This window comes from Mytilus edulis, chromosome 7 (assembly GCF_963676685.1).
Source record: "Mytilus edulis chromosome 7, xbMytEdul2.2, whole genome shotgun sequence".
NCBI classification, from domain to species: domain Eukaryota; kingdom Metazoa; phylum Mollusca; class Bivalvia; order Mytilida; family Mytilidae; genus Mytilus; species Mytilus edulis.
The window spans coordinates 34,615,143-34,687,231 of record NC_092350.1 but is presented as its reverse complement, the minus strand read 5'-3'; the positions used below and the strand labels follow the sequence as shown (position 1 = coordinate 34,687,231).

At 32.3% G+C, this 72,089-nt stretch overlaps 3 protein-coding genes across 6 annotated transcripts; all 3 read right to left on the bottom strand.

The window, feature by feature from the left end:
- Nucleotides 1-23,865: 23,865 nt before the first annotated feature.
- On the bottom strand, nt 23,866-25,507 carry LOC139481328 (cholecystokinin receptor type A-like). Its single transcript, XM_071264569.1, has one exon. The coding sequence runs from the start codon at nt 25,077-25,079 to the stop codon at nt 23,925-23,927; it is 1,155 nt and encodes a 384-aa protein (XP_071120670.1). The 5' UTR covers nt 25,080-25,507; the 3' UTR covers nt 23,866-23,924.
- A 6,870-nt stretch (nt 25,508-32,377) lies between these two features.
- On the bottom strand, nt 32,378-35,340 carry LOC139481327 (cholecystokinin receptor type A-like). The gene is made up of 2 exons (XM_071264568.1): nt 35,183-35,340; nt 32,378-33,815 (listed from the first exon to the last, which is right to left on the bottom strand). The coding sequence occupies exon 2, from the start codon at nt 33,589-33,591 to the stop codon at nt 32,434-32,436; it is 1,158 nt and encodes a 385-aa protein (XP_071120669.1). The 5' UTR covers nt 33,592-33,815; nt 35,183-35,340; the 3' UTR covers nt 32,378-32,433.
- A 4,798-nt stretch (nt 35,341-40,138) lies between these two features.
- On the bottom strand, nt 40,139-59,933 carry LOC139481325 (neuropeptide FF receptor 2-like). 4 transcript variants are annotated; one of them, XM_071264566.1, is made up of 3 exons: nt 59,764-59,830; nt 47,548-48,371; nt 40,139-41,602 (listed from the first exon to the last, which is right to left on the bottom strand). In XM_071264566.1, exon 3 carries the CDS (start codon nt 41,371-41,373, stop codon nt 40,219-40,221), a length of 1,155 nt encoding a protein of 384 aa, XP_071120667.1. In that variant the 5' UTR covers nt 41,374-41,602; nt 47,548-48,371; nt 59,764-59,830; the 3' UTR covers nt 40,139-40,218. The 4 variants fall into 4 exon arrangements, with proteins under 4 accessions (XP_071120667.1, XP_071120666.1, XP_071120668.1 ...); XM_071264565.1 differs by lacking the exon at nt 47,548-48,371 and having other exon boundaries at nt 59,764-59,933; XM_071264567.1 differs by lacking the exons at nt 47,548-48,371; nt 59,764-59,830 and adding an exon at nt 45,544-45,638.
- Nucleotides 59,934-72,089: the final 12,156 nt, after the last annotated feature.

Here is a 72,089-nt window from a genome sequence, read left to right as displayed (position 1 = left end):
AAAGTACTAGTGGCCTTAATTTTTTAAAATAGCAAAAAAAGTAAACGGTCATGATACATATTCAAATTCATTTCTGAATAGTAAAATGAAAGTAATTCAGTTAACTGTGAATGTAGAATTTTTTGCAGTGTTAGAAAGTGGTGAAAATTCTAAAAAGGCTATCATTATCCCTTATGGGCCAGGAAATACTACCGTGCCACCAGTAAGCCCCTAGTGGTACAATAAATCACAGTATATCTTCATTTTCTATATCAAAGAACGATAACCATCGTATTATAAATTCATTCATCACTTCTGATATATAATACAATACATTATTTTTTCCACGATCTTTTAAGGTTTACAGTATATATAAAACACAACAACCATTAAATCCAGTCTAAATTGGGACTTTAAATCTGAATTATCGTTAAGTCAGTGTTCCTTGTTTTCTGTAACAACTTTTCGGTCGACACCTTCCAGAACCTTTCGTTTGTAATTTTTCTCGATTCCTTCTGAACATGAACGCAGTATTTGCCACTGGACATTCAGCAAACACCAATCAACGATAAATGTACACAGATCATAACACGAATTCTCTTTTACTGCAAATATAAAACATTGTAGGTCATGTTAAACATACATATTGATCGTTTCATTGAAAGATGTGGTAGCGACGTTTGCGATAAAGTCCAATGTCCTTGACCTCATTTTCATGGTTCAGTGTCTGCTTGAAAAAAAGGTTAAGATTTTTTTGTTATGTTAAATTCGCTCTTATTATAAGTAATGGGACAACTATATTTGGCATGTGCGTATCTTGCCAGGTCTGCATACCCGTCAGACAGTTTTCACTTGACCTCGACTGATCATTTTCATGGAGGAATATCTCCTAATATACATGTATATGTAAACCTCAGATTTGTGTACGGCCTCAAATCTGTGTCCGTTTCTCAAATCTATGCCCCATCGTGAGGTCAATCATTAATCTACATTGTATGTCCGTAAAAAATGATTCGGTCTCAAATCTGTGTCCGATTTGCAATCGTGACGTCATTCGCAAATCTATGTCCGTTAAAAAACGATAAGGCCTCAAATCTGTGTAATGTTTTAAACCCTTTTTCCAGTTTGTTTCGCCATGCTCACATTTATGCCCATCTAATAAGTTTGACCTTATAGGTTTTTTGTTTTATGAAAGGTTTCTCAACATCATAGTTTACGAACGAACGAAACTCTACGAACGTATTGTTATGGAGTAGTAATTTTGTAAAAATAAAATCCACGATCAATTTCTTCCGATATTGCCTCGTGTTTAAAGACAACAGTTATCAATTTCTTAGTCTTTTTGCAACCTTGCATTTTGTTTTTGTGGGTAAACATTAGTGTTCCAATTTATTTTCTGTTGTTGAATGTTACGTATTCTTACGTTGAGTTTCGTTTGTTTACATGTCGTATATGCTTTTCATTTATCTGCCTAATCCATTTTAAAAGATCATTGTTATGTAATGTTAATGTTAAAAACAATTGGCGCGTCTGGTTTGTATTTGATTGATTGTTGGATGTTAAACGTTCAGTGGCAAGTATTCCATGAATTTCACGACGAGATTAATTAGCGTTTGACAACGGATTGAAAAGTGATTAAGATGACACAAGTTTAGTATTTTTCTTTTATTATATCGACACATCCTTAATAAATATGGAACGAATAAAGGAGGATTGTTTGGGTATATTCTGTCTCCTAGAATAAAGCACCCAACAGAATAGTATTAAGGTGCACTAGGTCCAAGTAGTCCGACTTGCTGATACGCATGAGCGTCATTTACATACCCAAGAGTATCTTGGATAAATAGGTCGTGAACACCACTATTTATTTAAAAGAAAATTATCTAATAGGAAAAGGTTACAGAAATATACAGGAGCACTCGACAAATCGTAAAGTAATAGAGTTTTGTGTATTCTTGTTAAAAGTATGAGTGCTACAGCACTAATAGTTACATATTTTTATAAATGTCCTTGGTCTAAATATTTTATATTCTTTCACCAAATTTTTCGATCAATTAGATTTCCAACTGTCATTGATTGAACCATAAATTGTATATTATATATATCAAGTCAGTATGATATGTCTACGACTCAAAATGGTCTTAAAATATACAGCATTTATTTATATTCTTTTTTAAATAAATTACAGACATTTCAAAGGGAAGAAGAACACAGCAGATAGTCCAATATTATTAAATAAATTAATTCTTCCTCTTTTCGCGTTACGTTCGTAAGATGTTGAGAAACCTCTAATAAGTAATTTCCCGTAATTTAATATTAAGTTTGTATGTGTTCTACGTGTGTGTGCAAGGGCTCAAGTATAGTATATGTTTAAGTAAATCTGGCTAAATTATTTCGCTGGTATCTATAATATTGTTAAAAGTACGGTCTTATATGACTTTTTTTTATTAAGTTATTTCTCCATGTGTGTGGTTAAAATCTTTACATGCGTATGTTAATATTGTATGCCGTCTTCAAGAATGAAACCGCGCATATTTATTTTACTTAAAAGACAGTAAAGAACGAATACTTGTTTGCAATATTAACGTACCACATCTTCTTGTTTACAGGACATAGATTTGAGACAATAAAGGATATAGATTTGGAACGTCTTTGACGCAATATTAAAAATGACATAGATTTGCGGAAAGGGCATAGATTTGAGTATTTGGACCATACGCGTATGGTCATCATAACAATAAGAGTATATACTCGTATGGTCGGGGTAAAAAACAAATTTTACTTTAAATACTTTTGAACTCTTCATAAGGTATGACGCTTCTATAGTTGTCATGTCTGAAAAGGGTCATTTTATTATATTTTCAGAATACAAAAAAAAACCTAAATAAAACTAATAAAAATAAACAGTTTCACACAGTTAATTGTACTCACTATGTGTAAGATGTAAAACTAACAACGAACGAAAGATACATAGAGGGTATAAATAGGAGAAAAAAGATAAATGACAAGAAATGTGTGTGATTATGTTTGTGTGTGGGTGATCAGAGGTATTCTGATATAAACTACACATCACGATATCTTTTAGACCATTTGAAATAGTATCGAGCTTGTCTAAACAAATGATGTGTTCGAAATATAAGTTTCATTGATTCATTCTTTGTTGTTTATGGATATCATTAAACCTTCTTTTCAAAAAAGTAAAATCACAAAAATACTGAAGTTAAAGAAAAATCAATTCGGAAAGTCCATAATCACATTGCAAAATGGCAAAATCAAATAATAAAACGCATCAAAAACGGATGGACAAGAACTGTCATATTTATGACTTGGGACAGGCATTTTTACCCAATCTTTGCAGCAAAATGGACAATTGCTTCTTTCTTCGCAATTTTCAAATGATTAATTCATTTTTAAATGGTTATATGATTTAAAAAGTATAATTTATTTTAATTCAACACATGGAAGATGGATTGAATATGATTGTATTCAGATAAAATAAAGTAGTTTTAGAATAAACTGTAAGAAATATGTGTTTATTTAGTATATGAATGATTGGCAGTTGTTTGCTTGTCGTCCAGTGACAAATGTTTCTTTCGAGATAATTGGCGTGACATTTAGGAGTTTCACTGGAAAATTCGGTCTACAGGATAGATACAGGAATTTATCTTATCATCACGCCACATACGGATCCCTCAGAGAGTTGGTGCATAGAACCATAACATGCAGATAAGCACTATCTCTGTCAAAAGAAATCAATTCTCTCTATAAGATGCAGTGAATTATAATAATAGAGTCGTCTTCATTTTTGAATGATGCTTCATTTGATAAAGTCTTGGCAAACAAATTGTCTTTATTAATTCCTCTGATAAAAATGTTTTTCTGTTTTAAGCTAGAGTTATTTCCCTTTTCACGTATTATCACGTATACTTGTATGAAGGCAGTGGGTAGTAGTGTGGTTGACTATGTTATCGTGTCAGAAGACTTGATTGCAGACACTTTATTTGTTCATGTTGCTGATTTTTTATCAGCTCTGTCAGACTGTCACTGTAAACTAACATTTGGCCTGTTAACTAATTACTCACCTAAAAATAAGGAGCAAGACATTACTATTTTATTTCCTGGAAAATATATATGGTCAGAAACCTCTACACAAAAACTTCAAGATACTTTATGCCAGCCAAATATTAGAAACAGCATTAAAAAATATTTGGACTCAAAATTTAATCTTTCAGAGGACTATATTGAAGAAGCGGCTAATGAATGTTTTAATATAATAGATAACGCTGCCAGTAAATGTTTAATATTTCGTAAAACAAAATTAAAAGGTGTACGTAAACATAAAAACAAAAAATGGTTTGACCTAGACCTAGTACAAAAACGTAAAAGTCTTATTTCTAAAGGTAAGCTATTATCAAAATTCCCTTGGGACCCAATTATAAAAGGGTCTTACTATAAATGTTATAGAGAGTATAATAAGCTACGTAAATATAAAGAAAGGAAATTTAAACAAAACATTCTTGACAGTTTGGATAATTTAAGGGATAATAATCCAAAGAGTTATTGGAATCTCATTAAAGAATTAAAAGAAGACACTTCGGATGGTCCAGAAAATTCTATTCAAAGTAATATCTGGTTTTCATATTTTCAATCTTTAAATTTTAACTCTGACAAATTTAAAGACAGATTAAAGGAAATAAGTAAGAAAGTAAAAAATTTAGAAAAAAATCCAACTTTTTGTGAACTAGATTACAAAATAACCCTAAAAGAAATTCTGGATGCTATAAATAAACTAAAGAATAATAAAGCTGCAGGATTGGATGGTATTCCAAATGAGATATTAAAATCAGGGGGAAGTATATTTGCACCTGTTTTGCAGAAACTTTTTAATTTAGTATTCTGCTCTGGAACATACCCTCGCAAATGGTCATTATCTTATTTATGTCCAATTTTTAAAGCAGGGAGTCCTAGTAAACCTGAAAATTACAGAGGCATAGCAATAAATTCATGCATTGGAAAATTATTTAACAGTATTCTTAATAAAAGACTTGACATTCATCTTGATAAAAATAATATAATTCATCCATGTCAGATTGGTTTTTCAAAAAAGAGTAGAACATCTGATCATATGTTTGTTTTAAAAACCATATTAGACAAATATACTAACAAAAAAGGGGGAAAAATTTATGCTTGCTTTGTGGACTTTAAAAAGGCTTTCGACAGGGTCATACACTGTGGTATTAAATATAAATTATTGGAAAACAACATACCTGGAAAATTTTATACTATTTTAAAAGATATGTACAGCAAGAATGAAATGTCTGTGAAAGTGGGCAATGTATTAACACCATCTTTCAGCTCGCTAGTTGGGGTAAGACAAGGGGATGTTCTAAGTCCAAACTTATTTAAGCTTTTCATTAACGATCTGCCTCCAAAATTTGAGCCAAGTCCAGATGCTGTTGATATCAATGGGCGTAGAATTGATTGTCTTATGTACGCTGATGACATTATTGTATTATCAAACACTAAAAAGGGTCTTCAAAACCGACTTGATATATTGCATACTTATTGTATTGACTGGTGTCTAGATATAAATTTGTCCAAAACAAAAGTTTTAATTTTTAACAAGCCTGGAAATTTTTTGAAGGAATCATTTTATTTAGATAAAGAGGCTGTAGAATGTGTTAATAAATGTAAATATCTAGGGATAGTCTTTACCTCTAGTGGTCTTTTTCAACAGGGGAAAGAAGAGCTATTCAAAAAATCCTTAAAGGCAAAATTCAAATTACAAAAATCCATGTCAGCTTGTAATCCAAGTATTGATACTGCAATTCATTTATATGATCACACAATAAAACCAATTTTATTATATTGTAGTGAAATTTGGGGTTCATTTAAAATTAACTCTGCTGCTTGCAAGAAAAAAAGTGATTATCTATTTGAATTAATCTACATAAATGATTATTTGGAAAAAACACATTTCAGATATTTAAAGTACATTCTTGGTGTAAATAAAAAAGCCTCAAATTTAGCAGTGTTATCAGAGGTTGCAAGATTTCCTCTTTATTTTTCTGTCATTATATCTATGGTAAAATATGTACACAGGCTTAACAAGTTGGACAAAGGATGACTTCATGATGCTTATGTTTGTAATAAAATTTTAGATGCAGAAAACATTAATGATTGTTGGTATTCATCTATGAAATATGTACTTCAATCACTTGATATACAAAATTTAGATACAAAGCTCAATAAATTTAGTTAAATTTGTAAAAGATAAACTTTGTAATAGTTTCAAAACATTTAGGTTGGTCAAAAGATCTGAAACCTTATCACAAGGTAATAGTAAATTAGAAAATTATTTCAACCTCAAAACTGACTTTGTAAAGGAGGCTTATTTATCAATTAAAGATTTTAGTATAAGAAGAGCTATATGTAAAATGAGAATAAGTGCTCATGATCTTAGAATTGAGAAAGATAGATATAGTAAAAAAATACATAGAGAGAACTCAACGTCTATGTCCTCACTGCTTATCACATGGATCAAATTCTATTGAAGATGAGACCCATTATACAGTAAATTGTCCATTATATGATGAACAGAGGAAACTATTATTTGATAAAGTTATCACTTTTTGTACTAATTTTAAAGAACTACCTAATGATAAGTAATATTTCTGGCTGTTCACAAATGAGCATTTACCAACTCTCATGTGCCTAGGAAATTACATTATTAAAGGTTTAGAAATAAGATCTAGATGTAAACAAAATATATGAAATAATATAATATTTTATTGTTATAAGAATTAATATAAAAGTTATATAAAACACATGTTGTGTTAGGCTCTGATCCTGTCCATAATGTTATAGTATGGTATTAGTTTTCTGTTTTGCTTTTTCCAATCATATTGTGTTGTAAAATGATGCCCTTTATGGGTTCTTGATTAGATTAATAAAATTCTTATCTTCTTATTATTATACAAATATAAATCGGCTAATACAACGAGCAAACACAAAATGGTATGTATCATTAGCTTGTAAACAAACTAATTAAAACTTGAATACATGTAAAAAGATATCATTATTTCATCGCATAAATATCAAAATGCCAAAATGGCATAGTTATCCACATATTGCAGCGCTTTACCTACATTGGTATTGGTATTGTTATTGTAGTGAACAGTCATACATGTATACATTCAATTTGATAGTACCAAATTGTTTTTTGTTTTTTTTTGCTTTACGAAACTTAACTGCCTTTTCATCAGGTGAATCTATGAAAAGATTTAAGTTCTTTTGACGCCATATATGAGGGGATGGTGAAAAGGAACGACTCATTACAGGTTTTTCATAGTTTCATGTTTGACAGATGAATTAGAAAAACGAACATACAGTACTATTGGGAACTAGTGGTTGGTGTGAAGTACTTACATGTTGAACTTGACCACCATAAGTAGTAACTTGAGAATGTTATTACATTTTTTTGGGTACTAGGACGTCTTTTAGCCAACAGCAAGACTTGCACTCAGGGGTCACGGTTAATTCGACTTTTATGGATACATATATACGCATTCTGGTCCAGTAAGCAAGGACTGGACGTAATCAGTGTATTGGAAAAGTTGATTGATTGTTGGTTGCTTTACGCCGCATTAGCACAAAAAGGCTATATCGCGGCGAGAGTTATTTGAAAAGTAAAACATGTCACGGGCCAATAAGGGGTGACCTGTTTCAAAGCAAACGGTTGGCTGATTACAAATGCAAGCTTTTGCTTGTATGTACTGTTTGATAAATTTAACTATCAGAATACAATTCGCCCTACACTCCATACCGAGAAATCTATTTATTAAGCGTATAACTGTTTGATTTCTTCTCGTCTTGAATGTGCAATGAAATACGTGACCGGATATGCAAATCATGACCAAGAATTTAAAATCGATCTGTTTTAATAAAAAAAAAATCCTTTTCTCAGTGTCATTAGACCTTTCTTTTTGTTTAAAGATTTCAGTAATGATATAAATGTACGTACAATAGATACTGTAATGGTGAATAATTTGGGGACCAATTGCATAGATATTAGTCGAATAAAAGCGAGTTCTATGAAATTGCAAAAAAATGATGTAGGCATGTCTGTGTTATGCTCTTTATATGAATTTTGTCTCTCTGGCACATTCTTCATTTCCATACTCAATTTTTTTCTGTGTGAAATGAATTGGATAGGACAATTTTCGTTCAAATTTCATGCAGTGAATTGTAAATTTAAACCTCCAAAAGGTGTATTATCCAAAAGGAGTACCTATGGCTGACCCTGGTTTTTTTTATTAAAATATTTCAGAAATAAAAAGATACACCAATTATGATCTTTAATGCCAATTGTTAGAAAGAATTTAAAATGAAACATATACAACGTATAACCAAATCATTCCGACCAAGTGATTAAAAGCCAGAACCATTTAAATAACATATTCTTGTTAATGTTAATTGCTTTAAAAGATAAAACAGATGTAATCTTATATAATCAAAAGTAACAGAGGATTCTTTTTGAACTATTCATCTATTTTTGAACATGAACGTTCTAATAAATAGCTAGGGTCACCTTGAAGCCCGAGTCGAACAGTTGACAATTTGTTTCTTAGATATTAAAGAGATGTCAACAGCATTTTTTACATAAATAAGGCCGTTAGTTTTCTCGTTTGAATTGTTTTACATTGTCTTATCGGGGCCAATTATAGCTGATTGTGCGGTATAGGCTTTGCTTATTGTTGAAGGCCCTATGGTGACCTACAGTTGTTAATGTCTGTGTCATTTTGGTCTTTTGTGGATAGTTGTCTCATTGGCAATCATATCACATCTTCTTTTTTAGACTTACTCAAATGGAGAGGCAAAAGATATCAGAGGGACAGTCAAACTCATAGGACAAAAACTGACAACGCCATGGCTTAACAAGAAAAAGACAAACAGACAAATAATTGTACAGAAGACACAACATAGAAAACTAATGACTAAGCAACACGAACCCAACCAAAAACTGGGGGTGATCTCAGGTGCTCTGGAAGGGAAAGCAGATCCCGCTCCACATGTGACAGTCGTCGTGTTGCTCACTTAGCTTTGCATGGTGTCGTTTCTTTTTGAAAGTATTCATTTAAAGAATCTGGTATTCATCCCCATGTCAAGTTTTATTCACATTGGCCTAGCATTTTCTGAAAAAGAAGTTAAAATTAAGTGGCATTTCATGTGACAATTGTCAATGTTGTTGCGACTTGATTGACATCCAACATAACGATTGTGTGTAAAGAGTCCAGTGTTTATGAATGCAAGTGGGTTTGGAAACATGTTGTAGTTACAGCTAGACTAGAACGTTTTTATTTTAAAAAATCGGGACAATTGTAATTAAAGGATGAACATATGTTTAATCCGAAAAGTACATGAATTAAGGAGCGTTCATGCAAATATTTCGAGGTTCGGTTATTAGCTAGTAAATAGTTTAAATAACAAGTTGTGACTTCCTATAGGGTTTCATTGGTAATCATGTATGACTGCTGCTGACCAATTTACCACCTAATCAAATTAGATAAATTAAAAAAAAAAATGGCACCTTTATCATCCACCAACCAGTCATAGGGGTTATTAAGATGTTTGAACATTTTCTAAGAAGCATACCAGAATGCCTCAGAGGGATAAGGTTTAGTATAGAGCAAAAATGAGGAATTTCCTACATTATTCCAATTGTTTTTCATTGATACATGTACTAGTAAACGTTAGCTGCACATTTTCAGAGAAACTTAAATGAAACCACTTAGAAGTCTATATAACAGGTATACACCACATGTTCTGTTAGGTTTTATAGGGTTTATCTATCATTAATTCTGTCAAAATACATAGACTGTCAAAAACCACAATATCTTAGATTTCTTAGATAAAGGGCATGCGCAACACTTTTATGCTGAACGTTTTGCGCTATCTGTTGGTTATTAATTATAATGAAGAAGTGGAGTTTTTATACTCTATTATACATTATAGGGCTACATTTGTAACGCAGTGATTAATTGAAAAATGCAGGGGATGATTGTACCTAATATGTTGCATACCGTCCAATATAAAGTTGAAAGTCGATATAGGTGATAAGTGTTGGGGGAGGGGGAGGCATTTCATACCGACTTCATTTATTTTTAAAACTCCTCATCATGAATACCAGCTAATAGTTGCATTTTATATGAAAAAAAAGTGACCATACTTAGTCAAGTGTCAGCTATTCAACTTCGAGCGTCACTGATGAGTCTTTTGTAGACGAAACGCGCGTCTGGCGTATATACAAAATTTAGTCCTGGTATCTATGATGAGTTTATTTACTACCACTGGGTCCATGCCACTGCTGGTGGAGATTTTATTTCCCCGAGGGTATCACCAGCCCAGTAGTTAGCATTTTTTGTGCTGACATGAATTATCATTGATATGGTTATATTTATAAATTAACTGTTTACTAAATTTGGAATTTTTGAAATACTAAGGCTTTTCTACCTCAGGCATAGATTACCTTAGCTGGATTTGGCAAAACTTTTAGGAATTTTGGTCCTCAATGCTCTTCAACTTCGTACTTTATTTGGCTTTTTTTTACTTTTTTGGATTCGAGCGTCACTGATGAGTCTTTTGTGGACGAAACGCGCGTCTGGCGTATATACAAAATTTAGTCCTGGTATCTATGATGAGTTTATTTACTACCACTGGGTCTAGGCCACTGCTGGTGGAGATTTATTTTCCCGAAGGTATCACCAGTCCAGTAGTTAGCACTTTTTGTGCTGACATGAATTATAATTGATATGGTTGTACATTTTGTATTTATAAATTAACTGTTTACTAAATTTAGAATTTTTGAAATACTAAGGCTTTTCTACCTCAGGCATAGATTACCTTAGCTGGATTTGGCAAAACTTTTAGGATTTGTGGTCCTCAATGCTTTTCAACTTCGTACTTTATTTGGCTTTTTTAACTTTTTTGGATTCGAGCGTCACTGATGAGTCTTTTGTAGACGAAACGGGCGTCTGGCGTATATACAAAATTCAGTCCTGGTATCTATGATGAGTTTATCTACGCATGGAACACATACAAGTTACATTTTTGCATTCGGCATCTTGAGGGTACAAATACTCTTGAAAAAATATATAATTATAACTGTATGGTTAATGTATGTTTATTGTATTTAGACTGAGAGGTCTGATTAACAGGTATAACTGACATAATATGACGATAGCTACATGTATGTAAGTGATGGTCAATAAACAATTATCATTTTCTTAATTAACGAAGTTCAACGCTGGACATTTCTGCGAGCTTTCATTCAAAACTAAATTAGTGGGTTTATAATGAACAGGGAAGGATCAACCTATATTGTAAATCAAGACCATTCATCTAAATCGGGAGTACGAGTTTAGATTTATTAGCGAAAAGTACAAACTTTCCGAACAGTTACAGCAGCAATAATTTGTGTAAAAACTGTTTTTTAACAGAATTAGAAACAGATATAAAATCTTTTAAATGGAAAATATTTCAAGTATTGAAATCTCAAAATTTAACAAAGATGAAACGATCCTAAATGTTTCGTGGAAAACGCTGCATGAATTAAACAACGAAGAAACTATACGTAGAGTCGTACCAATTGTGTATTTGACTATTCTAACAGTGATTGGAATTCCTGGAAACTTATTAATATTATACATATATCTGGCAAAATTCCAGAAAAAGGCTGTTCATAGAACATTTGTTACAACACTTGCTCTCGTTGATCTTCTTGTGTGTTGTGTTGCGATTCCGTTTGAAATTGTTCAAATGGCTCACGAGTATATATTTTATTCTGAGATTCTTTGTAAGTTCGGTCGCACTGCTAAATCGTTATTAACGCTTTTATCTGCATTAGTTCTAGTCGTACTTTCAATGAACCGTTTTCGCCGCATTTGTCAGCCTCTGAAGAAACAACTGACATGCCAACAAACTCTGAAATGTATGGGATTTATGTTTTTCTTTGCTGTTTTGTTCTCTTCAGCGGAATTACTATTATCTGGAATAAGACTGCATGACCTAGAACACAATTTGATTGGTCATGATTGTTCACTCTCGAAGGAATATATCAACACTATTTATCTTCTGGTTTACAGCACTGTACAACTCATTCTGTATATAATTTGTATGGTGTCATTAATAATTATGTGTTTTCTTATTGGACGGCAAATATTACAGCATATAAAATTTCGAGATCAATTTAGACTTACAAGATTAGTTTTTTCTAAGAGGCGTAACAGGACGTCTATGTCTACAGCCACTTGTATTGCAGGAGTTAATAGAGAATCTGATCCAGTAAACCATTCTTCTAATGCTAACAAATATAGGAGACGATCATCGTCGTCAACAAAAAAAAGATCCCCAACAAAAATAACAAGGACTGCATTTACAGTAAGCCTGTGTTTTATATTTGTATATTTTCCATATATAGTTATCGGTGTTTTAGATGCTACAACGGAGGGTGATATCATTCCAAATAGTGACGTTGCTTCTGCAGTGATGCCGTTACTTTATCGGAGTCATTTTATTAATAATGTTGTGAATTTTATTATATTCGTGCGTATGGATACAGCTTTTCGAAAACAGTGTAGAGAAATATCAACAGATTTGTTTTCATTATTTTTTAAAAGAAAATAGATTGTTCTTTTTCTTTTTCATTTTTATCATTATCATTATGATTTTCATTTAGTTCGTCAAATGATAAAGAAGATTGAAATAGTCTCCCCGTAAAACATGAAAGTACAAATTATGATTTAGAACAAAAAAAAAACCAACAGTAGTCATGTTAGAATAAAAATTAACTGCAGTAATACATTCAAAATTTGATTGAGACTAGACATATCGACAGGGTTCCTATCTCCTGTTTTATGAAACAAATGAAAGATCTGGTATAATTGTCAATGAGACAGTTATCCACACACAGAAAAAAGGGTGTAGATGTAAACAACTCTATGCCATCGTACGACTTACCACAATGAGCAAAAAGCCTTTACTGTAAGCGTCAAGGGACCCGGTATGACAGAATGTAAAACCATTCAAACGAGAACACCTATAGCCTTATTCGTGTTCAAAACAATTAATGAAAAACAAATATGATTAAGGTGGTATGGGTGTGTTTCGCAATCTTGGATTGTAAAAAACAGAGAAACAAAGGTCCAGAAATGCAGAAAACTAATGAGAATTTTCATGTAAACGAACAAATTTGGAAGATTGCAACTTATAAATAATAAAAAATTTACAAAAGTAGATTATTTTTTGTTGATTTTTTTGTCAAATTGGCATTATAGGGGGAGATAACTCTGAAACTCCAATTTCTGAAGGAATTTACATGGAATTTTCCTATTTTTTTTTATTTTAGCTGGAAAAAACGTACGGTGACATTCTCAAAGCATTGTCTAAAAGTTATCTTTTCGTATTTATTTTACAATTCTATCATTCAGTTTAGCTTCTGACATAATGGTGTTTTTCCCTGTATAATCCATTCAAAACGTTGATGACGTCACGGTCACATGACTAAATTATGTCTTTGGGCTGATAACAAAATAACGTCAGCCAATCAGAAGACGCGTTACATCCAAAATTAAATTATTTAAGGAATGACTGTAGTATTTTTTCTGTCTATAAAAATTTGAGAAAATGCGCGGTGACCTATCATGTTTACTATATTTTTGAACATACATCAATATATATCACGTTTTAGCAAAGTATGAACCAATTCTATTATTTTTATTTTAGGGAGCTACCATTTGATTTTAGCCCCCCCCCTAAAAATCAAATGGTAGCTCCCTTAGACTCCCATACCACCTTAATATAAGCACTTGTTGCTTATTTCTGAATCCTAATTGTGAATGTGCTTATATTAATATACTTGTGTTATTCATAATAAAATATTGTTTACACCAAATATTATAGACGGCGACGACAACAACACCTGAATTACAGGCTCCTTACTTGGAACAGGCACAGGGTAGAACATGTCTGTTAGCGCTCAAACATCAAACTAACCTGTGACAGCGAAGTAACAACACAACACAAGAACAATTTTAAAATTTAGCGCTACCTCAGTAACATTATTTCAATAAACATCTCAAAATGCATGCACGTTTCAATGTCATGCATTAGCCAAATCCAGTAGCCATTTGAAATTGATATACTAGTAATGTAGGATCTTTTGTTTGTTTGTTTGTGGTACATATATTTATGTCTTTTCTACTTTTAATCATGATATTGACTGTCTTTTTTAAACTAAATGAAATGGTATTTTTATGGCCCTAGAAATCTTCACTTCTTGTAAATGTGCAATGCATCATAACGTTTTGTATAAAGTTTATTTATTAAGCAAAATGAAGCAAATACATTTGTATTAATTAAGGCTTCCTTTTGTAATCTCTTCAGAACAAATCTTTTATCAGTACTAATTAATAACGTCGCCTTGACGTTATAAAATTTACAAATCACGTCTATCAAACGTTGCTTATTTGTCAGTCTCTGCCAATAATATCAATGATGTATATTGTTTCAACATGTATTCTGTTAATTAACATGTGTATTCACGAGATAAAACATGCACTGACAGCTCGCCAAATGCGCTGTTCGATTGATAAGAAATGTTTTGTTTACGATTTTAACAAAAGCTTTGTACGTTTTTTTGCTATTTATGTACGTGTCATGTTTGACATCTATTGACATCAACTTATTGAACTATATCGAGTTAGTTTTTGAGATTGTTGGTATGTCTTTGTTATATTACTTTTTGAAGAAATAATCAGAAAAAAGGTCGTAAAATTATTATGCCAAACGTGTAAAATGCCCAATTTATATAGATTGTATATGCGTCAATATATTGGCCAATGCAAATAGAATTACACCATCACATTGACGTTTCTTGCGAATACATTCAGTTTTGACGTTTTCGTAACATATTGGGGCGACACAGACGACTTGATGGAAATAAATCTGAATATTATAATTGAGCAATTCCGGGAAATTGAAGGCTTAAAAACCATTTTAATACAATACCATTTCGGAAATAACATTTTTTTAAAGGTTTTATTGTTTGACACAAATTTGAACCATCCTAAACTATCATAAGTACTGATCAATATTGAATGATGAATAAAAAAAAGGTACATTATATGATATGTTAGATACAGCTATATGCTTGTAGTTGTAAAAAGTAAAAACACAAAAATACTGAACTCCGAGGAAAATTCAAAAAGGAAAATCAAAAATCAAAAGGCAAAATCAAAAGTCCAAGCACATCAAACGAATGGATAACAACTGTCATATTCCTGACTTGGTACAGGCATTTTCTAATGTAGAAAATGGTGGATTGAACCTGGTTTTATAGCTAGCTAAACCTCTCACTTGTATGACAGTCGCATCAAATTCCATTACATTGTCAACGATGCATGAACAAAACAAACATACTCAAAGAGTAAAAATGTCAAAAATAGGGGTACAACAGTCAATATTGTGTTATCATCTTATATCACTACATAAACAACAAATGTAACAAAGTAGCACAAAAAGGGATACATCAAATTCAACATTCTCATTTTGCTTTTCCTATACGGCTGAATTTATCTATGTAAAGTCTACCCATAAATGAAAGAAGGTTTTCATTACTGGTGTAAAATTGCGCGTTTGAAATTCGCACAGGTAGACATAAAAATAATTTTGTCGTATGACGGCATACATAAATGCAGACTCACGTATGCTTGTAGTTGTAATATATTTTTTTTGTTTTTTTAATGAAAATGATACAATGTCGAACTGATTAATGATTATTGTCTTTGTGTTTTAAAATCGAACAGTTATACTATTATATAGCCGTTAGAGTTTTATAGACTATTAACCTCACCGGTGTACGTCATGCCTATATTTAGCTAGGATCATATATTTTTTCTCATAAGCCGATTATTTCAGCCGTCCCCCCCCCTTTTGCGTTTCGATTTTGGTGGTCGGTTCTTGCTGTTACACCTTATGCGATAAAAAAGACATTATTCACACGGCATCATCGCTCAATTATGAAATAAAGCATATTGCAGATTGTACAAATGCAAATTACAATTGATTTTGACAGTTTGTTCTTATGTTTCCCTGTACACGTAACACCACTGCCCCGGATTAGGGAAAGAGTAGACGCCCGACAACATGTTTAACTCCGCCACATTCTGTGTACATGTCTGTCCCAAATCAGGATCCTCTAATTCAGTGGCTATCTCTTGTTGTTATCAATATCATCATATTTGTTATTCGTAGATAGCTTTTGAACATTAATAAGACCACTAAATTTCTCGTTTGAATTGCTTTACAGCTGTCACTTTTAAAGCTTGCTTTGCGATTTGGGGTTTGCACTAGTACTATGTTAAAGGCCATACGGTGATCTATAGTTGCTTGCATTCACTTCGTTTTTTCTCTGATAGAGTGTTGTCTCATGGGTAATGATATCACATCTTCTAATTTTATTTTTTAGTAATTTTACAAATAAGTGACAAAGGATTTTTGATAGGTCTGATAAACACCGATATTTTTGTTAACAAAAAGAAGAGGTTATCGTGCATAGAACTTAATGATTAACACCAAACTACCATCTATTCGTATTTATAAACAAAATGAAATATATCCTTGAAAACATCGCCAAACTTTTTTGTAAAAACCGTTGATACTGCCACCTAAATAATCTTATTTTAATTGAACATATCATGTGACAGGAAGAGGGCTGAATGGAATCACAAGAGACCCCCGTAAAAGGATTATCAGTATGATGCGTGCAAGGAGCACTTGATAAACCCTAATCATCACAGGTTTGCTAATATTGCTGATATACATCTAGGCAACTTATTTCTGTCTGTATCACCTATACGAAATGGGTCATATTCTAAGTATGGGATTAACACTTATTAATATAAATTATACCAGTGCATGTGACGTTACGCACGTTATTGCGTCAATATCGTGTATTCAACAAGTCCACACTAATACACAGCTTTTGTATAAAATCAGAACAGTTAAGACATATAAAACTTATATCCATAGACTAGACAGGAAAATATTATTTCGAAAAAAAGTACAAATTGTTTTATCATATTTTACTATAATAGTCTAAAATAAGGACAACATATTGACAAAACGTCAAAAATATGCGTGTCAGACGTAACAGACTATACGCATAATAACTTTAGCAGGGGTGTTTGTGTTCTTCAAAACAGTGTTACATCCACGAAAATGCGAATGAATGATATGCTTTATATATAAAGTATTACAATATTACTGAATATGCGTTCCTGTAACGACCAACGCTTTTTTTTGCCAAAAACAAATAGTGTTCATTATGGTCAGATTTTGGAAAATGTTAAGTTATCAAATTTTATAGGTTTTAAAATATATTATTAAGATTATAAGATATTTCGTTTGTGTAAATTATGCTCACAAAAGTACATACATAGACCATATCAAAATCGAATTTTTGCAGCACTCACATTACACATAAAAATGCAACGGCTTCTGGCAAATGTCTTGCATGATGTCCAATGTCGGATTTCGCCGCTTTTTACAAATAAATTGTCATTTGCGACGTTATTTATTGAAAATGTAGATGAGTTGCATGCTACATAGTGCTTTTCCGTAATTGTACTTTAACTTTACAAAACAGCTACATACTTTTTAATAATTTGCGTAGTCAAAACGACTTCGTTTTCAAAGAAATAAAATGTCTGATTTTCATACATTTTAAACGTTGTCGATTCGGGGTACGCTATTTATGGGGGATCATCTGTATATATTTCCTCAGAATGAATTTTCTTGATGGTCAGATATTATCAACAAGACCACGAAGGTTTTTTTAAAACATCCGATGACTGGGGTTGTTCGTTTAGATGAGGTTCTTAAGTTGTGAAAAAGTTTTGTATCACGAGAGGATAAAAAATCCACTTTTCAAATTTTCAAACTTGGGAAGCGTAAAACTTCGATTCTCTGCAATTAGATTCATATGTATAGAACTTGAAAGTGAAAATGAAATTGGGCCTAAAGCGTGACATTATATACCTCTCCACATCATACAAAGCTTGTAAACATATGAGATGAATTATAATTAACCTTTTTTTCTGACTTTTCAAATTTTCAAATTTGGGAATCGTAAAACTTCGATTTTTTTTTTTATTTCTCTGCAATAAGATTCATATGTATAGAACTTGAAAGTGAAAATGAAATTGGGCCTAAAGCGTGACATTGGCTATATACCTCTCCGCATCATACAAAGCTTGTAAACATATGAGATGAATTACAATTAACCTTTTTTTTCTGACAATCGTTTCATTTCTTAATCTAATTGCACCGCTTTTAAAGAAATTAAATAAAGAATTGTATAAGCAAGACCCGTTTAACTTGTAATTCCCGATAAACTTTTTATATTAAAACAAAATATATATCTTCCTCCTTTTCGGATCTAAATGAGTAAACATTGGATTTTAATACGTTTTATATGTCAAATGGTCTCTGGTAGAGAGTTGTCTCATTGGCACTCATCATACCGTATATATCTTCTCATTTCATATAGATTTATGCATTACCCAAATACGATATATTTTGTTCTTTGTTGCTTACGCTACTTTCAGTAGGAAATATTTCATGCATATTCAGTACAACCAAGCATTAAGAAGTATCCATATTGATATGCAAAACAAAAATTGCAAGCGAAATAAAAAACTGATCCCAAAAAATCATTAACCGCCGTAAAACGTAAAAAAATGACGTTACCATTTGAGACGCAATATCGTGCTTAACGTCATGTACTATTCTAGTACTCCTTTTAAAAATCTTAGTTCCTTTGTTCTACAAGGGGTGATCTGATTCGACTTTGATAACTATTACGTACATCACAAACTCTTTATAAAGTAGATTTACACTAGTCTATAATATATTGCAATCTTATTATGTCAGAGCTGAATGTATACACTTTTATCTACCTTGAATCCAATTATTCTGCATTTATAATTTGCTGCATTAACATTTTTACTTTAAACTTGACATGACTTAAGGTAAATCTATATTAAATAGATCATTGGTGGTCGAACATCTAAGTGTCTTTACAAAGAATAATAAACTTGTAGTTGAACATTAAAACCTACAAATCAAAATGTGTTACTCTGCAGGTTTCTTGTTAACGTCATTGATAGATCTTTACGTACTAGTTTATATAAACAATTTACAATTAAACTTCGGGTTTAAACAATTAAAAATATCTTTCAGCAATTGCTGCAATCTGCAAGATCGTTTATTTATTTTTTTATAAATCTAATCAAGCATTGTATCAGACAAACACTGTTTATATTTAGAGATAAAAAGTCTTCCTTTTTGTACATAAAACGAAGATAAGATCAAAAACCATGTTAACTTAATATGAACAGCCAACAGCAAGTACCTTTTTAGATACTTCAATAAAGTTTACCTAATGATATTTTTTTTAAAAAGAATAGTTTTTGAATTATTGTAGAAGTTAGAACTGTTTTTACAGTAAGGTCTGTCTTGTGTTAAATCATAAATAAATCAGAATAACTAATTAAAGAATTCCTAGATTGAAAAATATTCAACTCGTGACCAAACAACACTGATAATTAACTCTTGCGCTACGCGCATTCGTGAATTAATGTGTTGTTCGATCACTCGTTGAATAATTTTCTCCATTTGAAATCTTCGATTAGTTATTCTATAAATATTAATATATCTGACAGAGACGTCGAACAAAATGTCATAAACTGACTGTATAATTCAGAAACAAATACAACCATAAAGAATGTGACTGAGTTACAAATGTTTGTGTGCGCTCAACCCTTCCCTAACACGAGAAGTTACTTACCAGCACAACCCAAATATAAACTATTAAGGGCATACGATGCAGTTTTGATCCCGTATTTTTATTTTGTTAAAAAAAATCAATATATTAGACTATTTTTTACCTGAATAAAATCAAATATGTAATAAAAATATACCTTCATGTGCTACTTTTTGAGTAAAATGAGGTCGACATTTTGTATATTTTACTCAAAATTCGGATTTGTGGCCGTATTTTCCCTATCGAAAAGAAAGCCATAACTTTTTTGTTTTAAAGATAAACACAAATTGTTTCTAGTTAAATATTTTGTAATTTCTGTATTTTATAAGTATCCTTAAAATTTATACATATTCTATTCAGAAATAACTCATATTTATCAAATGTTCATGGATGTAGAAAAAAACATCACTTTTTGCTGTATAAAAAAATCCACTATTTACGTTTTCATAAAAATTGGCACACATAATCTTCTCGCGTAATTAAATCAAATGGCATTTAAAAAAAGATGGGTCCACGAAGTCGTTTTCAAGTTAAATAAGTTTGAATGAGAAAAATCAGTCGAAAACTGAATCTTTTCTTAGTTTGAAGTCGCGAAAATAACAATTTTCGTTAGCAACTTCATTACCTCCCCTGGCAAATTTTGAAGATCGTAATACGATCGTGTAGATCGCGGTAAGTTCATGGTACGGTCGTGGTAATGTCTTCATGATCGTGATGGGCGTGGACAAAATTCGACATGTTTTAAACAATCGCTGGTAACCATTGTATGATTCTAGCATGCTTATGTCGTTCTCATCATGCTCTTCTTACGACCTGACTACGTTCATACTACGACCATTTCGAGTTCTTGTCATGCTCATTGTTATTGTCATATAAAACAGATCAAAGCTCTCCAGGAAAATGTAGTAAGGTTTCTACAATCATTAATACAGATACTATTCCTTACGACCAGGCCATGATATTGTTTTTGAGAGAGCAAAGAAGAAGAATAAGAAGAAAATTTAGACGGTGTAGGTCCTTTAGTGTTTCTTCCTTTGTTGTCTTCATCTAAGGTTATGGCTGTATGTAATTGTATCTTTTGTCCCTTTTCATCAACGGTCAGTCGTGTCTGACACATCTGTGTCATCCCTACTATCGTACCCTAAAACATCGTCATTTGATCTTGCTGGACAAACAATAGGTTGTGATTCAACCTGGATTGTTCGGTCCGACATCTCTACTGGATCAGGATTCGTATCAGAGGCCCGGCCGTCTGTCTCTACATCTACGTCTTCCACACGCCCACGAGTTCTGGTAGATAAATGTGGCATGACTGTGTTACTTCCGAGAAATTTATACATAGTTATGAGAAATATCTAAGGAATGGATTAGTATTTATAGGGAACACGATGTTGATGTTATTGCTGAGAGCGTTGTTAAATAGCGATATGAACGTAGTATGATCGTAGTTAGGTTGGTCCGGGATCCCCTCCCTAAAACATTCAGTATGCCTTCGGAATATTCAAGTATTGTCAAGAATTTAAATAACGGCCGGGAAACAGACTAGATCGTAGTATGATCCTGGTAGTAGCGTGTCATAATCGCAGTAGAAGCGTGGTAAGATCGTGTTTCAATCGGATAAGTTATGGAATGGTCGAAGTGAGAACGTAATGAGTGTAGTTAGATCGCAATAATTGTAGTGAGGTCGCAGAATAAATGTGATGAGAACGTGGAATAATCGTAGCGGGATCGTTGTAGGAGCGTAATGAGAACATGAGAACGTAGTATGATCGTAGTATGAATCCTTGAAGTAGCGTGTCATAATCGCAGTAGAATCGTGGTAAGATCGTGTTTCAATCGGATAAGTTATGGAATGGTCGTAGTGAGAACGTAATGAGTGTAGTAAGATCGCAATAATTATAGTGAGGTCGCAGAATAAGCGTGATGAGAACGTGGAATAATCGTAGCGGGATCGTTGTAGGAGCGTAATGAGAACATGAGAACGTAGTAGCAACGTGAATACAACGAAAAATTTTATAAACACACCTCTCATACCGCGACTTCACCACAATCTGAATTTGTTTAGATTGTGGTGAGCGTTGGGTGATCGTGGTCTATTGTTACGTATAGAGTACGCACAGCTCGTGCTAATTTTAACTATTAAATAAGTCTTGATTTTTAAGACTAGAATGGTTAGAGTATATCATCTTTTAACAGACCCACAATAACAAGAAAAAAACCCAGACCATAACTGAACACCGTATCTAATACCAGAATAGGAAGCACCTCTATCATTAGAATAGACAAAACAATCTAACACGAAGGAATGTATGGAATAAACAACAGTTTCTTTTGAATGTTGGTTGGCAACAACAATTGAATAATTGTACCAGAACGTAAGCGATCAAATATAAATAGTAAATACTTCAGCAGGATCTGAAGTGTCGCAAATAAGATAATTGTATATAAGAAACAATCTATGATTAACTTCTTATTAAAAAATCTTTCCGACAGAGGCTGTCATTTTTGTTTTTGTATGCAAAGAAAATTATAATATCCATTAGGTATACTATAACGGTCTGCCTAATGAATTCCACATAATTTCTATATTGCCAAGCGCATTACTTTCGAATGTTAATAAACTGTCAAAGGATAATACAAAGTATGTTGCACCGCAGAGAAAACAATGCCGACAGTAGGAAATCACAAATAAAAAATGATTTGATGAAAAGTGCATAATATTGTAATATCAGACAGATGCCGCGTTATATCATAGTAAAACTCTGTTAAATGGAGATACTTACTTGAAATGATTGATGATACGATCATGCAGTTACAATATAACAAAATGGTGAGGTTCGAAATGCTATTAGACTGTACATAGATTTGACTCTTCAGTAAAGCATGATAATAGTTATTTGTCATTTTTGTTTACTTCAACTCAGACGCCTCCTGATACATATGATTTTGCAACATAAATAGGGTAGCTTGGTGTGCCTGTCTCAATGCAGGAGCCTGCGGTATGGGTGTTATTGAAGGCCGTACGCTGACCTACGTGTATAGGTGTTAATTTTCACGTCATTTGGTCTATGATGAGGAGATGTCTCAATTGCCAATTAAACCACATCTTCTTAATTTTATAGCAACATGCTACAGTTTGAGGAATGTTCTACTTTTTCTACAAATAAGACAACATTTATGATGAAAATTACCCTAAAGAATAATGGGCTCAAAGTCTGTGTATGTTGACATGAGTCAACGTCAAAATTTCAAAAGATTATGCACAAAAAAAACTAAGAAGTACTAAAAGACAAACAACAGACCTACAAAACAAAACATAGCAAACTATACTGAGCAACACAAACCCCATAACAAACTCGGAGCTATCTCAGGTGCTCATAATAAGATATTAGATCCTGCTCTACATTTGACACCACATTTTTTGCGATTATATACAATACTCATTGGGTTTAACCATGTCTGGTCTATGAAAGGAACATACTCAGAAAAAAAAACATGTTCATCAGATGGCGATTAAAACAAACTACGTACTTATGACAGGGGTAAACTTGAAATCATGTTTTTTCTTTCGAAAAAGTATGTCAGACAGTTAACGTTTTACAGATAAAAATGACTTACCACAATTCACAAAATGAAAATGTCAAATATATTGGCACACAATAAAGTCAACAGTATGTTCATACTGTACCTTTAATAACATTGAAGATGGATTTCATTTCTTATGCGAATGTAATCTTTTTCCAAGATAATATTGAAAAAATAAAATGACATTGTTGACCGATGTTTTCCAACAGAATTCTTCTATATAAATACAATTGTTCCATAACCAGAAATTCGTCTGTGGGAATAGTATACGTGACTAATTGCTATGTATTTTTTTGTTATTTGTCATTTTCTCAAAATTGTTATGTTTGAATATTCATACGTATTTCGACAATGCTAATTTTGTGCTGGGTTTTACACTGAATACAGTTTGTTAGTAAGTTACAGAAAGCAAAATGATATCCCCTATTTTAACATGTTTATTAAACTAATATACAGAGGATATTTACAAAGAATAATTTTAAGATTTCATGCATAGAATATATTTAATTGTCATTTTGCAATGCTTTAAAAACGTCGGATCAAGAAATCCATATATAACAGGATTTATGATATTATTGATGATAAATGTTCTAGCAAGGATAGGAAATATGGCCTTTGTTAGCGGTGATTCTGTAAACTGACCTTTTACAACAGATGCATTTAATTTTACTGCTACATATGGCAGGTAGCTCAAAATAAAGCAGAAGCTGATAACGAATGCCATCCGTGTAACCTTTTTAGATCTTTTCTTTTTTGAAACTACCTTAGAATGTCCGTTTAATTTCTTCTGTTCACTCTTTTTAGCGGTTCCTGGTGTCTCAATTGTGTTAATACCGATTCCTTTCTCATCCATTATTTCACTCTGATGTTTAATGAGGTTGGTGGTATGATGTTCACACGTAGTTAACTCAGTAGCCATTGACGTCGTTGATATTGCATACCTTGCTCGATTTGAATTTTGATACTTTGCTCGTTCAAGCACTCGCAATCCTACTATTGAATACATAATCACAAGTGCAACCATGCAGGAAAAATAGACCGTTAACAGGAGAGTACTGTATATCGTACCATAATCTTTCATGCTATATCTGTCTGAAAAACTGCAATCATACCCTGTTAAGTTGTTATCCAACGTTTCTTTGCTTATCCCACTTAACGCTGCTTCCGGCCAACAAAATAACACGGCAATTCCTACTGATATTAAAATTGTTACCAAACCTTGATTCGGTGTTAGTTGTTTTTTCAATGGTTGACAAACTAGTCGGAGACGATTTCCCGACATGGCAATCAAAAGTAGAGACGACGTCAAAGATAAATGTACACTTACTGCTCGGAAGATCTGACATCCTAATCCAGAATAAAATGTCAACTGGTGTGTTTGTTGGAACAATTCAAATGGTATTGTTACCGTGCACACCAGTAAATCGGTGATGGCTAAAGCCCGAATGTACATCCAATGGGTGCCATCTCGTCGCCTGAGGGATCCAAAGTACACGATAATAACTAATAAATTTCCTGGAATTCCTAAAATCATTACAACAGATAAATACACGATTGCTGATGTTCTTTTCGATATTTCTATGTTATTATAGTCTTCTAATGTCATTTCAATGCTTGTATGATTACCCGCCATTTTGCAATATACTACCTGAAGTCTGTAACAACAGGTATTTTAATCTTTCCGTGAAAGTTTCGCCATCTAGTAATTTACAAAAAATCTAGTGTTCATATATGGTATATGTCAGTCGCAAATATACGAAATACAGTCTGATTTTGATTCATTTTACATGTTCATTTGTACAGATCACAGGATAACAATACTTATCTCAACAACTTCCTTCCTATTGTTTATTATCCAAATGAAAATTATGTTATATTAATTAAGAGCAATCATTATACGGAAACAGGTTAAATAGAAACAATTGATTTTATTACAACGGTATAGAAATGCAGATTACTATCCTCAGATAATTTTCCAAATGTGAACGTGACATGCACAGGCAAACCTTTGAAGTTCCTCAGCACCAACTAAACAGTGCGTAGATTTGTGATCTACAGTAACTACTACCATTATTTATATTATAATAGACATCATTATAGAAAAACGTAACTGTCATTAATGAAATTAAAGATAATAAGTAAACATGACTATGATGTATGACACATTAGACACACGTTTTTTTTTGTGTTTTTGTTATTTAACACGCATATTGTTTCGACCAAATTAAATAAATGAAGAAAAAAACACTTCAGAATTCTTCAGAAAAGTTGCGAGTATCTTGAATATTAAAATCAAATAATTATGAATTCAGGTATTGCATATACTTCCAAATAGATTGCTGATGATTAAAATGTCAACAAACCTTCTTCTTTTTTTTTTACACAATTACGTTTTTTCGATATTAAAAAAAGCTGTACAATATGTTGACAAAAATGCAATTTTGTCAAATTATTTCATTACATATTTCTACAAAAAGATCTATGTTATATCCAGGGCTTTGAATGATATTTCATTCATTATATATGTGACTTTTATTCATCTACTATCTGAAAGAAAAACAAAATAAAAGTACAAATTTCGTTGGATATTTGTCTCAATAGCAACTCTACAACATATCTGTATCTTTATAGTCAGTTTGAATATTGTTGGTCAAGACCACCATCAGAGTAAAAAGCAGCTGACTTTTTATGAAATTAAATTGACAAGACCTGGATGACAATGAAAGCATATATTTATAAACATGTGATAGGAACCGAATCATAAGCAGTAACAATTGACACAACCGGAAACTTGACAAACCCGATAGATATGAAGTATATTTTGTAAACGGAGTAGGTATATCTCTTACATACACTTGAACTTGAGAAACTGAAGTTATTAACAAATTGATGATTTGGGTTACTGAAAAGGGAATGCCCAATACGGAACTAAAATTATCTACACTACAATTGTTATATTTACGGGTAAATACATTGTAGATAATTATACGCTACCAACAGTGACAACATAAGGAAACTATTACTGAAATCGATAAATAAATGTGTCCTACTTCCTCCGTTACCCAATGATTGTTCCGAATCATATCCGCTAGAAATTGGCACGGCCAGACATTGACAAATCTGACTTGTATCAAATTGTAGTTAAACTACAACACTATAACGTTTGATTTACTTGTACGATTAATTTAAAATGAATAGCGCGTCTGGCGTATTAAATTATAAGCCTAGTACCTTTGATAAATATTATCATGTCGAAATGTACTACTGTATTGTGTATTTGTGAGTTTCTCTGTCCTGAATGTTCTTACAAAAAAGAAGATGTGGTATGATTGCCAATGAGACAACTGTCCACAAGAGACCAAAATGAAACAGACATTAACAACTATAGGTCACAGTACGGCCTTCAACAATGAGCAAAGCCCATACCGCATAGTCAGCTATAATAGGCCCTGATAAGACAATGTAAAACAATTCAAACAAGAAAACTGACGGCCTTATTATTATATAAAAAAAATGAACGAAAAACAAATATGTAACACATAAACAAAAGACAACCACTGAATTACAGGTTCCTGACTTGGGACAGGCAAATACATAAATAATGTGGTGGGGTTAAACATGTAAGCGGGATCCCAACCCTCCCCCAACTTGGGACAATGGTATAACAGTACAAAATAAGAACGAACTATAAGAAAAATTCTTGCATTTATTTGTACTGTATTCCTGTCATGTAATGTTGTCATTTTAGTGTTATACTCAACATTGCCATAAAAGTGCGAGGTTTAGAAAGCCATAAAACCAGGTTCAACCCACCATTTTTATCTTAAAATGTCCTGTACCAAGTCAGGAAATGCAGTTTCTGTGCGTGTTGCATTGTCTTTGGTTTTCGTTGCATTTCAGTGTTTCTGTTGTTTCATTGTTTTCCTCTTATAGTTGATGTGTTTCCCTCGGTTTAAGTTTGTAACCCAGATTTGTCTTCTCTTCATCGATGTATGCCTTTCGAACAGTGGTATGCTAGTGTTGTCTTTATTCACATGCTTTGCAAGTTTTATTTATTTTTTAATGCTGCTAATCTAGTACTCAAGACTGGCGTATCGTCTTCGAAAGACTCATCAGTGAAGCTCGAATAAAATAAAAGTTATTTTAAGGATTAAAAAAACAAAGGTTCGTTGATGACTATTAAGCTAGACACTTGTATACTTCTTGTAACCTGGTAGATTATTGACTAATGATACAAACAATCAATCTGTGGTCTTTCGTAAAACATACAAGTTCAGACAGGTTAATAAATAAAATCAAGTACACTGAACCATCTGCTATTGTGTTGTGTTAACATGTATGCATTTTATCTGTCATCAGCTGGTAACGCTAATTGTTATGCATCAGGTTCTTTGTACTTTGAGACTTTTTAAGATTGCACTCGAAATTTTGTGTACCTTTAAGCAGTACTTTTGTTCTATTCTTATAACTAAGACTTACAATTTTGATGAAATGTATTGTCTAAAATATTTTGATCTTAATTATAATCATCACTGATGAGACATTTTTAAACAGACAAATAGGTACCGTCAATGTTATTGAACATCTCATCGAGAACCATTGTGTAGAATGAATTTAAACTAGAGATAGATTCCCCTCACAAGATCCTACCTGAATGTTATTTCCAAAACAAACATGGTTTTCCTTGCTCTTTTTAACTTTTGCTGGTGTAACTTAGTAAAACATCTGAACCAAATGATAAAAAAATATTTTTAAAATCTTGAAGTGTTTTTGTTTCTGTTTTGGTGGCTATTGGAAATTCAAAATTACTGCATACAGGGGTCACTGGATACATTAAAATCCTATCGTAAATTTACATTTAGCAGTTTGTTAAAATACGGATGGTCTTAAATGATTCGTAAAATAGAAGCAAAAGATCAGTGAATTTAAGTTCCTATCGCAAATTGCATTTCATATAATAATACATATATCCTGTCAATACAAATATTGTTATGTTTTAAATAGTATCTAAGATCATAATAGGATTTCATGTTCTACGCCACGTCTTCTTAGTCTTTCCGGTCACGCCCGAATTACAAAATAAAAAAAGTAAGAGGTTAATACCAATGAAGACAATTTTGCATAATAACTAAGATACTATATCCCGTGGGTAGAAAATCCTAGGTATTTCGAAAAATTCAAAGTTTGGTAATTGTTACGGGCCGTGCCATTATGAAAGTGTTGTTTTTGTTTTTTAATTGATAATGATGACTATATCTGTGATAAATCATGTGAACATAACAAAGCAGACAACTTGGTATAACTTTCAATCTTTGCTTAAATTCCTGGTTTGATTTTTTTAACGTGTTTCCAATCTCAATATAAATAGCCATGCCTATTTGAATAGCGTGATAAACATACATTTTAAAGTAGATTTATAGATTCGTGGTAATACTTATAGCCTAAATGTTATATAATCATAAAATATTAATTAAAATGTTGAAAATTTGTTTCACTTATGCACCGATTATATAACTTATCTTTATGTATTCGACCGTTCAAAACATCCAAATCTATCAACATTAAAATATTAGGGAAACGACAACAATGATATAACCATCTTAAGCCCTTATTTCGTAATATTTGTGCCGGTAATTTGAAGTTGTAGCAATTTTATATTAACAAAAAATCAAATTCAGAAGGGGACGATTACCCATGCGACGAATTGATATAGTGACACTTACAATACATAAATGAAACGTTAGATATTTTTTCCAATCCAGCAAAGTTCCATGAAATTGAGAAAACAGACTCAAAAATATAATAAATCCAATTTTTTTCAACCTAAAACAAACCAATAAATCACTATCTCAGTTATTTATTTGTGCTAATGTAGGTTATATGTTAGCATATCTAGCTTCTATTCAGATGGTTGTTTGGATCATATCTTCTATACAAAAAAATGTGTGCATTTGCAGACAAAAGTTACACAGTAAAATTCAACCGTTCAATTTTCTAAACCTTTATTGATTTTATCTAAATCATATAAAAAATCATATACATGTACTAAAAAGCTGCTTTTGTATATGTTTACGTATCCACAATTTAACTTGAAACTTGCACTTAAAATTTGGTCTGCCTGCAGAGAATTATATATATATGATTAAACAGATCATTGGTGGTCGAAAATTTAAAATTCCTACAAAGAATAATAAACTTAGAGCTTAACCATTAAAAATGACAAATGAGAATTTGTTAACTGGCAGGTTGCTTGTTAACATCATTGGCAGATATCTTTGTTCGCCATTTACGATTAAACATAAAGAACATAATTCGTCTAAGACTGTAATACACAAGTTTGTTATAAACCTCAAGCCAATCCTTGTATTATGAAATCATGTTTATTGAAAGATAAATAAGTACATTTTGTTTAAAGAAAAAGATTACATCAAAAACCATTTTTACAACATATTTTCGGTACTTCTATATAATTGCCTCTTGAAAGCTTTCAAACAGAAAATGTATTTTAAATATCTGTATATATATATATATATGAACATCCAGTAGTGTCTGTCCTGTATGTAACCTATATTAAAGAGCAGTTACCGACATATCATCGCTTAAACAGATGGGAATAAGATAATTTAATCCAGTGAAAACCTTTACATATAATTACATAAGGATTTCTATTTCATTCCCATTGTTGCCATATCTGCTGTTGATAACCTGAGTATTTACTTCAATTTTCTTTGAAAGGTTCTTGCTTAATCACTTACACAAGGATGGCATTACATGTATCAATTAGACATACGATATATATCATGTTGATCCTTATTATAAGGTTACATTTCTGAAGGACCCCTCACTAGTCACTGTTTTGATACTTTAACGGTCATTTTAAACTGAACAACTCTTATATATGTCTGATTCAACCAAAAGGAAAAATGCCAAGATCTTTTTCAGTTATTCAGTTCGTTTTCAGTACTCTGATCCGCGCAGGAGGATTAGTAGACTTCAGTACCGACTTCGGTAATTATGAGTAAACGCCTTTGCATTCGATTGTGTAGCTTCCGGAACGATTTCGTACAAATCAGTACATCAATAAAATAGTTGTTTTAGGAATTTTCAGTAGTGTTCACTTCCAGGTAAATCTACCGATTTTTGACATAAAATAGTTTTTGCAGATTTATGAGGCTTGTCTCTATTCATTCGCACTTGGACTATAATTTTGAGTACATTGATCGATTTCACAATGATATTGATTTCATTCCCTGATATATACATCTGTTTTGTTCAATTATTTTTTATCTTGTGTTTTGTGTATTTTATTTTTTTCATTTGGTCATGCTATTGGCTGTGTAATTACGACTTATGAGTTTGAAAGTCCCTGTGGTGTCTTTCACTTTTCTTTTATTAGTTAAGCCAGAAGTATGAGCATTTGATCTTGTGTTCGTTATAGTTACCACTGTAGACTGGGTGTTGTTTTGTTGCCGTCTTTTAGATATCCAATCCCTATTTCGTTAAGTTGAATTTAACTAAAGGAATTAATGCGTCTAAATACGGCAATTCTCGACTGAACTAGATACCTTACCGACTAGAAGTTAACAACCTAGACATTTGCATATATATAAAACAGACAAATCCAAAATCTACGAACTGTTAGAAAAATCATTCGAGATGCAATAAAAGTTTCTGTACTAATTGCATATTTTATTTAATTTAGATTTTCAAATTTCGTCCGTTAGATATCAGATATCATGTCCTTCCTAATATATCTCCTTATTAACAAAACCTTAACAATTCGAACAACAAAAATATTGGGGGGGGGGGGAATACCTATTGATTGCTACTGGAACCTTATGCTCTAAATAAAAGGCGAATGATACCATAGGATACTAGATCTTACTCATAAATTGAAAATAAACTACATAAAACATAACATAGAAAACCAAAGACTGGCAACAGGAACGCCACCAAATACGTGCGATGGCTACTTAAAGTAACAAAAGCGTGGGGAAAGATACTAGAGGGACATTCGAATTTATACGTCGAAAATCAAAAACTAAGGATGGCTGCTAAAAGTACTAGAGAGTGGAGAAAGATACCAGAGGGACATTCGAATTATTCAGTGGAAATTAAACTGATAGCACCATGGTCAAAAAGAAAAAGACAAACATACAAACAAAAGTACACAAAACACAACTTAGCAAACTAAAGACTAAGACTAAGCAACACGAACCTGGGGTGGTCCTAGGTGTTCCGGAAGGGTAAGTAGATCCTGCTATATATGTGCCATCCGTCGTGTTGCTCATGTTAGTATAAACCCAGTTATGATTTCAATACGTTAAAAGGGGACGGGATTGTAGTTTCGACATTAAAAAAAATATCCGCTATAATCTATGACACGGATAAACCATAAATGTCAACAAACTCGTAACGGCGTTCGTAAATTTTACGAACGGATGATATTAACTTCGCCACTTGGAACTCTTGGGTTAAAGGCTTCCTTGACAATTAACAGCCAATAAATATTATGTTTGTATAAACGTTAGAAACTAGGTGACCAAACGGGCCTTAACAAAGTCAACTTTGTCTTAGGTGATCTTTGCCAGAGGGATTTTGGACCTTAGTATCTTAATAATTTAATGTGCTGACTACTGGTCTGACAATATCCCCGGGGAATAATAATCGACCAACAGTGATATCAACCCTGTGTGTTAAAATGGTAACAAAATAAACTGATGTTCATTTTGAACAGAATGACGGTTATTTACCTAAAACTGTGACATTTCAGTGGTATCGTCCGAAAGATGCGTGTAATAAATGTTGCTGAATATATCAGGAATCCATAGATAATCACAATCATTCTTCATATGACAATTGAACAACCTCAGAAATCACATATTTTTTTCTCTTTCTCAAAATAGCAAATAAACTAAATTAAATACGTTGTTTTAAATTATTATTTTTTTTATTTATGTACACATCATATTTCAAATAAAATATCTTTAGTTTTGAGATTTCATGCATATTATTTGTTTTATTGTCATTTTGCAATTCTGTAAAAACGTCGGATCGAGAAATCCGTATATGACAGGATTTACGATATTATTAATCATGAATGTTCTCGCTAGGATAGGAAATATGGCTTTTGTAAGGGGTGTTCTTACAAACCGACCTTTTATGACAGATGCATTAAGTTTTACTGCTACGTACGGCAAGTAACTCAGTATAAAGCAGAAGCTAATGACAAATGCAATCCGCGTAATCTTTTTCGATGGTTTTTTTTCCGACACTGTCTTACGCTTTGCTTTATGTTGCTTATTGTTGTAATTTTTATTTATTCCTGAATTTTTATTTATGTCAATAGCATTTTTCTCATCTTCACATTCGCTTTTTTCATCCATTGTGTCGGTGGTAAGGTTTTCACTTGCGGTTGTCTCTGTGGCAGCAGACGACGGTGATACGGAATATTTTCTTCGAAAAGATTGTTGAAATTTGGTTCGTTCGAGCACTTTTCGTCCAACTATTGAATACATAATAACAAGTGCAAGCATACTAGAAATATAAACTGTTAACAGGACAGTACTGTATATCGTTGTGTAATTTGTACCGCGAAATCTGTCAGAAAAGCTGCAATCATACCCTGTTAAATTGTTATCTAATTTTTCCAAGCTTATTCCACTCAACGCTCCCTCCGGCCAACAAAATAACAAGGCAATTCCAACTACGATTGCAATCGTTATATAACCTTGATTCATAGTTAGTTGTGATTTTAGAGGTTGACATACCCGTCTAAGACGATTTCCTGACATCGGAATTAAAAGAAGGGATGATGTCAAGGATAAATGTACGCTTACTGATCTGACGATACTACATCCTGCTGCAGAATAAAATGTTAACTGGTGCGTTTGTTGGAACAATTCAAACGGTATTGCAACCAAACACACCAGTAAGTCGGTAACAGCTAAAGCCCGAATGTACATCCAATGTGTCCCTTCTCGTCGCCCGTGTGAACCAAAGTACACAATAATCACTAGTAAGTTTCCTGGAATACCAAAGGCCATCACAACTGATAAATAAACGATTGCAGATGTTCGTTTTGCTGTTTCTTCATCATTGAGGTCGTTGAGCGACATTTCAACATTTGTATAGTTTCCTCCCATTTTTGCAATTATACATTAAAAGGAACAGGTCTGTTATACCCAAAAAGTTACTCCTTTTTGTTTGATTAGAATACGAGTACGAGTAGATACCAATATCAACTCAAAATTGCAAATTTCTTTAAGTTATGTGCGTGGTATACATGCAGTGTAAAGAAATCACAGTTAAACACGATCATATCTCAAAAGAACTTCCTTCCTATCTCGAGTTGTTTCAGCAGCCCACTCTACAATATTAATAAAAAGTAATTTAAATAATAGTACAATTGACAGTGTCCAAAAAGAGGTTTTGATCTTCTTAAATTTTACCATAACTTATTGTGGCATGCAAACCTTTGGATTTTGGGGACATATTATGACGTATATGTATGTGGTATTTGTTTGCTCTCAGTTCTTCATTAGCTAATAATAATAACATGCCATGTATGTATCATTAAAATACGTTATTTTGATTGGCTAACAGCAATCTCACGTCATTCTCTACTCTACGTAGTCGAAAAATTAATACTAATTCTGCAGGTTAATAACATATATATAATCTTTTCAAATGTCAAATTAATATGTACATTTTTTTTTATCAATCTGTGGTGTCACCAAGCGATATTTAAAGTCTTATGATTAAAAATAAAACGGAGAGTTAAAAACGTATTTCTTGACAACATGATGTCTATTTGGAAATCCGTATTCAGGTGGTCCGAGAACACAATTATTTCGTAGTGCATTTCTTTTAGAACATAAATGAAAATAAAAAAAATCCCACCTGCGCTTTCTCAAAGAAACTTTTACAGTGTGTTGTACTACTTTTGGGACAAATTATATCAAAATTATAGAAAATTTCATCGTCTCTAACTCAAAATATGGACAATTTTATGTTTAGGGCGTCTTGAAATCTTTTGACAGCTTCCAAAGTGCTAATTTTAAACCTTTTTCAGCTGGACCAAATCACTACTTTCCTTTAAAATTCTGGACCCAAATTGTTTTACAGTGTAATTTCACCCCCCCCCCCCCCCCCCAACTTGTAATTTGAGGCATTAAACATGGAGAAATAAATTTGGAAGGGGTATAAAACTTAATGGCAAGTAACCTACTGTCAACACTAGGGACCAGGTGGTAAATAACATCACAGGGGAATAACTCTGTACAAATCAGCGTACCGCTTTAAACGTCCTATTGCGAAGGAAAAATTAAGTTTCTTTTTTTATATTTTTGTTAAAGGGTCAACGTAAATATTTTGTCAAAGTTTAAGAAAATTAAACGAGCCAAATTTATTGTGGTCATGGCGTTTGGTAACTTGATTGGATGATATCAGTATAAGATTAACATAGGGTTATTGAAGATACGAACAATCTCTAGTTATAATGACATATTTAGAACAGTTTCTAACAATGCGCAACGGTCTTCGACTTCGTGTTTGAGTTGATCTTCCAACTGTTGTGATTCGAGCTCCACTAATAAGCCTTTTGTCGGCAAAACGCGTGTATTGCATAAGGGAACGACCAATTAACTTCAAAGGGGATATGCTTTTTTCTTGAATAGATATTCTGATTCTCAAAATGCCCATATTTTACATGTGATGAATGTAATCCCTACTTACCAATTCGTCGCATGAGAATAATACTCTTCTTTCTCCTATCCAAAATATGTGCCAATAGTTTGCACACAGTGTAATTGGGCTATGTTTTATCTGTATGATGCTATATATACCATATCCTAATAGCTTTGCTGTGAATATTTTTCGATATTAAACTGTTCTGACTCAATTCTTGTATGCAGTTCTATAATTTCCCAATAGCCAATATGATATCGCGGTTTAGGTCACACGGACAATGTTCCTTCCTTTTATAAATTTTAGATGAGTGGGTTAATTTTCGAGGAAAGGATATGCAGAATCTGATAGTTTTATAACTAAAATAGTTTTAGCTTTTTAATTAACTGTACGGTATATGGATAACCAGTGTACTGATTTTTACCCGCCAAGAGTCTTTTTTGAAAACGTGTCAATCTTTCTCTTTACGAATATAACACACGAAAATAAAGGAAAAAAACATTGCAGAAAAGAGGGATAGTTTCTGATATCAAGATATAAACCAGTGTTTCTCAAAAAGGTTGGTGGGCGAGAATAAAGAAATATATAGATTAATGTACAGAATCGGAGCAGAGATAAATAAACATAATTGCAGTATTCTAACCCAGTGAATTGGCGTCAGGAAGATTGTTACAGATATTACAATAATAATTATAATAACTGTATATAAACAATTTACATCTATCTGATTATCAAATACCAGTAATGATAAGTTGATTTAGGTTTATTAGTTAATCTGTCATACCAGACAGCCTCTCTGTTAGTTTATATATTGTATACAAAGAAGTTAATTTTATTATTATACGGGTGAAGTAAATCTGTTTGACCTATGACGTATTCTGACATTCAAGACACCAAAGTGAAGGGCGTGTAAAACAGTATTAAACGAGTATGCATCACTGATGAGACAACATTTTATTTGGTATGAATTCATAGATTAACAAGTGTCTGATACAAAACGGATATCTCATACTTTATTTGGCCTTTTAAACATTTTTTGATTCGAGCGTAACTGTTGAGTCTTTAGTAGACGAAACGCGCGTCTGGCGTAAATGTATAACATTAATCCTGGTATACAATGTATGATGAGTTTATTTGTTATCCGACCGAAGACGAATCATAGTGACATACAGTCAACGCATTGAACATTGCGCTCACTTCTTGCAATGTTTTTAATAAGAATACAGACACACTCAGTAAAAGAGATGATAAAGATATCGAAGGGTTATTCAAATTCACCTGTTGGTTGGTGGTTGTCGTTTGTTGCTGTGGTTCATTAGTTTTTCTCGTTTTTTATATAAATTAAACCATTTGCTTCCTGTTTGCATGGTTCTACACTAGTTTTTTTTTTAGTTTTTTTTTTTTTTTGGGGGGGGGGGGGGGCCTTTATAGCTTGCTGTTCGATGGGTATCAAAACCCTGTGTTGAATGCCGTACTTTGACCTATACTGCTTTATGTTTACAAATTGTGGCTTTGGTGGAGAGTTGTCTCATTGGCACTCATACCACGTCTTCATATGTCTATCATAAGTCGAAAACAACCGACAATGACATGACAAAAAACAAAATAAGGACTAAAAGACAAACAATAGTACACTGATCACAACAAAAGAAAGATATAGACTGAGCATCACGAACCACACCAATTCCCTTATAAACGGTGGATCTGAAGATTAAATCAATTCAATGTGAAAACAGAACTATGATTTTGTAGATTTTGAGTAAAAATTAGAATAGGAGCAGAGATAGATTAATATAATTGCAGTATTCCAGCCCAGCGATTTGGCGTCAGGGAGATTGTTACAGATACAATGTATCACAATAATAAAAACTATATATAAACAATTTACATCTGTCTGATTTTCAAATACTAGTTAATATAATTTGTTATAGGTTTATTAGCCAATATGGCATACCAGACAGCCTCTCTCTTCGTTTATCGTATATATGTTACAGTGAATTTGTATAATCAGGGATTATGTAGAATCCCTGATTTTTCAGGGAATATGTAGAATCACTAAAACCATTAGTAATTATATATAATCCCTGAAAATGACCAGTGATTTTACATAATCACTGAACTTTTTAATAATTATTCTACAAATTCCCTAATATGATTTCAGGGATTATGAATAATTTAATGATCCTTTGTAAAAAAAATAATATAGACCTTGCTAGATGAAATAATTTTGCTTTTAAACACAGAGGATGATCTAAAAGATATGATCAACACAGGGTTTCGAGATAAAGTTGAAGACTTCAAAATTAATAATATCAACATTCCTTTGCAATAGCTTTACATGTATTGTTTGTTTATTAAAAGCCAGCGTCTAATGAATATTCAGGTAAAAAAAGAAGATGCGGTGTTATTGCCAACTGTTATGAGACAACTGTCAACAAGAGACAAACATGTCACAGAAATTAACATATATAGGTCACCGTACGGATTCAACAATGAGCAAAGCCCATACCGCATAGTCAGCTATAAAAGGCCCCGAAATGAAAATGTAAAACATTTCAAACGAGAAAACTAGCAATGATGCTAAATGGAATGCCCACGTTGATAATATTATCTTAAGCACGTCTAAACATATAAATATGCTAAGGAAGTTGAAATATAAACTGGGCAGGAAAAATTTAGAAAAACTCTATTTAGTTTTTATAAGACCTTTATTTGAGTATGGAAGTGAGGTTTGGGATAATATTGGGGTAGGTTATGTCAATAAACTGGAGCAATTACAGCTCCAAGCTGCTAGGATAGTTACGGGGTTACCTATATTCACAAGCTCAAGGATTATTTATGAAGAACTTGGATGGGAAACATTAGCTGAAAGAAGAGAGAGAAGAAAAATCCAAATGTTTTATAATATTCAAAATAATAATGTTCCAGAATATTTGTCAAATTTAATTCCCCAAAAAATACAAAGTATGACGGTCTATCCTCTACGTAATGGAAATGACATCATTATTCCATTCTGCAGACTAGCATTAACTAATGATTCTTTTATTCCATCAACCGTACGTCTTTGGAATAGTCTTGAGGATTCAACTCGTGATGTGGAATCAATTAATAAATTTAAAACTGAACTAAAACACCGTTATCCTCAGAGTAATATATTTGTACCGAAGCAATATGAATTTGGAAATCAAAAATTGAATATAATTCTCACCCAACTTCGATGTTTTGCATCATCCTTAAACTATGATCTATATAGGGTCAATATTATTTCTGACCCTTCCTGCCACTGTGGTGTTAATCGTGAAGATTCCTATCAATTCTTTTTTAAATGTATATTATATTCAGACATACGAAATAAATGTATGAAAGTCTGCGCTGGCTTCCAAATGATTGTAAAATTAACATAGAACTACTTACCTCGGGTAGTTGTCTTCTTTCTCTAGAGCAAAACCAAACCATTTTCAAAAATGTCTTTGAGTTTATTAAAAGTTCGGAAAGATATCAAATTGTCTAGGTAGCAAACCATGATCGCACACACATCATCATCTAAGTAAAATTTCTTCTCCCCTTTTTTGTCCTTTTTATTTTTTCGTTTTTTTTTTTTTTTTTTTTTTTTTTATTATTTGTTTTTTTGTTGTTATTTTTTTTTTTTTTTGTGTTAGGCTAAATAATGATTTATATATTTTTATTTTTTATTATTTTTTTTTTTTCTGTATTATTATTGTTTTCTTTTTCTTCAATTTTCCATTTTGATCCATATTTATATATATATATTTACTAAATAGATATACCATTCTATACATGCATGCTCATACATATATTTTTGTATTATATTGCTATAAATGTTAAATGGAGAAGACTTCATAAGTCTGTTTGACTTGTGTCTTATCCAATTTGTACTTTAACAAATAAAATATGTTTAAACTAAAAGAAAAACTAATACCGATATAGGATATGTATTCTATGTTTCCATCTAAGCTTTGGCAAGAAGTTCAATGTAATTCTAAACGAACAAATGATGGTCCAGAGTAGTTTCATGATAATGAGCAATTTTATTGTTGTCACCAAGCTATTTAATCATTGCATATTATTAGCCAATATGTCATCAATAAATATTTTGATATGAGCGTCACTGATGAGTCGTATGTAGACGAAACGCGCGTCTGGCGTACTAAATTATAATCCTGGTACCTTTGATAACTACATTATGGTATCTGTCCTAATTCTCATTATAGTGACCTATAGTAGACGTATTCAAATATTGGTGTCACTTCTTTTAGTTGTAAAATCTTGCAATAAAGAGACTTTTTTATATAGATTAGACCGTTGTTTTTCCCGTTTGAATGTTTTTACACTAGTAATTGTTGGTGCCCTTTATATCTTGTTGTTAGGTGTGAGCCTAGTCTCTGTGTTGAAGACCGTACATTCACCTATAATAATTTACTTTTATAAATTGTGATTTGGATGGAGAGTTGTCTTATTGGAACTCATACCACGTCTCCCTGTATCTATACACATACTCTGAGTAAAAGAGAGGAAACAGATACTTAAAGATTATCAAAACTCATAAGTCGGAAATAAAATGACAATATCATGACAAGGAACAAAAAACGACTAAAGGACACAAAACAAAACACAACAAAAAACAACTAAAGACTGAGCATCCCGCAAAACGATAGAACTAATGGGTTAAGCCGAGGATTAAAGCAATTCAGTTTTAAAAATAGAACTGTGATTCTTTGGCTCTTGAGTAAAATTTATTACCAGTCTTAACTTGAGGTAAGAATGCTCAAATTGGCAGTTTCATTAAATAAAAAAGAACATTAAGGAATAACTTTATAGGAAAATAAATGCTACTAAGTCATATGAACATGATGAAACTGAAGTGTTATAGTCCTGAATAAACATGTAATATTATTTGCTGTTGCTCGTTAGTCATTCATTCTTGTATCGTCAGCTGATCGTCTTCAGCAGCCAATGGTAATTGGTAAATCAAACAACAATGAACTAAGAACATGTACTTTATATACTATCAAACGTGGGTATGTTTTATGTACACATCACGTTTCACATACAATGTTTTTCATTTAGTTTTGACATTTCATGCATAAGACATATCTAATTGTAATTTTGCAATGCTGTAAAAATGTAGGATCGAGAAATCCATATATAACAGGATTTATGATATTATTGATGATAAACGTTCTGGCTAGGATTGGAAATATGGCTTTGGTAAGCGGTGTTTGTGTAAACCGACCTTTTACAACGGAAGCATTCAGTTTTACTGCTACATATGGCAAGTAACTCAGTATAAAACAGAAACTAATAGCAAATGCAATCCGTGTAACCTTTTTCGATGTTTTCTTTTTTGTCTTACATTTCCCTTTATGTTTCTTATGATCGATATTGTCAGTGATTCCTGGATGTTTTATTATCTCAATGGTGATTCTTTTATCGTCCACATACTCACTTTTATCATCAATTGTGTCGGTACTATGGTGTTCATATGAGGTTACCTCTGTAGCACCAGAAGTCGGTGGTATTGTACAACTGGCTCGATTCGAGGTTTGAAATTTTGTTCGTTTAAGCACTTGCCGTCCAACTATTGAATACATAATAACAAGTGCAAGCATACACGAAATGTAAACTGTTAACAGGAGTGTACTGTATATTGTAGTGTAGTCTTTTCCACTAAATCGGTCAGAAAAACTGCAATCATATCCGGTCAAATTATAATCTAACTTTTCAAGGCTTATTCCACTTAGTGCTCCTTCCGGCCAACAAAATAACACAGCAATTCCAACTACGATTGCAATCGTCACATAACCTTGTTTCACAGTTAGTTGTTTTTTTAGTGGTTGGCATACCCGTCTTAGACGATTACCTGACATAGCAATTAAAAGAAGAGATGAGGTCAAGGATAAATGTACGCTAATTGATCTGAATATACTACATCCTGCTGCAGAATAAAATGTTAACTGGTGCGTTTGTTGAAACAATTCAAATGGTATTGCGACCGTACACACAAGTAAATCGGTAATAGCTAAAGCCCGGATGTACATCCAATGAGTGCCATCTCGTCGTCGGAGTGATCCAAAGTACACTATTATCACTAATAAGTTTCCTGGAATACCCAAGGCCATAACAACGGATAAATAAACGATTGCTGATGTTCTTTTTGCTGTTTCTTCATCATTGAAGTCCTCTAGTGTCATTTCAACATTTGTATAATTTCCCGCCATTTTGCAATAAGTTATTTAAAGTCTTGCACAGCAGGAATTTTATGTCTTGAAAGTTTCTCCTTTTTAAGTTAGAATTCTAAACAAAATATATTTAAGACTCTAAATAATCATAATATGCACGGCCTGTGTTCCTCATTACGTATAGTTAGTAGTTTCTTAAACTTAGGATAAAACAATCCTTTTCTCACAATAACTGCCTTCCTGTTGCATATTAATCCAGTAACAAAATCTGCAATGATAATTAAGAGTAATTAAAACAATTAAATAAATACCACAGCATGTCACTACCACTGGTGTACCAAATACCGATTGTGATTTTTTTTTAAATATTTCCATAGGTTAATGTGATATGCATACCTTTGGAGCTTGTGTACATATACTATTGTTACAGTATGTACACTACCTATACACAATGCGTATATATGTTTACTACAACTAATTACGTTATGATAGATAAAGACATTATCACCGGAAATGTATAACTGTCACCGATAAAAAGATAATAGGTATGTGATATACGACAGGTTAGATTTACGTGTTTGTCAATTTTGGTACAAACCATTCATATTGGTAGTATTTCTGTTGTATTAACATAATTAAATTCATAGTTTTAAAAAGTTGGAAGCAATTTCCCAATATATTGAGAAAAATATGCCCCAATTTGTTCTATTGCTACCTGGTATTCGTTTTTTTTTTTGTTACTTAAGGTACAGTTGCAAATATTGTATTTATCTTCAGGACAAAGACATGTTTACAAAACATACAATAGGTCATAGGTCATGTTATAGAGGCCGTCAAGGGTGAAGGTTTGTAGAATTTGGATTGCCACTGATAAATGAGTGTAAATTGAATAGAAACAGAATATTTGTATTTCAAAGAGCGAAGAATCGGATTTAACGTCCCCATGTTGAGTTGACGTGGTTGTGTACTTGTACATCTCCACAGAAAAATGGACACCCTACTTTTAAAAGGGTTTCACTGCCGGTCGGAAGACGACTAACGTGACCATATTTTCGGAAAGCATTTATACCAATGAAGACAAGTAGCATTTATATTCATCAAAAGGTTTAAAAAATTAAAACGATTGTGTAAATTTAAAACTAAAAGCTAACAAGTACAAACTAAAAAAAAACAGAAGGAAAAACAAGTGTGTTTACAAGTGTGGTATATCCTGCTGTATATGGATCACTTGTTTTGCGGTTTCCTATTTTTATAAATTTTACAAACCCGATAACAATAACATATAGTAACCATATATGGGTTTTGCTAATTGTTGAAGGCCGTATGTTGACCTATAGTTGTTAATTTCTGTGTCAGTTTGGTCTCTTGTGGAGAGTTGTCTTATTGGCAATTATACCACATCTTCTTTTTTATATGATATGTGAAAAAATACATATGGGTCTAACCTATTCAAATTTATGAACTGTTGCAATCTTAATCTCCACGTGCAAATATTTCATCCATAATCAGGACGAGGAAATATCACCAATAAATATAAAAGTTAAGTTCTGCAAAGTTAATTTATTTTTAAAGAAATGGGCAAAATATAACGATTAACAAAGATATAATTGTAAATAAAAATCATGTGAATTAAATCACACGCAATTGTAGCAGTTGAGGCAAGTTGGTAATTGTATGAATAAGACGGTGTATAATCTACCAAAATAGCAACACAACAAGGAAACGATTAATAAATTCTTTTTAATAAAGTATCTTATTTCTGGAATAAATCATGAGAAATTATGTCAAACGTGTAAAGTTTAAGCAAGGTAATAATTTAACTCAATAACAAATGTTAATTAAAATGGAAAGTTTCAATACAAAATGAAATCACAGGGATTTAACCGCTTTCATTTCTCAAATCCTATGATTTTGTACAACAAGTTACTACATGTAGACGTGCATATCTGTCAAATTTTAATAGATATGCATTTTGGGTCAAACTTTAGATGAAGAATATAATGATAATGCCATAGAAAAAAGACCGATTTATTTTAAACGGAGTAAGTTTACGTTTCTTTCATACTTATTTTACGTTAAATCCCTCGCTAAGTAGACCCGTTTGAATGATTATAGATCAAGGTTTAATATTTTTAATATCCCGAGCAATGTAGACCTAAATAATGTAAAAACGTAAACACAGTCAAAGAAGCATTGTCAGAGATTCAGTCTTCTCTGACAGGAAAACACAATCATGCTTATAAATATACACATGGAAAAAAGTATTGCAATACCTTGATTTTTTTAAACTTGAAAAATCAGTCTCTTATTTTGGATGGAATATGATAAAATATTTGTAAAATAATATTGAAACGTAGTTAATGATAACATTGGCTTTCAAACGAACAAAAAATGTATGAAAAAAAAAGTTTTATCTAACCAAAATTTTTATAACAAAATGAAGTATTTTTTGTACAAAAAAATGCATTTTACAACTTTTACTGTAGTCGAACTTTACAATGTCAGACATTTCAAAATTATTCTTTAGATGATTGTTCACATCATGGTTGATCGTTATACGCCAAAGAATTAGTACTTTGTGCACAGCCTCCATTCAAACGAATAACCGCATCTTAACGTCTTCTGATTCCTGCCAAAAGTCGACTATTTTGTTGCTAAGCTAGCAGTAACCATTCTTGACGAAATGTATTGTTTATTTCATGACTTGTTTGAACTGGGGTGTCCTTTCATGCTTTTTACGCCCAATAGTGTCCCATATATGCTCGATATGGTTCAAATTTGGGCTACGATTGGGCCAAGGAAGATAAACCAGATTCCATTGGAACAATGGATCTTCCTCCACGACACTAATTTTCAATTTTGGCGAGCTTTGCACTATATTGGATACTGGCATCTGTGTGTCTGTTCGTAGGCTAATTTCCCCGAAATGGTATTATCGCACGATAGCCAGTAGCGATGAGCCGATTTCGAACAGTTCTTGTTTAAAGGCTCATGTATGGTCATGATTCTCTTTTTAGGATTGTATTGTTTGCAATTGGTTTCCTTCTGACCAACCTTCACTATGCTTTATTTTCCCTAGCAGATGTTATAGGGGGTCTTCTTGACCTCGGAAGGTCTTTAACATCGTTTCTTGCCTGATTTTTATTCTCAAAACGACTTATAGTGGAATGGTGATGACCAACAATATGTGCAATTATCACAGCGACATACTTGCTTCACTCATGCTGGATATCTGCCATCTTGCTGCAGTTATGAGTTGTGGATGACCAATCGCAAGGTGTCAATAACATAAATTTATAATAGACTTGGTTATTTTTAGTTTTGAAAACAATGAGGATAAAAACATCTGTTTTAGTGTTTACGAGTACAGTAGCTGCATGTGCAGATAAGAACTGATAGAGTCAATATTTATTGATTAAACTCGGGTAATATTTAAGTAATGTTTAATTAGTTCTATTTCAACAAATTATTTTAACAAAAAAATAAAAAGTGATTTTTTAATTTGAATTTCAATTTGGTGTTGAAATACTTTTTTCCATGTGTATATATAATAAAAATCAATGTCTATAAAAAAATATCTACAAATAGTAAGTTAGTATTCTAAAAGATACTTGACTATTATAACAGGGGCGAAGAAACCCCGCCGAAAAAAAACCACGTTGTCTTGGAAGTAAAATATTTTCAATGAAAAATGGTACATAATCATGTTATGCAAGGAAGTTCAGAAATCTTATTTTATATAAACATATTTAAATTCCTCGCATTTCATCAAAACGAATATCAGCTTCGAAGATTTGTCATATTTATATATAAAAAAGAACGACAAAAGGTGTAAGAAAATGTGGCATAAATCACGACAGACATCGATGTGATGCATATATAAAGCGAAACTATCATTCAAAATTAAATGCATAGTTCCTTCCTTCAGATTAAGATTAGCATAAAAAAATGTATTATAAGAAATAATGTAATTTATAAGTAGAAACTTCAAATATAAAACATATCCTTCTACATAAATAGAAACGTCTTAAACTTCTTAAAATTAGACATATAAACATTGCATTATCTGCTTAAACAAAACCGAAAACAGACTATGCATATCACGTTGTCGTAAAGTATGAATTGGTACACATTGCATTTGATACACATAAATAGTATGCAATTATTAGTAATTTAAAATGTTATAAAGCAAATTATAATTCAATTTACCTTGTACTTCATATGAAGAAAAAAATGTTGAATTCTAACCCACTATGTATTAGATTTCCGTACTTAGTTGACATGTATTGAGGAAATTAGCAGATGTTATCTGACAAGACACAAGTATAATAAATACCAGGGGTATTAAAAGAAAATTGAATTTGACCTTTCAATTACAAAGGTAATTAAAATATAACGATTGAATGTAGTGACAAAGAAAATGCTATTCATCTTAAGACCTTCAATTTTGTAACATGAATTACAGTTTGAGAATACATTTCTTGAACATACAAACATATTAAATTGACAAGACGGCCTTAATTGATAAATTATCATTTCTTTTTAACATACTGCCTTTGGGACATTAATAAAATATTGCATTATATGGTGTACATTTAAAAGTTTTTAACATTTAAGATCATATAAATACATTAAAGATATTAATTTTAAAACAAGTTTTCTCCTGCTTATTTAGTTTGACATGATTGATTACAAAGCACATGCTCAGCTATTAAAGGTTCAAATTATTTGAATGTGCTTTCTATATATTTCATATCAAGAAGTCCTTGTGTGCCATTGAATAGCATATAATTTGTGTGTGCACGATATGTAAATTTGATTAAATATTTTGGTCAAAAAAAGTTTACTTTATATAATGATCAATCTGTGAACTCTATTTCATCGGTATAAAAAAATATGCTCGGATTTCCACCGATTCGGACATACTTGTATTTTGCTTTCCCTCAGTCAGATGTACTACAAAGAAAACTATATGTTTTAAATACCTCGTTCAATGTGTAAGACACCAGAAAAGTCGTTTGATCAGAAATGTTGCAGATTTTTCACTATTATTCTATATCGTGACCAAGTTGTAACTAATATAAAACAAGGTATAATTGCAAGGCGTCAGTTGTCAGCCAGAGTCAAAAAACAAGTATATGAAAACAAGTCATACAGGCCACAGAACGGACTTCAACAATGAGAAAAACCTAAAACGTAAAAAGATTTAAAATTGTATATGAAAACCAGGGGTTAATAAATGTAGAACACAACGAAAAAAACAATGAGCGTACTTGTATTGAAACAACAAACAAAAACAATTATGGCGGACAGCATCCAACGATTAGAGGCTACAAAATCTTAATAACAATAAAAACAATTATAATGCAACTCATGTATTACCAACGGAGACACTTCACTTCCAAATAAGCTTGATCGTAAATGCATTAGAAATATCAGTAACCAGAAAAGTTTAAGGAATATGATAATGATGTTATTACTTAAAACACGAACTCAAAAGCAAACGACCAATACTTTTATTGCTGTTCTTCATCTTAAAGTCACAGTGAGGTCTTCTATACTGAAAAGACTCAAACTTCACTGGGACATAGACTTCTGTATGTAGTCAAAACACTTGATTTCGAATTCAAGTATGCAATTCAGAAATTCAAGTCATCTATTCAATTGTACGTTGTCAATTAGAATTTGGCCTCTCTGTCCTGAGAGATAAAAATGCCTGTCCGGGCCATGACAAATGTAGTTGACGACAAGTTGATAATGTTTAAACATATACATAAATTGGTTTAATATTAATTTAACAAAAGAGAATAGAGTCTCAAAAGTAAACTCCAAATATTCATACATGCTCGTTGTATAGTATATAATATACACATTAAAATAATAGATGTAGGATAAAACTTAATGTACAATTAAGACATATATAATGCTAGAATTATTCAATAGCATTCGTCCTGAATGTGATGAAATATTTGCCACTGGAGGGAAACAATCAACCAATCAATACATGTAGTTGTAATAAATGTAGCCGTACCTTACACTTCGATTTTATTATTTGTGTTAATAAATTTTGAGTAAAGACTTATTATTGTATATGAATAGTACATGTAAATAGAAACAATATTTTATAATTATTTAAAAATTTGATCGCGAAAATGAACTGATAAAATACTGAGATGTTTGCAATCGTGTGTACAGAAGAAAAAAGATACATACCTGTTTTTCTAGTCAACAATTATGGTACAAGTGAGTGACATTCCTTTTAATATTTGTTATTTTTAAATAGTTTAAAGATTGTATGATTTAAACCGTTATGGTAACAAACGAACGATTTATAGCCTCTATTCCATTCATCTCACTAACATAATTATTAATATATAATGATTCAGTTAATAGTCTATATGACACGTTAAATGATTTATAATTCTATATATTTTTTAATTCGGTCGAATACTTTATATAAATAGCAAAGATTTTTAAAATTCAACTACAATGAAATGTTTAGTAGAAAATTTTAAAATCAGTTTAGTGTCAACTCTCATCGTGTTGTTAGAACTACTTCTTATCAAACACACATTTCCTTGTGTTTATGCGAACGTATTTAATTTGATAATTTTAAGCATTAGATAAAAGAAAATATATTTATATTTTGTTCTCGATAAAACTCAATTCCACCGTGTACATTTTCATAACAAGAAAATATTTATCATTTGTGTAGCATCGCAACATTCTATACAACATCCTCCCCCCCCCCCCCCCCCCCCCATAATAAAATACAGTATACTGAGGCACATTTTTTTTTTTATATAAAGACATGATCCTATAGACCGTTGATGAATAAAAATGAGGCATAAAATTTGCACTGGCGCTATGTAGTACTTGTCACCAAAAGCATAGCAAATATTTATAGATATAGTATTGTCTTCTGCCTACACCGCGTTGACCTTTCTGTAAGATAAATGAACATGGATTCACATTAAAGACCCTTCATAAAACAACCAGACTGTTTAATTGCAATTCCTTTGATCTATGATATTTATCTACAAAAACAAAACATTATTCCTTATGAAATTTGTTAACCTGCTAAGCTCACCTATCTCGGCCTGATATATCACTGCACATATAATAATATAAAACGTTTAATATGAAACATTTATCTTTAATATTAGAAACAGCAATTTTTCTCGCATAGACACCAACAATAAGAATAAGCGTAGAACTAATGAATGTGATGAAAAACTGAATTTAGATAAGCATCACCATAAATCTATGTATAATGAATCTGAATACCAAAAAGTAAAACCACGAAAGTGCAAAATGACTACAATGACATACAGAATTGTTCGATTAATCAATGAATAATCTAATATTATCAATAGAATATATATATTCACTGGTGATGAAGGACTCATTCTGCAGGTTAAAGATAATAATTTCCTCAATCAAGATTTGCACGTCTTCAAACTGGTTACCATCCTGTGGTGTTAATAGATATGTAAGGCTCAGAGATGTGAAGTTAGCGGCCAGTTTCGTTATTTGATATTCGATATTCAATATCCAACCAGCTGCTAGCTAAAATTTAGTTGAAAATCATGAAAAGTTGAAATATTTGATAACATTAAAAGCATGATTATCATAGTTAAGAGGCGTGAAAAGATACGTAGGAAATCGTTTTATGACCCCTTCAAGCTGTCGTAAACTATGAACCCTTATGTGCCCTTATGTGTAAGTTGCATATTTTCTTTATGTTATATCGATCTTATCAATAAAACTTTTATCAAAAGGTCTGAGAGATTTCTTGTTATGTAGAAAATGTATTTACGGTAAATTCATCATCATCATCATCATCATCATCATCATCATCATCATCATCATCATCATCATCATCATCATCATCATCATCATCATCATCATCATCATCATCATCATCATCATCATCATCATCATCATCATCATCATCATCATCATCATCATCATCATCATCATCATCATCATCATCATCATCATCATCATCATCATCATCATCATCATCATCATCATCATCATCATCATCATCATCATCATCATCATCATCATCATCATCATCATCACCGTTCAATGTTTACATCTACTTCTGTTTCATTTGTTTTTCTCAATTGATAGACTCGTAAAATACTGTTTATTTTGATATTGCATGCTCATATTAATATTGTATTGTAAAATATTGTCATTCGGAGCGGACTTCATAAGTATGGCTTACTTGTGTCCAATCCATTTTACTTTGAGTAAATAAAATATGTTTAAACTAAAAATCAATAAAACTACACAAAAGATGTGATTTTATATATAAAATATATTACAAAAACAAAACATGATCACTTAAAAAACCTTCAGAAATATAAATATAAATATTTATGGAAAGCCCCCCAAAAAGAAATGTATATTGAAAACCTACCTTATTCCACTTAAATGACGGTGAGACCCCCCTGATCTATCAATGTTCATAAAATTCGACGAAATCATAGACTCTGTATATCTTAAGGTTTGTATCAAAAGGATTTCCAAGAATAATGTCACCGTCGATATCTACGGATCGAGGTCTTAGATTGTCTCTTTTCAACTATAAATTTAGTCCGAGATTACTCTGACGTCCAACGGCTGTTTTGCCAGACAAGCTAGGCCGTGGAACGTCAGAGCTCGTCCCATATAACAAAGTGGATATTTGCCCATCCAAAATAGATGCGCTGCTTCGTCGCTTCTGGTGCCAACTAACGGCCTTGGAAATATATAAATCGGGTATCAATTTGTTCATTTTTCATTTGTCTCTTCATTTATCTCTCCATTTATGTAAGCTTCACTTACCTGTCACCATTTATTTTTCCATATTTAAACAGTTTTCACAGTGACCCATCGATTCAGACATTTTTACTTTTATTTTTAAAATTCTACGATTTTTTTGAAAATTTAACTATTACTCGTTAGAACTGTTTTAGTGAATCAAAACTAATGTCTTCCCTGTAGAGTCGAGGGGTTAGGACATGAGTAACATAATATATGGTACACTTAATTGGTCTAGTCATGATATTATTAGTTACATAGTGTGCTAGTGACCTAATACGGTATATATGGGGTCAGTAAATTCCATATGGGGTGAGAGTGAAGCTCGAATCCCCATATGGAATTTACTGACCCCATATATACCGTATTACGTCACTAGCACACTATGTAACGAATTTATCTTACCGACTATCTTAACGTGTGAAATTAAGACTAGTGATTCTCAAAATGAGAAAGTCTACTAAGAAAATACTTCCATTGATCCTACAAAAACAGATGCCAACAATAACGACTTGTAAGGTTTAAATGTGTTTTATGAATTTTTTTCAATCTTAATCATCAATTTCTTCGTCTGTTGGAACTTTTAAGATTTTTTCTCAGTACCGTTTTGTTTTTTATAAAGGGACATAACACCTTTACTAACCGTGTATGAAATAAGCCCCGCCCCCTTCTTACCTAATAAGGAATATAAAGGGACGTAACTCCACTACTAACCGTGTATGAGATAAGCCCCGCCTCCCTACTAACCTAATATCAAATATACACGGTTTGCACGCGGACGCTTTTAACCAATCATATTCCTGGAAATGTATAGGAGGTAAGATAAAAAATTATATATATTATACGGGGTAAATATCTCCCGATTGATACGATATTCCCGTGCTTGCATTTCCTATCATGATTTTCTTGATAGAGGGTTGCTGCTCACAAGGAAGCTATTAAACCAAGAGTTCCAAATGGTGAAGTTGAAATCATCCCTTCGTATATTTTACGGACGCCATCACGAGTTGGGTGACCGTTATGGAATAACCGTATCACAAATGATATCGGATATGTTCCTTACGTCGTAACTACAATCCCCTTCCCTTTCCTGAATGTGACCTACCGAATTAGACTATTTACCGGATTTGTTATCACATAAGCAACACGACGGGTGCCGCATGTGGAGCAGGATCTGCTTACCCTTCCGTAGCACCTGAGATCACCCCTAGTTTTTTTGTGGGGTTCGTGTTGTTTATTCTTTAGTTTTCTATGTTGTTTCGTGTGTGCTGTTGTTTGTTTGTCTTTTTCATTTTTAGCCATGGCGTTGTCAGTTTGTTTTAGATTTATGAGTTTGACTGTCCCTTTGGTATCTTTCGTCCCTCTTTTATTAAAGTATATAGTTTAGAGGTGGGTATCTGAAAAGTGTTTATAAGGGAAGCGAACTCCAGCAAAACCATCATTGGTGTACTTTAAGGTCTGATTGAAAAAAAATATATGATTTAAGGTAGGAATATGAACATATTTCAAGCTATTTAACCATCAATTGTATTAGGGGGCAGGGCATGACCCCCATGATGAACTAGAAAGGCAATTAAGATTAAATATGGGTTACAGATTTGGTTCTGAACTTTTTTAAAAGAAAAATCTAAACAGTAACATCATTATATGAGGGAGCGGAACATGACCACAGGGAAAATCCCTTAGCTGTACTGCAAAGGTCTTGCCCGTTCTGTGGCCTATAAAATAAAATTGCTTACTACCACTCCATTTTAATTGTCATGTCTCATAAGCAATCAGTACACTTCTCTTTCATATTGACATGTCAAAACAGAATGTTGTATTTTAGGCTGACATATAGAATTACCTATTTGACCTTCAAGTTGACCTTTTATTTGACCTTGAAGGTCAAATATCAAGGTCATTATCCATGGTACACAACACATCATATTTAGGTGCTGACATTGTGTGTCAAGTATTAAAAAAATCTGCAAGGAAGAGAAAAATGTGTGCTCTAGTAAAAAAAAACGGGGGGAGGGGGAAATCAAATATTTTGACCTTGAGGTCAAAGGTCAAGGTCAACTAGCAGTTTTCATTTTATGAGACATACTGTCTTATTGTAATACACCTTCAAGCCAAATATCATGAGATAGTGTCAAAAGATAAATAAGTTTTCATGATTAAATACACAGATTATTGTGGAAAATATATGAAAATAACCCATTTTTATTCCGTTGCCATGGTAACGGTGTAAGAGACCCCAGCTCAAAAATCATAAAACTTGTAGTACACATGTAAACCTTTATAGAAATATTTAAAACATTTAAAAATTCAAAGTACTTTATGAGATTTCATGTCCTTTTGATGATCTTTTTACCAAGTATCCAAAATATGCCCAAAATGCCGGTCCTTTTTGGACCGGTCAGCCTCAAAATTTAGCAATACTCAAGCTTTAACATTTTGTCAAGTTTCCAAGGACGAATGATGCTTGCTATAAAAAATCAATTCAAATACCAGTTAAACATAACCTTATCTAGCATAATCAGAGCAACAAAATTATGATATTTTTGTAGATTATTTTGGAAATTCAGGCATTTCCAGTAGATGGCGCTGTAAAATCTAAAAATAGCTTAAAATAAAATTTTAAAGTTAGAATTTATTTTTGTCTTGACTATCATAACATGTGTGCAAAATTTCATTTCATTTGGTTGACATGTCATGTGGACCCACTTATAGGCATTTTGCATGGTTCTATCAAAGACTGGGTGTTAATTATATAGAGATAAAACATCAATAGAGTTATAGAGTCTTCCGTAGATATCGTAGATGGCATTATTATGGGAAATCCTTATTTTACGGGCATTGAAAGACCAGGTGGGTTTCACCGTCATTAAAGCGGTCTCTGGCAGGTTTTCACTATACATTTCCATTTTTTAGCTCACCTGGCTCACATTTTCCCATCACTTTGCATCTGGCGTCCGTCGTCCGTCGTCCGTCGTCGTTAACTTTTACCAAAATCTTCATCTCTGAAACAACTGGGCCAAATTAAAGCAAACTTGGCCACAATCATCATTGGGGTATCTAGTTTTAAAAATGTGTCTGGTGACCCGGCCAACCAACCAAGATGGCCGCCATGGCTAAAAATAGAACATCCCTAAGGGGTAAAATGCAGTTTTTGGCTTATAACTCAAAAACCAAAGCATTAAAAGCAAATCTGACAGGGTTAAATTGTTTATCAGGTCAAGATCTATATGCCCTTAAATTTTCAGATGAATCGGACAATCCGTTGTTGGGTTGCTGCCCCTGAATTGGTAATTTTATGGAAATTTTACTGTTTTTTGTTATTATCCTGAATATTATTATAGATAGAGATAAACTGTAAACAGCAATAATGTTCAACAAAGTAGATTTACAAATAAGTCAGCATGACCGAAATGGTCAATTGACCCCCTAAGGAGTTATTGTCCTTTATAGCCAATTTTTAACATTTTCATAAAATTTGTAAATTTTTACTAACATTTTCCACAAAAACTACTGGGCCAAGTTCATTATAAATAGAGATAATTGTAAGCAGCAAGAATGTTCAGTAAAGTAAGATGTACAAACACATCACCATCACCAAAACACAATTTTTTCATGAATTCATCTGCTTCCCTTGTTTAATATTCACATAGACCAATGTGATCGACACTGGCTCTTTAGAGCCTCTAGTTGTGCTTTATTATTATTATATTGATATTTTGGGAGTTCTAGTTGTGCTTTCCATAAATATTTCTATTTATATTAATTAATGTTTCTAGAGTGATCGGTATTTGTTTTTTGTATTATATATAATATATAAAATTACATCTTTGATGCATCTTTGATGTCGTTTTATTGATAAAAATCTAATATTACATAAAGAAAAAAATGCATGTATAAGGGTTTATATTCAAGGACAATGAGAATTTACGACAGCTTGAAAGGGTCATAAAACGATTTCCTATGTATCTTTTCACTCCTAAAATCATGCTCTAAATGTTATCAAATATTTTTTTTAATTTATGATTTTCAACAAATTTTAATATCGAACCTGCTTCGAAAAGCAAACAGTTGTTTAAATTATGATGTGACTAAGCTAGATGTGTTCCGCAAAAAGTACGGGATGCAAGGAATGTACTTCACCGTTTTGTGAAGAAATATTCAGGATTCAGTAGCATTCCTACTGTCGACGTTTTAGACGCTTATTAATTTCAGCTAAAAAATCACTTATCTTTTAATTATATAATTTTAAGGTTGTTTTATCTACGGAAATAAAACAATCCATCACAAAAAAAAGTGTACGGATTCAGTGACTGTTTCTCAAAAACATCTTAGTCAGTCCTGTTAATTTATCTCTATATTTATGCATGTAATTTTTCTCGATAGAAGGATTTTTTAAGTTTTTTAAAACTTGTTTCAGAATCCCATATTTGACTTATATGTTTCTTATATGTTACTATTATTATAAATAATAATTACATTTTCAAAACTGCACAAACTGCACACAACATGAACTAACATTATACTAAATCATAAAGAAACAACACCCGTTATAATTTGCAGGATTACAGCGTAGTAACATGATTTGAAGATATCATGCTTTGATCTAAACAGATATGCCGTATTTTTAATTACTAAGTCACAAGGTTCCACTGGGAAGGAATACCTAAACATGAATCTGACTTCAATTTGAGTAGTCTATTCCCTCGCTTTAACCATAGCTTGCTTTTTCTTAGGTGGGTAGTAGTAAATGGAAATTTTAAAGTCATTGGGAAGTGCTTTGTCATCTCAGTGTGTAATGTTTTATTCTCAGTGTGTAATTTGTAATTCTCAGTGTGTAATATTTAATTCTCATTGTGTTTTTTCAAGTTTTTAAATCTCAGTGTGCTTTGTTGTAATTCTCAGTATGTGAATTGTTCAAAAATAGTTTGAACATAGTTTTGACGAGAACGGCTTGCCATAAACATACGCATACGGCGCTGGCGGCGTATTGACACAGCCTCACTTTTACATGTATTCCACTTACCTTATTTATTCAGCAATCAAATCCAATAAACCCCGCATATGAAGACAAGCACGCTGCTACGACCAATCAGTGAGGATATAGAAGTCGACACGACACTAGCAAATTATACTCAATGAAGCCGTTCTGCTAATTTCTTCAACATTTTTGATTATACCTACTCAGCCGACATGCAATTGAAAATAGACACAATTGCTAGTACTAGTATATTAAATTTATTAGCGAACTATTTCGTTGATACCTAAATATTTATAGCAATACTATTGCAGAAAAGAAATGCTTGGCAAGACATTCTTGGCTTAATGAAACTGACATACTATATAAATAATCAGCCATGCCTTTCATTCACCGATTATAATTTAATTAAGTGCTGGTTATATTTATCTTGTGGAATGGTAGTAATATACTTGATGCTTGACCCAACGTTATTCCGACCATGATGTATACCAATTCTCTGTAGTATATGATGGTCAAACAAGTTACTGAAAAAGTATTTGTGCGTTATCTTTGGTTATTTTTTTATGTCTTCAACATAAGTGCTGCATCTATGTCAAGGCAAACATAGAATTTCCCGTACGAATTATATTATATCTCATTTTTACTCATACTGGCAAAATGCATTTGAATTTCGCTTACAGTTTTAAAAAAAAATTCTAGCAGTTAGTTTTATAAAATTTTAATTGTTTTCCATATTGTCATTTAGAGGACTGTTTAGCTTATTAAAAAACTTTGGCTTTGTTCATTGTTGAAGGTCAAACAGTGTCTTATCGTTGTTTGCATCCTAATCATTTTGGTCTCTGGTAAATAGTTGCATATTGACAATCATACCACATTTCCTTATTTTAATATTGGTATCTTTTAATTTGTGAAAAAATGTCGAGATGTCTTATAAAAATAATAATGTAAAGAATGTATAAGTTTTCGAAATGGTACATTGATTGTCAGATTCAGCATACCCAGTTTATATTATAAAATATATATATATTGGAACACAATATTCGTATAATTCATGTGTTCTTGTCTGTGACCCAATTGGTAACCAAAAACATTCAAGACAGATTGATTCTCACGAACACGAACAAAAACAATAGACGATAGAGAGTTGTCTCATTGGCACTCATTCCACATCTTCGTATATCTATATATTATAGGTTAACATAAGTTTTTAGGCAATAGACTAGAAGTCACTTTACATTGGGTCAATCTATTAATTGATCTCTCGAGTTTAGAAAAATGCCGGATAATAGATTTACCAGATACACGTACTAATGATAATTATGATAACTGCCAGACATGCCATCAACACCAAATTCCATAACGAACTGAATGGAACTTTGCATAGTGCAAATTCAATGCAACAGGAGTAAAAGTTAGACACAATAGACGGTTCAACTTGTTTCGATTGTGCCCGGAGGCGACGGGGGTTTCTTTTGTTCCTTTGTGGTAGCGCTTTGCGTTGCAATCTTTATAAGTAATCTGCACAAGTATTTGTGCGTACAATTTTTTTAACGTTCGATAGAAACGCTTGTTGTCCATATTTTAAGGACTTTCCATAATACGACTGAAAATACGAGTTAATTTTATCTACTGATCAAGTTGATACAATCTGTTAAACTTTAATTCACTAACAAAAAACGAATTGATAAACAAAAGGCCACAAAAAAAGCAGAAAACCGCCTGCTTGTATTTTAATTGAAAAATTACCATAACAATAGGGATGCACATGCACATGACATGGGTAAAATCTCTTTGTTCTTCTTACTGTGCTATAATCTGAATAATGCACAGCTAAGGTGTGCATTAACTACCTCAGATAATCTGCACAGTTCAAATGTATTTTTAGGTTAAGGGGCGGTTCCTGGATATTGAAAGGGGTGTTATTCAATAAAATTATACAATATCACCGAGTATAGCGATTTTGACGATTTTATGCTAAAACACGATATGCCCCCTATCCAAATCCGCCTCTGCCTTGAAGATACGACAAAGTTGTTGATTAGTTAACAACTTCGTACAAACATTGTAATTTCAAGTCAAAATAGAGAAAAAAAAACTTTTAAGGTTTCTCATTCTTTTTTTTTATATCTAAACGTTTAAAAATATTTTAAATCAGTGTTTGAAATTCAGAACTGATAATAACACTTTTTGGTTATTTCTGCCAAAAAATAAATGTATTTAAGAATATCCGAATAAATGAAAATGAGGTTTTAGACTCGATAGAATTCATTACGACTTTTTGAATATTTATTCCTATAAACATGATAAAAGTGACTATTTTGAGATCGAATTTATTGTCAGATTATTTATAACCGGCGGGGGACGTTTTCGTTTTTTCATAGGAAATTTGCGCTTATTTTTTTGGGCACTTGCGCTTTTGCAATATTTGTTTTTTTATTACTATTCTCTTCTTTTATCCGGGCTTGGGGCCCGCATGTTTGACCTGGCAGAGTTAAAGTCATATTTTTCTTTATGGCTAAAAGTTTTAAAAAATCATTTCATAGCACATTTCATAGCACATTATTATGTGCTTAAAGGTTTATATACACTGAGCTGAAGTAAACATTCTAAAGACATAAAAACACGTACAGTCATCAGAGGTCAATTTTCGCTTGATATCTGAAGCCCCAGGAGTAAACAAATTTAGCTGTTGTTATCTGTTCTGAATGTTTTTTCGACCCACATTTTCGAATAAATAATCAAGTTTCTTTTTCTCAATTTTTGACAGGGGCGCCTGTTCATCAATATAACGAATCTTATGTAATTCATACACTGTTGTTAAATGATACTCTTCAAAAAGATAAAACAAATAGCAGGATGAGTCATGTAGAAGCATGAAAGGATTCTTGACCATTTGTCGTACTAATGAGAAATATAAGTTAAATTTACGTAATGATTACTTCTCATTAAAATAACAGATAGACAACTATAGGTAAAAAGCGCAAATGCCCGGTCAATTTAATACAGGTGAATCAAAATTAAAAGCGCAAATGTCCATAGTATTCGAAGCGCAAATGTCCTATCGTTTTTCAGGTAAAAAGGCGCAAACGTCTTGTGTCCTTTATAACACATGTTGTGTGGAAAAGGGGGGTGGGTGTTGCTTCAGATCAATCAGACTTCGTTTAGATGGACATGTCTTCAAACATTAATAGAGTAGCAGAAATTTTGGGGGTTGGGGAGTAAAAGATTGGAAAGAGAAGCATTTTTTTCCTGTTTATTTAACATATTTAATTTAGGTACTAACATCTTCCTCGGTTCATCTATACTCTATAACCCTTTCAGTTGGGATTTTGCATACACCGATTTGAAAGTACACAATAGAGGTTAAAGTCTTAATCGATACTGATTTTAAAAATAAATTTAGCAGAAGCGATAAAAAAAGTGTACCATTAAATCGCCATTATTCAAATGAATTAACAATTTAGGAAGAAGCCTTTAAAAAAAAGCTTACAATTTAAAACTAACCAATTTTCCCCTTTCTTTATCTAACAAGAAAATTTCATAAGAGCCGCTGATAACGGATTATCGTCCGCATTTTTCCAAAATGTTCACGTAAATTGCTGACGTCATGTGTTAAAACAGTTATTGGCCAATCAAATCGGTATACGTCGTTCGGGTTAATTAGGGTCACCAGAGCCGTGCAGATTAAATCGTATATACCGACTTGCTTGGTCAATAACTACATGTATAACTTACTTATTCTAACAAGAGGAAAAGTGTCATATCGGCTAATTCTTCTGTAACAAAATGTAACACTATAAGAGAAGGTATTTATAATATTAAATGAATTAACACAAAAAAATATTTTAAACAGTGACAACTTTTTGTCAATGAGTGGGGGAAAGATCGATCATCATCGATTCATTTCACAAAAGCTCTTACGAGCAAAATTTCTCGTTAGAACTTTAAGTATAAACTACGATCAATTAGAGCACCAGACCTTGTGAAATGACTGACATGAAGCAGTGGCGGATCCAGAACTTTTTGTAAGGGGGCCCACTGACTGACCTAGGGGGGGAGGGGGCGCTCCAGTCACGCTCACGCTTCAGTGATTCCCTATATAATATACCAAATCTTTCCCACCAAAGGGGGGGGGGGGCGGCCACCCCCTCCCACTGGATCCGCCCATGAGAAGGTCCAGCTAGTTTTATTGAAAGTAATCTATTTAGAGGCTACATATCTTAAGACAAAGTAACATATAAATCCCAGACTATCAAATAAGCAGTTTGATATAAATTTGAGATTGGAAATGGGGAATGTGTCAAAGAGACAACAACCCGACCATATAACAGACAACAGCAGAAGGTCAACAATCGGTCTTCAATGCAGCGAAAAATTGTACGTTATGAAATACGTAATAAATGGATATTATTCAAACCTTTAAATGAAAAATATTTAGTAAGACTCATAACTTACAGAAAAAATCTGTCCACGAATATAATAGGATATCTTTCATGAAATAAGAAATGCAACACGTACACAACATTCCTGTATTATATTTTAGGGGGAGGGGACCTTTACACCATCCTCACGAGAAGTCACAATAAATATAATTAAATTATAATAAAACGATAATATGAAGTGTGTTCTCTTACCTGAAAATGGCTACAGTATACATGTATCTTTGCTGAAGACTGAAGAATGTCACTTCGAATTACGTATAGTATAATTGAAATTGCATATCAGACCACAGTACTTTGAATGAAATGTTAAGTGCCCGCGTGAAATAATTAGGTTGATTACATGTAGGTAGAGAGAGGAAACTGGCTATTATAATACAGCTGACATTTAAGTGAATGCGTTTGACGCACAACAGAAGAATGTTCTGACCAATGTAGATAGACTAGTATTCTTTTTTTTTTAAATACTTTATAATAACATCATATACATTGTACATGTAGTAAAACAAATACTCAGTCTGGTTTAAAAGTACATGTATGCAGTGATTTGCATCTGCATTAAAGGTCAGTACTGAATTATAAATGCATCTAGTATCTATTTGATGTAAGTAATAACTTGATAAATATATAAAACGGATATCTAATATGAGATCACTTGAAACAATTCAATCGGAAACAATCGGAGATATCAATTGTAAAGATATCACATCGTACTTGTAAAGTTTGTTAAAAAAAGGTCTAAAGAAGCAAGTACTTGTATGACCTGATTTAGTTGAGGCTTCATTTATGCAGACACTATCATTTAGAACACTAATCTGACAACACGAATTGCAATAAGTATTTTTGCATAAAGAATTTACCTTTTTATTAGTTACTTTATAAGAAGCAACACTCAGTAAAATGTGTATAATACAGAAATATAAAAAAATAAGTTATTCTTGAGATAATAAATATTCAAGCAATTCACTACGAAGAGTAGACAATTTTTAAGTTTTGACTGATGTAAGATATAATCCAGTATAGTCAGCATATGTCAATAAGATATAGAAAAGGCATCCTGTAAATTGTTTTATAATATCTGTTTTAGCACAGCAAGAATAATTGGACAGGAAGTTCATAGACAAATTATTAATAGTTCAATGTCAGATAAACCAAAATACGACGATACAAAGAAGGCGAATAAGTCGAAGGACTTCCAAAACTATATTTAAAAAAAAGAACAAAAGACACAAAAACAGAACTCTAAAAATACACAGAATATTAAGAAATAAGCCAAATATTGAACACGGTACTGGGGTGGAACTAAATTATAATTCCTTAAAGTAAAGTATCTCCTACTGGAAAAATGACACCTGTTGTATACTCATAAATATTTAGTTCCCTTTAATTATAGTGTATTTTTTCTTTATCTTTTTTCTTTTCCTTCCTCATACATTTCTTAGTTTTTCTGGAGTGGAAATGAAAGAAGAGATCTGAAATAAACTTTTGGATGTTTTGTTTTAACTGATTTTGATATGGAATGAGTGATTAGGCCAGGTGCAAAAAGGTGATATTTACAGTTTTCGGAACATCTCTTGACTTGTCCATAGGGGTATGGATGTGTATTGGCTAAATTTGTAAAAGACAGCAGAGCAATCTTTCTGAATTTTGGATATATTTTTGGACTAGAACTGTACTTTACACACACACAAAATTTGACAAAAAGATTAGGTGCATTTTTTTTAATGAAACAAAACTTTATAAAAGAACTAATAGAGAAATTAATTGTGGTCTGTGGCCATTTAGAATAAAATATGATCGTTAGATAGTATCTAGATTTCGTTTGATCATAAAAACCAAACTAATTCCTCTGGACATCTAAGGATATTTCGTAATACAGTGCAATACATGCCAGTGTAATCACTTGTAATGTTTGTGATTGCGATCTACGAATAAAACATGGTTATAGTCTCATTGAACTGAAAACAGGACAATCCTAACAGTCAATAAAAGACAGATACAGCTGAGAACAGCAAGTTATTTATATACCCCAAGGGCGTATGCTCGATAAAGGATAATAATGAACACCATAACGTATTTTTTTTAGTAAATATAGAATTAAAAACTTTCTATATGTTTATATACAAAGGGTATTCTTATGTAAATGAACTTTTTTGTATTGGAACAAGAAGTACATATATCATGAGGGAGTGAGTCCGATAGAGAATAACGAATGGACGGACGCCATAATTTATATTAAAGTAAATGCAAAATAATCCTAGCTTTCTATACAATGTATTTTAAAATTAATGAAGGGTCTTTTTCAAAAATGTATTTTTAGAACGATTTCTAAAGATAAATGAAGGATATCCAATTGCATTTAATGGCATCAATTTGTAAATGCACATACAGCGTACAATGATTTAAATAACGTAAAACAAGCTTATTTTGAATACGAAAATAATACATGTACGTGAAGGAAAATCAGATGCTCCACTAATAATGAAGGTTAGTTTGTCGGACATACTATCCAGTCCAAAAAGCAATAAACCAATACCGATACGACACTGAACTATAAAAACCAGAAACAAAGGAAGAAAACCGCATTTTTAATTAAATTAAATTATTAAGGTACCATAAAAGTAATAATAAATCTACAAAAACAAATAAAATATTGAAACTTTCATTTATTTCTACTTACAAAGCTGGTCATTAGTCTTCCTATTGGTTTTCTATCAGCCCTTTCCATCAATTATAAGGAAGCCATACTTAAAAAATATCTGCCTTTATAACACTTATCATAACCTCTATATCGATAACTAAACAAACTTAATATCTCTCTTTTTTTTAGCGCACTGAGAACTACAGTGTATCACGGTAGGTACAAATGTAGTATACAATAATTGTTTTATCGCTATTACTATTATCATGAACACTAGGTACATGTACATAGATATAGGAAGACACAATTTATAAAAGTAAACCATTATAGGTCAAGGTACGGTCTTCAACACGAAGCCTTGGCTCACACCGAACAGTAAGCTATAAAGGGCACCAAAATCATACTAGTGAAAAAACATTCAAACGGGAAAACCAACGATCTAATCTATATAAAAAACGAGAACTTTAAACGAGAAACACTCATGAACCGCATTAACAAACGACCAGATTCCTGATTTAGGTCAGGTGCAAACAATTGCAGCGGGTATAAACGTTTGAATGGCACCAATGTTCACGTCGGTCAGAAATTTCGACGACATTTATTTAACAACCATGCAGAATTTACATTTAGACATGAAAAGACTCACCCTTAGAGACTTTATGATCTTTCTTTAGCTTTTTCTCACTTTTGCTTTACCTGAAGAATTTTAATTCTTGACTATTCATTTATTTTGATTACTAGTTGTTGCATCTGTTTCATTAGTCATTTGCGTTTTTATTACTTGTTAGTTTAAACATATTTATTTATAGTGAATTGGGAAACAAGTTTTGCAACTTATATTAAAAACCCTTTTCACTTTAATTTGCGGGTGCGAGTGCTGCCTTGTAGCGGCATTAATAGCCTGTTCTTTTTCGAAATCTACAAGGGTGTCTTTTACGTGCAAGAGATATGGCTCTCTCTTATCACGGGTCAGCCATTTATCGTCCTCTTCCGACAGACTATCATCGTTTCCTCAAGACCAAACTCGCAAAGGGTGTCAAGCGAGAGTCGAAAATTACTTGTTATCATCGGAATTTATCATAAGAACACATTTGGTCATTCCGAGAGACAGGAGTTAAGACAACTAGAAGATACCAATGAGAAGAATAACATCAGATAGCGTCTTGACTAATAGAAATCAAAATAGAGGAATCAAAACAGGCAATGAAAGATCAATACAACATTAAATAGAACGGAGCAAGTACTACACTTTGTACATATACCACGAGAGTGTAGGCCCAAAAGAAAATAACTAGTGTTCACCCTTTTGTTGTAAATGCAAAATAATAGCATTCTATACATGTAGCTTAAAAAAGGAGCAAAAAAAAAAAAAACAATGCATAAAAATAAAGATTAGTTTGTCTGCAATATAGTCCAGATCAAAAAGCCAGTAGAGGTATTAAACTGATTCCACTACGATAAAGGACATTACAATAGGCCCGAGAACACAGTTATTTCGTAGTGCATTTCTGTTAGACCATAAATTAAAATAAATAAAATCGCACCTGATCTTTCTTAAAAAGATTTTTACAGTGTAGTTTACTACCAGGGAGACAAATAATATCAAAATTATAGAAACTTCTACCAGCTCTAACTCAAAATATTGACAATTCTGTGTTAAGGGGGTGTAAAATTCAGTTTGACAGCTTCAGACGTGATAAAATTTTACCTTTTTGAACTGGACCAAATCACTACTTAACATAAAGATTCAGCATCAAAATTTTTTTAACATGTAATTACATCCCCCTACTTAATATTTCATGCATTTAATATCAAAAAATAAATTAGGAAAGTGTATTAAATAAAATATGCAAGTTATACACTGTTTATACTAGGGACTATATTCGTAGACAACGAAAACCAAAGGACGGTAACTGTGTCCTTGGACCAATAAGCTTTTAACAAAGAAAGAAACCTTTATTCAAAATAAAATCTGGATTAAAGAATTGAAGGAAATCTCATTTTGAATTAAATTGAATTATTATAAAAGTACCATAAAAATAATAATAAAACTACAAATACCAAAATAATATTGAAACCTTCAATTATGTCTACTCACAGTGCTGGTCATTTGTCTTCCTATGGTTTTTCCATCAATAAGAAGGAAACCATACTTTACATATAGTTACCTTTATAACACCTATCATAACCTCTGTATTGATAACTATAACTTATCTCTCTTTAGATGGCACACTGATCTCCTCCACGAAAGAGTTTTTGTATACAATAATTGTTTAAACTCTCGTGACTTTATTGCTGTTATTATTATCATGACTATACGTACATCTGAAGGTTAAAAGCAACTCTGTCTGAGATGTTTTTATACGATGTCAATTATGAACCTATACACTTCAGAAGACCATCGACACTATGATAAATAAAATGTAACGTTCAACTTGTCACATTTTTTTTAATGCGATCAGAAATTCGAGGAACAAAACAAGGCATTTATGTAACATTTTTATATTCAGTTCATACAAGTGTTATACAAATAAAGTCTTTATACTGCAACTACTTGTGTTTATTTCCTTAAGTTAACACATGGCAAGAGTAAAATCCCTTTGTTTTTACTGTGCTATAATCTGGATAATGCACAGCAAAGGTGTGCATTAACTACCCCAGATATACTGCACAGTTCAAATCTATTTTTACCTTTAGGGGCGGTTCCTGGATTTTGAAAGGGGCGTTATTCTATCAATTTAAAAAAAATATCATAGAGTGTATCGAGACTAAAGACAATATTAACGATTTTAAGCTAAAACACGATATTTTGTCCAATCCAAGGATTAACGACCTGCTCCCACCCCTGAATCCGCCATTTGCCTTGAAAGTACGACAAAGTTGAACTTCGTACAAACATCGTAGTTTCAAAATAGGAAAAAGAAAGGTTTCTCATTCCTTTATTTTTTTTTATCTTAGCTGGTACATAAACTATTTTATTATATTTTGTGTACAACGTAAATCTAAATCAGTGTTTTAAAGTTAGAAAGATAGTTAATTTTCTGCCAAAAAAGAAATGTATCTAAGAATATCCGAATAAAAGAAATCTGATTTGGATTAGGTTCAGACTCAATGGAATTTATAACGACTTTTTGAATATCTATTCCTATAAAGGGACTATTTTTGGATCGAATTTAATGAGACCATATTTAAGTTTGTTTTAAAACAGGGTGATTAGCTGGAGCTCAATCAGACTTCATTTAGATGGTTGTGTTTTAAAAAGTTATACAGTAAATAAAAAGAAATGGGAGGGGGAGGGGGGTTGCGGGGAGTAAAAGGTTTTGAAAGAGAAACGTATTTTCTGTTTATTTAACATTTTACATTTAGGTAATATAACATCTTCCTCGGTTCTTTTTCTCCCTAACCATATCATTGAGGGAAAGAAATTCAAAAGCAAGTAATCTAATTTAAACTCAATAACCCTTCAATGCAGTTATGGTTTTTTTTCATACACCAGGGTTGGATCCAGCCATTTTAAAAAGGGGGTTCCAAACCCAGTACAAAGGAGAGGAGGGTCCAACTATATGTCCCCCATCAAATGCATTTATCGTCCAAAAAAGGGGGTTCCACCCCCCCCCCCCCCCCCGGAACCCTCCCCCTGGATATGCCACTGTACACCGTTTTGAAAGTACAAAATTTGCCAAAGTCGTAATCATCACCAATTAAATAAAAAATGGAAACGGAAACGATAAAAAATAAAATATACCATTAAATCGCAATTTTAGAATGAGTCTAAATATAAAAAAAATATTAATTTAAAACTTACCAAAGTCGTATTTTCCCCTTTTTTTTACCCTACAAGAAACTTTCCTAGGATCCGTGGATTGCGGAATAACGTCCACATTTCTAAAACGTTCACGTAAATTGATTGCGTCATGTGTTAAAACAGTTATTGGCCAATCAAATCGGTATATGCCATTTAATCTGCACAGCACGAGATGACCCAATAACCCGAACTCCTACGTCGTTCGGGTTATTGGGTCATCTCGTGCTGTGCAGATTAAATGGCATATACCGACTTGCTTGGTCAATAACTATAACATAGTAACACAGCTTTATTTTGTGCAATGTCAATTTCCTCATGGAACACTTTTTCCACAGTCAGGGGTTCATTAAGGGATGAAAATAAGTTTGAAATTTGTGTTACAATTTAAAAAGCTATGAATTTATTTTTTTAAGTTGCAGTATAAAACAATATTAAGTCAATGTCTGAAAAACATTAACTTTTTTGCACTCGGCGCAAAACTGTGAACGGGCTCGGTAGAACCTCGCCCTACCCAAGTTTTTCAGCCTCATACAAAAAAGTTGATATTTGTCTGACATTGACCTAATATTGTATATCTATTACTGTCAATTTCAAGATCTATTTTTGTCTTAACACTTTCTAATATGCATGAATACGTTAACTTATATTGATTAACTTTGGTTACTTATATTTCTACATGTTGCAGTTGTCCTAGTGCCAATTGCTTTTTTATTAATGGAATTTCTTATATGCACTCATTCTGTCATATCCGCGGACAAGAGTAAAAACAGTCAAAAGATATTAACGCTGATATCAAAATACATGAGGCGAGCATATAACATCTTGACTAATAAAAAATAGAATAGGGACATCCTAACAGTCAACAAAAGAACGATACAATCATTAAACAGACTGGAACGGTTTTTAAGTATACCCTGAGGGTAGAGTAAATGCAAAATAATAGTAATTAAGAAAGGGGCATTTTTGAAATAACAATACAATACATATATATATATTATATGTATAGTAAAATAAAAATAAAAATTTAGTTAGTCTGCAATATTGTCCAGATCAAAAAGCAACGAAGAGGTATTAAACCGATTCCGCTACAATAAAGGACAATATACAATAAGCTTTTAACAAAGAAAGAAAACATTATTTAGAATAAATTAATTAATTAGAAAAAAACATAAACAGTAATAAAAAAGAAACACAAATTTAAAGAATTTAACATTCATTTATTTCTACTTACAAGGCTGGTTATTTGTCTTCCAATTGGTTTTCCATCATTAATAGGAAAGCCGTACTTAAAACAGAATTACCATTTTATAACACTTATCATAGCCTCTGCATTGGTAACTGTGGAAATGTATCTCTATTTTGTGTAGATCACTGAGAATAACCACGGAAGAATTTTTGTTTATAATAATTGTTTTATCGCTATTACTATTATCAAGGTTATAGGTATATCAAAAGGTCGAAATGATTTCTGTCTAGGATGTTTTATACGATGTCAATCATGAACCTATACACCTATAAAAAGTAACTTTTAGATTGTCACAGTTTTAATGTCACACCTATAAAAAGTAACTTTTAGATTGTCACAGTTTTAATGTCGGTCCGAAATTCAAAAAACAAGACGAGACCTTTATTTAACAAACTGAATTTACATTCAGGCATAACAAGTGTAATACTACTACAGCCACCCTAAGAAATCATGATCTTTCTTGTCCTCGCACCAGCACAAAAACGTATTATTTCATTGATTAATTATGCTAGCTAGTATTCGTTACAGGTTGCATAGGTCAATGTTCGGGACAGGGATAAAACAGTAAGACTATACCGAGAGGACAATCAAAAACTAAAGACGGCGAAAAACAAAAACAGATCTTGACTGATGGAAAAATGACTAACGACTTTAAAATGTTCAACTTTAATTGATGGCATACCAAAACGCGGGTGAAACTCTGTCACTGCGGACTGGTTCTCAGATTATTCGTCTCACTAAAGATATCCGTCGGTGTAAATGTTAAAATATTTCCGCTGGCCTTTGGCTGTTTTCTGCTCTTTGGTCGGGTTGTTGTCTCTCTTTGGTATTTTAGGAATTTTGATCCTCAATGCTCTTCAACTTCGTACTTTACTTGGCTTTTTTTTTTTTTTTTTTTTGGATTCGAGCGTCACTGATGAGTCTTATGTAGACGAAACGCGCGTCTGGCGTATATACAAAATTTAGTCCTGGTATCTATGATGAGTTTATTTGACACATTGCCAATTTCTATTCTCAATTTCTATTTCAATAGTTACAATCATTGGTGTGGAATTGTAGATATTTCGTCTAACCTTGCACAATACAAAAAACAAATAAGCTGTACGTGTAAATTTTCTAACCCTTAAGAATGAATTGAATGTGCAAGTTGGAGTGTCTTAAAAGAAATAAAACATAAATAACACAGAAATTGAAAACAAGCATAGGAAATTTAGATAAACAAGAAAAGAAAGACGATATCGCTGCGATCAAATGTACATATTATCCTGGGTCATGCTTGCCATAGATAGTTCATCTAGACTAACCAATTCATGTCTGTTTCAAGAGAGTTTCAATTTGACGATAACTACTGTACACACCCCTGTTTCAACAGCTTCCTTTTAAACAGCAACTATCTATCAAGGAAATAATCAAAGGAAACTCAAGCATCAAGGTTCGACAGGAAGAAACATACTTATGATACTTATGATAATAAAAAGTAACTGATAAAATTCGTGTAACTTATAGATTGTCGTATAACAATTTACAAACAATATAAAAAAAAAGGAGACCGTGGTATGATGAAATTTAAAGACTGTGGAACCATGCAGGATGTAAACAACTGCCCATTATTACCATAATTTACGGCATTTATCACTGACCAAAAATTAAATCGTATTCTCTAAGAAACCGAGATAATATGTACTTTCAAATAATTATCCAGACACATTTGTGGCACCACCAAAACAAACTGACCATAACAGACAAAGATCAGAATTCACGAGTGACTTGCATTCTTAGTATGAGTACAATCCCAAAATTTATACAATGGTACTTTATAAACAAAGTGCACTATTTAAACCATGACAGATTGATTGCAAGATTACGAGTTGCACTTACCGCAATGCATTGGTTATTGGGCAAGGATCCAAGGCAGGATGCATGGTATATTCTGAAGACTTTGCACTTAAAAGAAATATAGAAAAAGGGATAGTAATGAAAAGATACAATGCCATGTATTAAGTACACGTCGAAACTATGCAGCCTAGATTTAAACTGCGCATCATGTTCAGTAGCACAAATATAGTGACGTACTTTTAGAGAATATAATTTGGTTCAACATTGTAAAAAATAATAATTGTAAGAGGAGAACAACGTAAGATTGTCATTTATTTGAAAAAAAACCATTCGAATAGTTATCAAAAGTACCAGGCTTATAATTTGATACACCAGACGCACGTTTCGTCTACATAAGACTCATCAGTGACGCTCAGATTAAAATAGTTAGAAAGCTAAACAAAACAAATATAATGTTGAAGATCATTTACGACCATAAATTCAAAAAAATTGTGCCAAATACGTCTAAATAAAGGTAAAAGTAGTATGCCACTGTTCGAAAGTCATAAATCGATTGAGAGGGAAAAAAATCCGGGTAACAAACTAAAGCTGAGGTCTAAGAGTGTTTATGGATAACATTGCAGCCAAAATGTTGAAAACTGAAAACAGATCGATGATTACTTTAATTTGTGACTTTATATAACTCAAAATGTAAAGATTATTAAAATTTAAATCTTAAAAATTCCTATTAATTACAAATAAACTCATCATTGATACCAGGACTAAATTTTATATATAAGCCAGACGCGCGTTTCGTCTACAAAAGACTCATCAGTGACGCTCGAATCCAAAAACGTTAAAAAAGCCAAATAAAGTACGAAGTTGAAGAGCATTGAGATCCAAAATTCCTAAAAGTGTTGCCAAATACACACTTAAAATTATAGAACACGAATTTAAAATAAATCAGAAAAATAATTAGTGACATAAAAACTGATAGCATGCTGTACTGCAGACTTACGCAGTATTTTTATATTTTATCTTATTTTTTCCAGAAAGTAACTATAGGAGAAGCTATATACGGATAAGAAATAAAATCGCCTATAGACCATGTTATGGTAATTTTTGAATTTACACGACTATTTATAAAAAAAGCTTTACTCCACAATTGGGCTTTGAGTCAGGACACATTCAAAGTTAAAAAATGTCTTATTACCCAAAATATTACTTCAAAATCTGAGTTTTTTTTCAACGAGTTAGTTTCTATAGACTTATACTTTAAGTAACAACCATCGGTGTCTACTCTTGCCAGAATCAATGTATTATACAAAATGATAACTTCAAGGACTATTGCTTTTTTTTTTATATTTTGACTTTCTAGTATTTGGTTACTTGCGTTCAATTCTAACTAAAACGTCGAACGACCAAATAAATTAAGAAGCGTACATGTACATGTTAACTAAACATTATAGAGTAGTAGAACCCGGCTGGCGTATAATTTGAAGAAACGTGAACTGACATCTACATACAAAAAACACCAGTGTCTCAGGGTTATAGGAGGATTGAGCGCTCACAAACATGTTTAACCCTGTCACTTTGTATCCAAGTCAAGAGGCTGTAGTTCAGTGGTTGTCGTTAGTTCATGTTTGTCATTTTTGTATTTCGTGAATTATATTGTTATAAATTATGCCATTTTGGTTTTCTCAAATGAATTGTTTCATGGTGTTTTTTATTTTCCATGTCGGAGCCTTGTTCAGACGACTAAATCATGTGAGTCGTTCTCTCATTGTTGAAGGTCGTACCGTATACTTGCCTATATGCACTTCATTTGCACTTTGGTGGATATTTGTCTCATTGACAATCATACCACATCTCCTTATTGTTATATGTGTTATCTGAACGGAAATCTAGTAAGTTACATTCTTCCTACACTTGTACATTCACTTATATTTTGTAAGTTTTCATAAATGATTCATGATTTATTAAGAATTGAAACGTTTATCAATCAAAGCTGAAATCCAGATTACGGACACTGACTTTCATCTTAACGGTATTACATTCAGCCTGCGCTCGTTTCTAGTATTAAAAAAGATGTGGTATGATTGCCAATGAGACAACTCTTCAAAAACGAATACATAGCATATATCATTGTTGAAAGCACTTGAAATACTTTGTACGTAAACTCTTTTATTCTATAATTCAATTAGTTTTAAGTACTGTTTCTTTTATGTCAGTATTCATTCTACATGTATCAGCAATTATTAAGTTAGTCACTGTAATACACTACAATTAAACACTTAGTGCAACAGGTTGACATTTGACTTTGAAATAACAGATGATTACAGTATATAATACATCAAATTATATTTAATTTTCTGCACAAAGACAAACACAGTAAACTTAATTATATACAGTACTAAACGGAGTTGATAATTTTTTTCTGTTGTGTCTAATATGATATGAATTATAATAGAAAACTAAACACTTTAAATCACGAGAATGATCAACAGGGCAATAGCTAGTAATCAAAGTACTGAAGTACTGGACATCGGATGACCGCAAGTTCTTGTGGATGGTCAAAAGCACATGTCACAGAAAAAGATCACATTTCTATACCCGAAACTGAGGTTAATGTACAGAGATATATTTTTTTCTGAGAAAATTTTGTGTGTGGGTGAGGAAAAAGTGACAGGAAATCCGACCGCAACGTAATAACTATTATATTGTAATGATACAAACCAGTGTATACTCTGGGACAATTATTATATTAGCATAATAGTCCCAGAGTATACACTGGTTTGTTATCATATTTGATTAATATAACAGTTGTGTGTATATTTAATTATCATCCATTTGTATATCATTCTATTCTACTGTTCTAATAATAGTGCAGTAGCAGTGCATGGTGATTCTGTAAAAAACGATTTTTCTAAAATATTTGATATGAGAAGCCATTCATATTTTCCCGCAAAACCAATTACAGATTTACCGGTCTCTGCCGGGAGTATCGCAAAACG

Coding starts and splice junctions, on each gene's coding strand:
- LOC139481328 (XM_071264569.1), bottom strand. CDS start 25,079: ATGGCGGGTAATCATACAAGCATTGAAATGACATTAGAAGACTATAAT.
- LOC139481327 (XM_071264568.1), bottom strand. CDS start 33,591: ATGGGAGGAAACTATACAAATGTTGAAATGTCGCTCAACGACCTCAAT.
- LOC139481325 (XM_071264565.1), bottom strand. CDS start 41,373: ATGGCGGGAAATTATACAAATGTTGAAATGACACTAGAGGACTTCAAT.